General features: G+C 52.1%; 1 protein-coding gene across 1 annotated transcript; it reads right to left on the bottom strand.

Annotated features, from left to right (window-relative positions):
• Positions 1 to 24684: 24684 nt before the first annotated feature.
• Positions 24685 to 40143, bottom strand: RP1L1 (RP1 like 1). Its single transcript, XM_059926252.1, has 5 exons — positions 39538 to 40143; positions 37525 to 37666; positions 31611 to 35962; positions 25323 to 25385; positions 24685 to 25020 (listed from the first exon to the last, which is right to left on the bottom strand). Exons 1-5 carry the CDS (start codon positions 40141 to 40143, stop codon positions 24685 to 24687), a joined length of 5499 nt encoding a protein of 1832 aa, XP_059782235.1.
• Positions 40144 to 63508: the final 23365 nt, after the last annotated feature.

The following is a 63508-nucleotide window of genomic DNA, read 5'->3' as shown; positions in this document are numbered from 1 at the left end:
TTAGAGTCGGCGTGGCAGCCCTTCCCCTGCCGCCTGGGGCCACAGAGAGCAGAGCTGGGGCTTCGACTAAGGAGCACGTGTCTCCACCCACCCTCTGTCTGTCTCTGGAAATCTCTTTGCTCAGCTGTCCCACCTCAAGGCTGCCTCTCAGCCAACACTGCACAGTCTGGGAATAAGACGAAGTTGAGTAACCAACACCTTTTTCCCACCTTCCACTTCCAGTTGCCCCCAAACTAGCAAAATCCCGGATCAGAACTAAGAAGGCAGAGGCGGGGTCACCTGGACCCTTCTCAGAACGCTTGGTGGCCAAGGTCCCCCAACCTCACAGAGCTTCACCTCCCCGGGGGTCTACAGACAGCAACTCAGAGGCCACGAATGGTCCCCCGACCCTGCTTCTCACCCTCTCTGTCCCCTGACATCCGCCCCACATGCATTCATTCCCACGACACTTACACGTCCATTCCCTACTTCCTGAGCCCCGGCCCACGGTGGAGAGCAAGCCCCGCACCCACCTGGTCCTCCCAGAGTTGACGGCTCACGCCCACTCCTCTCCCCCAGCTACAAGCATCCGAGAAAAACATGAAGAACAAGAAAGGCCAAGTGCCCACAATCTGCCCCGTGTCGAGCCCAAAGCCTCCCCGTCATTCCCTAAACACGTCTCCACTCCTGGACTCAGAGTCAGAAGGCAGCTGAGTCAGGATCTAAACCCCCTCCCAGCCGAGGCAGGGCCCCTCCTAACACGAGATGGGAGAGAACTGGACCGCACGCCGGGAGGCAGGTCACCGAGACCCAGAAAAGAAAGTCGTGATGTCCCTCGGCAGACCTATTTCCCATGCTTGAGGCAGGCGTGTGACAAAGACTCTCCTGACCAGACTTTACACAGGTTCCTCTGAGCCCTCTTTTCGACTTGGCCTCAACCTTGGGCTTCTGTCTGTTCTTTCAGAGTCTAGTTTTAGCAAGAGCCCGGCCAAGTCAGTTTAGACAGGATCCTCCACCCTCGGGACCCAATCTCCCTCAACATCCTATCAAATTCCTCAGCCCCCATGACCCCCCAGGTGATATGCCATCACCCAGGCCTGCCTTCAGTGAGAATCACCCTCTTAGGTCATTTTAGCAAGAATCCTGCTACCCTTGATGTCTCCTCTTGGTAATTTCCATCCACTGACCCATCCCACCAAACTGCTGCTTGGCTAGAAACCCCCACTTGTCCTTGTTGTCTTCGAGGTTAAGCCCCATCTCTCTCCCCTATTGCAACAGCCTTGACGCCTATTACGATAGTCTTGAAGTCTTAATATTCTTTCCTTTAACAGGTAATTTTAAAAGCAAGCAAGCAAACACCTATCTGTTCTGTTCGGGTGGCTCTGTCGAGTACAAGTGTTTGCTTCTGAGCTTTACCAGCTGCCCGGCTGCCCAACTTCTGAGGAGCAATCGTGAGGATTATCAGCAATACACAGAGTCGGGGCCAGGGGGAAGATTCCAGGCTGTTGGATTTCTCTTTCAGGGACTAGAATTTAGAGACAAGGACAGACGTCTTAGCAGCTCCAGGCATCAGCCCTGGCGCTGACCCCCCGGCAGAGTGGGACCCTCACTCCGCTAGCAAAGCTGACGCCTCTTGATTGATGATCTGACTCAGAAATGCAGCCTGGGCTCACAGCCACCCTCAGCCTCTGACAGTCTCCGATCTCTGGCAGGGGCGCTGTCCAAGGGCCTTTGCGGTACCTTTGGAGCTCTGGTTGCCTCTCGCCCGGGGATGAGCAGGGCTGGTCTTGCCCCTTCTAAACAGAGACTCCCCTCCACGGCCGCATCCAAGAGGAAGATTTGACTCAGCACTGTGTGCTGTTTGTACTCGGCACTTGGGAGCTAAAAGAGACCCTAAATACAGGCAGACCTCGGAGACGCTGTGGGTTCGGTTCCAGACCATGGCAATAAAGCGAATATCGCAATAAAGCCAGTCACAAAATTTTTTAGTTTCCCAGTGCATATACACATTATGTTTATACTGCATTGTGGTCTATTAGGTGTGCAATAGCATTATCTAGAAAAACAATGTCATACCTTAATTTTAAAATACTTTATTGCTAAAAAAAAAAATGCTAACCACCATCTGAGTCTTCAGAGAATCATAATCTTTTGGCAGTCTTAACATCAAAGATCACTGGTCACTGATCACCATCACAGATATAATAATAATGAAAAAGTTTGAAGTATTGTGAGAATTACTAAAATGTGACAGAGACACCAAGTGAGCAAAATGGTGCTGATAGACTTGCTCGACACAAGGTTGCCACAAACCTTCAGTTTGTAAAAAAAAAGAAACAAGCAGTGTCTGTGAATAAAGTAAGTTCTGCCTGTATGCGGCCCACTCCCTCTTTTGACAGTTGGGAGCTGAAGCTTTGGGTAAAGCCCCCCACCTAAGGCCAACCAGCCAAGACGTGGGCAGAGCCGGGTTAGAATCTAGCACTAGAGTCTTTCCAATGAGCGGCATCCCACACGATGGTCTCTGAAAACTCAGAAATGGATTTCACAGTTATTTTTCACCTTGGCAGTTGGGAGAAAACTACCCTCTAAAGTTTTCTTTGTGGGAGGAGGAAAAAATAAGAACCTGCAATTCAGCAGGGAGTACAATTTTAAAAATAAGCCTCCCGGGCAGTGCATTTAATGCCCGCCCCATGGGGATGCTGGGCCCATAACTCAGGAGCACAATGGCTTTTCTTGTTGTGAATGAGTGTGAAGAGCCAGCAGAGGAAACAGGAAGCCCCCAATGCAGTCTGAATGGACCTGTGAACAGGCATAATAAAAGTTGTCCTGGATTTCCGTTACTGCCAGGTGTTTCCGCCGGGACTTCTATTCATTCGGGCTGGGGATGGCCGAGGTGCCAAATCTTCCCGGTGACCCCGGCCCCCTGCTCCACTGCCCTGACCTCACGCGTCCATGAGGGGCCACCCGGGCCTGGGCTCCTGGGACTGGGTGATGGGCGAGTTTTCACCCCCAGGACCCAAACTCTGTGGCACTGGTTTTAGAGTAAAGGAGAGGGGTGGGAGAGAGGAGGGGGTCCTCAGATTACACCCCCCTCAATGTTTGAAAAGAGAAGCTCATGAGAGGGAACCCAAGGGCACATGGAGACAGGTGGTCACAAGCTACAGGTAACAGACAGAGCGAGGGACTCGGGCCAGGAGCCAGGAGGTCCCACAGCAGGGAGGATTGGGGTTAGAGGCTGAGAAGGACACCCATCAGCAAGGGCGGAGGAGACACCTCCACACGAGGCACAGGCACGTGGGAACAGCCGGAGGCAGGCGCCTGCAGGCCACTCACTTGCCCTGTGACCTCGAGCCTGTCTCTCCCTCCCAAGCCTGCCCCTTGGCTCCCAGATGAGAAGGTTGCATGGAACACGCTGCCCATCTGGGGCTGCCTTCTGTGATCTGAAGTCAGACTGTAAGACAGGAACGCCTCTAACCAAAAGGAAAAGGAGACTGCGGTCTCAGATGCCCACATGACCAGGCGGGGCACAGACGTGTGACGTCGGCGTGGTGTAAGAGTGGACAGTGGGGGCAGGAGTGTTCCAACAGAATGCAGGCTACAGAACACACGCCTGCCCCCCGCCCAGGGAGGACCCCACCCTGGCACCAGATGCTGAGGAAGCTGCTGAGATGTCAAGGCTGTCCTCTAACCATCTTAGTCGACCACATTCATAGAGATGCTGCCACAGCAAGGAGGAGCTTTGTCGTTCTGAAATGGGGACGGGGGGATTTATTCTCTTGAGGTAGAAATACATCATAAATGACACAGTTGATGGTTTACAACACACACCATGACAAGAATGGATGGACCAGCCGCGGCCCTGATCCTGCACAGGGAATCAGTCGCTCCTCCCCGATCACAAGTAGGAAGGTCCACCTCCTCCAGGAAGCCTGCCATGACTACCCAACCCTGGGGAAAGCTGCCTGGAACCCATGGATAGCTGACCCCATGGGCACCAGAACATATAAGCTGGGATCATTTCTCTTTGGCAACATCACTGTGGCAAGAGGAAGACCCTCCAGCTGGAAACCCTGAGTCCTACCACTTCTAGCCTCTTGGTTCCATCTGCAGGGCAGGTTGGTGAGCCACGCAGTAAACATGGACTAGGAACCAACTGGGAACAGAGCAGCCCTCTGGTTGCCAGTGTTTGGAGAGCAAGTTGTGACTGGGGACAGTCCAGGTGTCTGACTGGAATCTTTATCAGTCACCTAAGGCCTTTGGTAATCAGTCCTTAGAGTTATGCATCTGTCACGGCACCCACGATAATGAACCACTTTGGTCCCCCAGGTGCTGATGATATGGCAATGGTGACGTTGGTGATACCTTAATAAGCAGCGGATAAGAGTGAATACAGAGCTCTATGCTTCTTGTGCCATATGTCTTACTCGGGCTCTAGTAACTATATGATGTAAGAAGGGCGTGTATTATTCTGCAGGGAAGAACACTGAGGCTCATAGAAGCATGTGGGTCGTGTGTGCGTCAAAGTTCTCACAACTAGTAAGTGGCAGAGATGATCTTTTCTTTCCCCAGCCAAGAAATGCAGGTCTGCAAAGCGCTGTCTACCATGGCAGCATCAACCCAGGAGATGCTAAGTGGGCCGAACATCGTTGTCCACACTGGGGAAACCTGCTGGGCTCTGAAACACCCCTGGGACTGGATGACTTCAGCTTTTCTTAAAGCAAACCTGGGAACCCTGGTCCTCCTCCACCTCCTTGGGAAGCTGAGTGCGCCCAGGGCCTCTGCCAGACCTCGAAGGATGGTCACGCTGCCCTCCCTTCTCCATCCTTCAGCCTGCACACACGTGCTGGGCACGGGACCACCGGGCACAGAGCGGACCAGAAGTGTGGTAGGAAAAGAGCGCCAGGCTGGAGGCCAAAGTCCACAGCAGATCGCAAGGCAGCCACATACCAGCTGGGTGGTCCTGGGTCAGCACCTTCCGCTCTGGCACTAGTTCCCTCATCCATAAAGGAGGGAATTACACTGGATATTCTCTTGCATTCTTCCAGTTTTATCATTGAGGGAGTCTACAATGGCTCCAGTGCTCTTTGGTCTCCGCTTGCACCTTCCAGAAGCCCACCCAGTGGAGGTTGCTAAGATGACATCCTCTTACTTGGAAGAAGAAAAATAGGAGAGCAGGAAGCCGGTGCCGCTCCCGTGGAGAAGCTTTCTCCCGTCTGCTCTTGCTGTCCAAATCTCAGCCACCCCCAGGTCAAGCCTCTGGTGTGAAACAGCCTCTGCCTGGCCTCCCCCTCACCTAACATCCCCACATCCCTGCTGGCCCCAGCTCCCCCTCCTACTCCCAGGGCACTGCCTGCCTCGCCCTTTCTACTGCCAAACCACATCACCTGCGGTTTTGCAATTTCTAATCTGAGCTCTGACTCTCACTTTCCAGAAAGCTCCACAGGCACAGACTGGGATAGCCCCGCCTTTCACCCCTCCCAGGCTCCCCTAGGCTTGGAACTTACCTTGTGCTGGCTGTGGATTTCTTTCCGATGCTCATGCTTTTTGGAAAGGTGTGGCGTGGAAGGTGGGGAGAGCTGGCAGGTTGGGGTCACCAGGGGTTCATGCAGATGTTGTAATTTTGCACCTGGGTTTCTGACTTGGCTTGTAGTTGCTTCCAGGGCTGAGGTGGCTGAACCAGCAACAAAACAACCAAGCCCGGGGCTGAAAATTCAGTTATGGAATCCAACTGGAGGGAGGATGGGAATATGGTAAGCAGGAAAATCATTGCTTTCATGCCATGGGGGCAGGGGGAAGGCGTAGACAGACAGAAGAAGCACAGCATCTCAGTCACTTTGGGCTGCTATAACAGATTACCATGGACTTGGTGGCTTAAATAACAAATTTGTTTTTCACTGTTCTAGAGGCTGGGAAGTCCAAGGTCAAGGTGCCAGCAGATCTCACATCTGGTGGGAACCTGCTTCCTGGTTTTCAGATGGCCATCTTCTTGTTGTGTCCTCACATGACAGAGAGCAGAGAGAGAGGAAGCAAGCTCTCTCCTGTCTCTTCTTATAAGGGCACTAATCCCATCATGAAGGCTCCACCCTCATGACCTAATCACCTCCCAAAGACCCCACCTCCTGATACCATCCCACTGGGGGTTAGGATTCCAATATATGAATTTGGGGTGGGCATGAAGAAGCAAATAACTCATTACAATGGTAGAGCTGAGAAAGAGTTCTGGCCTGGCTCCTGCCAGGGCAGACAACAGAGTCAGTAGAAAAAGACCCACAACATCTCTCTCTTTCTCTCTCTCTCCCTCCACCCTGTTCATATTCTCCATAACAGCTATCAAGTTATCACCACCTGAAAAGATCTTGTTTATTATTCCTTCACTGTTTCACTTTCTGCGTCTTCTCCTCGAGAGCTTGCCCTTGTTTATTATGTCTGCCACTGTGTTCCTAGAGCCTAGATGGGTACCAGTTGGCACTCAAATGATTTGAGTGATTTTTTCATTAGGAATAAACCCTTGTTATTGTGGACAAAGAATGTCGCCTGCCATATCAGTAAATAAAGGATGTTGTGGCTGTCAAGCCATCAGCCTCTGTGCGCCCCGAGGGGATTCAGGATGGAGAGAAAACAGGATACTGGCCCTAAATAGTTAGGGTGCATATCAGAGGAATGATATCAATGAGCCCAGACTCTTGTATTTTCCCGTACCTAGAAAAGTGCTAAATTCATTAACTTGAGATGTCTGGTTTTTCTTTAATTAGCAGTTATCTTTCGATGTTCAACTACCGGGATTTTTTGGCAAAAACTCCTATATATGCTGGCTTCCCCCTTACATTTTTGGAACAGTCCCTCAGAGCTATCTGAGAGGCTGTCTCCTGGGCTTAAGTCCTCAGTATGTCCACCAGATAAAACAAAATTCTCAACTTTTAGGTTGTGTGTTGTTTTTCAGTTGACGTTATCATTATCCCCAAGTTACAGTTAACGGAAATAGAGGCTCAGAGAAGTTGTTATGTGTCCATGACACACAGCTAGTAACAGGCAAAACCCCATCCCAGTTCTTGGGATCCCTAGTTGAAGAACCATCTCCTGCATCTTGTGACTTGCTTCATTGTGCCTGAAGGCAGTGACAAGCCCAAATCCATGTCTTCTCCTCCTGGAAGCTTTCTCAGCTCTCCTGAGCCCCAAAGAGTCAAGGAGGTTTGCAGCACCCTTGTGGCTTAGTCTGTACCACGAAGCCCTGCAATTTAGTTAGGGGTTCACCATCTCATTTTCTTCTCTACTTTGGCACCCAGTTCAATCAATATTTGTTGAGGTCAATGCACACAGATAGGGTGCTGGATAGATTCCACCCAGCTGAGTCCAGCTGTGGTTGGTCACTGACGCTCCCTGAAAGTCAGCACCTGGTCCCCAGCACCATGATCCCGGATAGGCTCAGGGCCTGTGGACAATTGAACCCCATCTCCTGTTCCTTCTATCGGGGCCCCTCCTGCCCAGCAGATTCCTCACACAGGGGGTCCTGGGCTGGTCCACCTTGGGCCTGTTTCCCTTGACAACAAGGCTCCCACTTTCCTGCAGGCCTGAGGCAGAGTCAATGCGTGCTCTAAGGGAGGTGCACAGAGACTTCCTTTCTCCAGTTTGCTCTCTTTCCAGGGAGCAGAGGCTGGAGATTGGTGGCTGAGGTCCCGTCAGGGCCCTGACTTTCGCATGCCAGGCCTGGGGCGGAACTGGGTGAAAGTTCCCAGCTGAGGGGATGCCCCCTTTCTCCCCCAGCCTCTCCCTGAAGCCTGTTCCGTATCCCTGGGCACCAGATGCACCCAGACTGTCTACATGCTGCTTCTCACGGGTATTCCTCCAGAACTCTGTTCTCCTGTGACTGGGCCTGCGTCCTTCCTCACCTCCACCTCCTCTCCTCCACTCACCCGGAAAGTGCGAACCCGCTCAGGTCACACAAAAGCCACAGTTACTGATACACGTCGAGTCAAGGCTGGGCTCCCATCTGAGGGTCTGTCTTATCCTCCATCAACCAAGGCTGAGTGGCTTCATGGGAACAGCTATCAGGCCTGGGCTCTCACCCAGCTCCCCACGGACAACAGCCAGTGGCTGAAATTCTGTGAGCCCCAATTTGGCCAACTGTCACATAGAAATAGCCATCTGTATCTCAGTCTGTTGTTTTGAGAACTAGTGGGGAAATGCCTGGCTCAAGTGGGCTTTCTAAGTGCAGAGTCTTCTGGGACTTCCCTGGCGGTCCAGTGGTTAAGACTCCGTACTTCCACTGCAGGGGGCATGGGTTGGATCCCTGGTCAGGGGACTAAGATCCCACATGCTGGGTGTCGCGGCCAAAAAAAAAAAAGTGCAGTCTTCTTCTGGAAATGGAAATAGTAATTCCTACCTTGTGAGGCGGGGTGAAGATTACATGGGAAGATGCATACACAGGAGGGTCTCGATAAACGACAGCTACTGTCATCAGTAAAGACAGCAAATGGTAGCTGTTGTCATCAATCAATTCAGTGGTCTTTCTCAAGGGGACCCCGCTCACAAATACCCAAGGGCATGACACTATTCTCTGGGCTTCCTGCCCTCAAGCAGGTGGGGAAGGGGAACTCACAGAGCTTCGGCACCTTGAACTTGTCAACACAGTGCCCCTCACGGGGAGGTGGGGTTCAGGAGAAAGAGCCTTGACTTTGGAGTCTGATGGTTCTGGTTTGAAATCTGTCTTTCACCACTCACGTGGTGTAACCTTGGGCAAGTTGCTTAATCCTGCTGACCCCCTCTTCATTTTCCCATTTCCAAAGCGGGGTCATAAGGAAAGTTTTCACAAAAGAGCCATCATGTGAATTAGGCCTGGAAGGGCGAGTAAGATTGAGAGAAATGGAGAGGAGGAGAGAGGCCGGGGTGGAGGAGGGCTGGGGGGATGAGGAGGGGGAGACGGGGGTGGGACAGCAGCCTCGCTGGTCAGAGGGCAGGGGACCCAGATCACAGAGGTCTTGACCAGCAGCGGGGCAGGACTCTTCCTCTGCAGCGGAAGGGGACCACGGAAGGCTCCAGGGACAAGGAGGTGCCTGCCTCGAGCCTCTTGGCCTGTGTTGGAAGTGACTTCATGACACTGCCAGCACCTGCCCTGGGGGGGTCTGTTCTCGGCAGCCAGAGCAGGGAGCCCGGGGTTGTTTCATGCTCCTTCACGCCTCTCTACAGGTGTGCTGGTGTAGCTTAGACGTGAACTTGGCTGCTGGGGTTTTTTCCTCATTACTCCTCTCACATTGTCAATGCCAAGGAAAGCAGAGGAAGGCAGGCGCGGTCACTGAAAGTGTGCCCCTGAGAATGTGCAGGCATGGTGATGGGGAGGGAGCAAGTAGACCCCTTAGTCAGGGGAGAAACACGTGATCTGGTCATTCTGAGACTTGGGTGCTGAGGCCCACAGGGCAGGAGAAGGCCAGACCAGAGGTCTGGCTGAGCAGGAAGGCCGGGGGCCTTCCTTGGGTCAAGACCAGGCTGGGCCTAAGACCGTGCAATCGGCCACCCTGTGTGCTAGAAAGAGCCCTGGACATGGGCTCCAGTGACCCAGACCTCAGCTTCTCTCCTGCTCCCTCGGCTGATTAGCTGTGGAATCGGGGCAAAATGACGCCTGCACGAGCTTCAGCCTGCCGCTCCGTAGAGTAACAGTACAGCCTCTCAGGAAAAGCACGTGAACGCAGCCAGGCGCCCCCATCGGGGGCACTGCTTTCACACACCTGACCTGAACACCACGGAAGAGACCACAGGCCAGAAGGAAATCTAGGATCCAAGGTGTGCGGTCGGCAGAGCAAGGAGGATGGCACAGGCACGGGGTGCAGGCGCCCCCAGCCCCAAGCCCCATAAGGAAAGAAACCTCCACATCACAGAGCTGGCTGTGGTCGACGAGGAACCCTAAGGTGTGATCCAGCAAATAACCTGGCGTTTTGGGGAGGTGGGGTTGGACAGAGAGGCCACGTCCTTATTATTCCATATAATTCAAGGCAGCTGATTTCTCCACCGTGGAGACATGTGGACGGGGCCACGCCAACCTCACCTCCTTTGAGAATGGAGGCAGCACAGATTTTCTTTTACTCCCAAGGACTTAGGTTAACGGGAACACGGATTTCAGTCTGAGCTCACCGCCGCTGAACGGTGGTGTCTAATATGAGTTCGAAATGACCAGTTGTAATGAATACAGGCAAAAGAAATAAACACTCATCCCTGGCATCACTGGATACAGTGTGGTGTGTACGTAGATTCAGCTTTGAGGAGGTCTGATGGGGCCGGCCCTAGGCTTGGAGTCAAAGGATCTGGTCGAACCCTGACTACAGGACTCACTGGGTGCATGGTTCTGGGTAAGGTACTTAGTCCCGTGGGCATTCTTTTTCTCACTTGTAAAATGGGGCAGTGGGAGGCTATGAACGTAGGGAGGTTGTCTACGGTTGAATGGGATATGGCGCTTCATGCAAGGCAAAGTGCTGTAGAAATAGGGAGTGTTGAGCTCTTTGAGTTTCTCAGGTTGATTTCCTTGGCCTGAAGACTGTCTTGCTGAGAGCTGTTATCGTTGGTCTTGTCCCCCCACTGCCCTCCCGCTCTCCCTGGTCGTAGGGAAGAGGAGCTACCAGGAGTGAAGCACGGCAGCAGGTCACGGGCTTCTCCTGGCCCAGACCAGGCCCTGTTCGTGGACAGGATTGGTGGGAGCCTCCAGGGAGCCGGAACCCCTCCCTCCCACTTGTGGGCAGAAAGCAGTCTCTCTGGGACGGAGTCAGGGAGATGCAGTGGGGAGCAGGACACACGTGGAAAGCCAGGGTTCTCACTCCTGCCCCGTCGTTCACCTGTTCTGCGGCCTTGGGCAAGTCACACCCTCTCTCTGAGCCTCTGTTTTTGGCCTGGAATGATCTCTAAGATCCTTGCCAGCTCTGATCGTTGACCTTCAAAAACTCCAAATGTAACCCCTTTGCTGTTAGAACTCAGAATTTAATGCTACAGCAAGAAAAATAATTGATTAGTTTTTGCCTGCCCCTCTGTCCCACTAAATAATTCCAAGACTCCCCATCACCCCAGGCTACCTTCTCTGTCCCTCCTGACACTGGAATGTCCAACCTAGGCCCTGGCACTGCTCCACACACCCCTCTGACCTCCAGAGCTGTCTGACCAGCTCTCTCTTCCCAAACAATCAGATTTAGGCACGGGAGAAAGCCCTGGGGTACTCTGATGGCTCCAGATCTCCCTCCCAGGCTATGTCCACACCGACAGGGGCTCCCGATGCAGTGTCCCCACTCCCAATGCACCCCAACTTTTTGTTTAACCCAAAGGATTGAGTCACGTGGTGGATACTTCCTTTCAGAAAGAAGTTGGTGGATAAACGAAAGATTCAGGGTCAGCAAGGCCTTCCAGGGCCCTCCGGGTCACACACCTGGGCGATCACCAGTCAGCCTGGTCAGAGACACTGAGTCATTCTCTGTGTTAGTTTGATGACGCCCAGGGCAGGTTAACTAGCTGGACATGTGTTGACTAAGGGCTGATGGGGAGGGTCCCTCGGCAATAGAGCAGTTTTTGGGGGGGGGAGGCGGGCAGAGGATGGTTCTCACTGCACTCAGGTAATTGCCAAGGGACTGAGCCCAACGCTCAGATACTTTATAAAACAGCCAGTTTTGCTGTGCCTTCTGTAATCCGAAGGCAATGTCATCTGTGCAGCCGTCAGAAGAAACAGAGCAAAGTAGTCTGAACACATCGTTAGGATGGCCCTTTACAGATGGACCAGCTAAGACCCGGCTTCAAGCCCTGGCTTGGACGCGCTCACTCCTGCGAGTGACAGGACAGGAGTAGGACGCCAGTCATGCCGGCAAAGACAGGGGGCCACCCGTCCTGGTGCAGTGCCCGGGGAGGCCTTCGGGGGGCACCCAGGGAGCCAAACACACGGCTCCTGGCCAGCCGCCTATAAATAGCGTTGGGTCTGTATGTGCACACGCCCGGCCGCCGTGTACGGGGCGGCGTGCACAAGCCCAGGGCGCAGTGAATGGGGATTGTTGAGCAGGAGATGGCTTGTATTCATGGGCATTGCTTGGGCTGGCGCCAGCCTCTTTTCTCCAAGCAATCCCATTTTGGCTATTGTGCCGATTATGGCTGATCGTTATCTTGGTTGTTTATCCAGTTGCTGTATAGATTGACTTTCTGAATCTCAGGGTTGGGCTGTTTCCATAACAGGAAGCTGCTTGCTGTCTTACTGTTTAAGAAACTCCAGTCTACACAATAGAATCCCAACAAAACCCTAAACACTCCATTTGCCGGGGGAACCTCATTGAATCCAGCTCTTATTGTTTCTGTTATAGGCTGAATCCTGTATTTACAGTCAGAGGGCTGTGTGTGTGTGTGTGTGTGTGTGTGGGTGGGTGGGTGGGTGTGTGTGCACACGCATGCATGGGATATTAAGCCTGGCTTTTCACTTTCCAAGTTCTCCACCTGAACCTCAGCATAGAGGAAGGTGCCAAGATTCCCCAGATGTAAACCTACTGGAGTTGGAGGAGGGGGGGACGAGCAGGGCCCTGTCCCTGGAGAGTTTCCTCCTGGTTCTCCTGGGGTCTTGCATTCAGAAGGAAGTTGGCGTTTGTGTTTTCATACCGAGGCACAAACAGTAGAACAAACACTCAAGTCAACATTGACCCAGGCGCCAAGACCCCTATGGAGGAAATAGAAGATCAAAGGGAGGCCCTCAGCTCTGTTTCTGTCTGTCACTATTATTTATTATCTTCTGAGGTGGTTCCCAGGCCCAGAGGAGTTTTCAAGAACCCCTCGAGGCACCTGATTAAATATCACGGATTCATCTTTGATTTTATCAAGTCTCCCCTCCCGTCCTCAGCAGCCAAGGAGCTGAGAGATGGAGTCTGAGATCTCCAGGGAGAGCTGCCTCCTTCATGACCAGAGAATCACGTGTTTAGAGCTTGGCTGGGAGCTCCTGGAGGGCACAGGCCTCCTCAGCCAAGTTCCTGGCGGGGGAAGTGCCACCTTGAACTTGTAAGGACCCTATGAGCTTGCCGACCCTTGGGATGTAATTCTAGATGGAGAACAACCCTGGGTCCCTTGGGGTAGGGTCTCCTGGTTATCTTTAAACCTTGAAAATGTAAACACAGATGAGTTTAGGCATCATGCCTGGCGTAACCAGTGAAACCAGTGAAACGACTTCTCAAGTCATCTCCAGTGGTTAAGGGAGCGCATGCACAATGGTCCCTTCTTCCGCAGAGCATAAGCGCTTTCCTTAATATCGTCCATCCTCATCCTGGGAAGGGGCAGGTGGACCCTGGATTCACACGTTAAAGCACAGGCTGCAGAGGCTCCAGTAGGTCCCTCAGGGCACGGAGGCCATCTGCATCAGGCAGACACGGCTGGGGGCCCTTTCTCGGCTTCATGGTGCAACTGGTCTCCCCAGAAGGAGTCCGGCAGAAGCTTGAGAGAGAGAGACATGGAATGGTGGGTCCCAGAGGGGGCTGGCAGGTACTGCAGACATCATCGAGTTAATCCATTTCTTCACTTAACAGGAGACGGGAGAATGAAGATGAGAAAGTCAAGCAAATGTGCCTGGGGTCAAGCTACTGGTTAATGGCAGAGCATCGGGGGAGGCTGCCTGTTCCCGCAGCCCCCAGGGAGGGGGCTCCTCAAAGCCCAGGTGAAAAGGAAATGGCAGCCATGCCACCCAGAAAGCCCAGGCACCAGGGACTGTGGACACGGGGATTCGTCTCAAACGGCTGTGCCCAGGTTATCCTAGATCACTACCCACATTATCACCTGCAAACGTCTTTAGAAGTTCAGGTTTCCTGGGGGGCGGGGGGAATGAGCCTGTAGACAGAGCCTCCAAGGGAACCATTGCCCTCTGAGCTGTCGTAAAAGCTATTTAGCAGTAGAGGGCGCTGTTTACCTAAAATCCAAGCGTGAGCCTTGGACAAGAGAAAGAATTCTGATGCCCCAAGAGTGGTCATCTAGCTGCCTCTCCTATCTCCTCCAAGCCATGTCCAAACCAGCCCAATAGAGGCTCAGGTCACAAGTTCACAAAGAGCTCCCTGTCTTACTCAGAGACTCAGTAGCCGTCCTCCTTGTCCAGAAGCCCTTAAACCAACCTGCACCCATTGTGTTACATTTCCTCTTGTTCTGTTCCACTGACTTTGAACCTCATGTCCATATTGCTCCAGAATGAATTGCTTCCCCAAGATGCCTTCCCTCTATTATTCTTGTTTGCCCAGCATTTGCTACCATGGTAACATCCCTGCAGTGGGACACAGGGTAGGGTTGAGACAGCACAAATTGGGCCTAATATGAATACTGCAGATTAAATTTAACATTGAGAATTCGGGATACAGCTAGATCTTATAAACGGTAAATAAAGAGTGTTTGATTATCTATTGGGCTTACAGGTTAGGAGTCTGGTTGACTATCTATTGGGCTTACAGGTTAGGAGTCTGGTTCCTATAAATCATAGGCGGAAATCAGTATCACTGTTAGAAAAATGCCTTCAAGACACTTGAAACACTGAAAATGACCGGATGTCCCTAGTGTTATTCTCAAAATTTTAGTCTCATTTGTGGATAATGTTGACTTTATTTGTTTTGAGATTTGGCCTTGGTCTGTATGTGGTGGGAGGTTTACCCTGAATCCAACAAAGGTTAAGTCTCGAGGCCCCTCATGGCTAGCCAAGCGCCCTAGCAACCTCTATTCAAACAGTACGTGTGTTTGTGAAATTTGCAAATGTAAGCTATTTTAATCACAAATTGGTTAAGACTGTTGTTTGTTTCCACTCTGACTTTCCCTCCATCATACTTGCCATCATACACACACACGTGCGCGCGTGCACTTTAGTCACTTCTGTGTAATTAAACATTGTCAACCGTCTTGGTGTTGAAATGGCTTCCAGGAACACCCCAATGACCCACCAGTGCCACAAGATGAAGGTGCAAGGCCACAAGTCGTGCATCAGTGGGAGCATGTCTTAGGGCTCCCAGCACTGGAAGTATGTCCCAAGCAGAGGATAAACAAATATACAGAGCCAGAAGCTTGTCTGGATTATTTTCCTGGTTTCCTGATATTCTTGTTTTTCATCTTTTAAAAATCTGCTCCTTGGGCAAAACTATGGAGAAAGTAAAAAGATCAGTGGTCACCAGAGGTTGGGGGAGGGAGGATTGGGTATGTGGAGCACAGAGGATTTCTAGGGCAGCGAAACCACTTTATGATACTCTGATGGTGGAGACATATCCCTGGACATTTATCCAAGCCCATAGAGTTTACAACACAGAGGCTGAACCCTACGGTAAACTAAGGTGATTATGTGGCGTTGATGCAGGGTCATCGACTGTAACCAAAGCACCGCTGCGGTGGAGGATGTTAATGATGGGACCACGCATGTGGGGGGCAGGGAATCTCTGTACCACCTTCTCTAGTTTGCTGTGAATCTAGAACGGCACCAAAAAATAGTCTTATAAAAGTATGCAAATCGTTGTAATTCACTTACTCATTCCAAATAAGTATTCACTTAGGAGCCTCGTTATTCATGTGCGGTCTGAGAGTCTGTTTTTTAAGAAGTCCTCGGAAAACCTGGGTCTGCCCTGTTTGCACATCATAAATCCTTGCAGCTGTATTAGCTCATACTTATAACCATGTAACTTTGCCATGTGGATTATAAATATCTTGATGAAGAAAAAGTATCTACTATTTCCTGTATTCAGTACATAAAGTTAAACTGTTCATTGGCTGGAGTTGATAGAAGCCTCTCATGATCCCCTTTGGCTGTTATCTGTAGGAATTGTGTTACTGGCTCATTGAGTAGCTTGTAGAGAATTCTGTCCTGAGATCTCTGGTCACTTGGAGGTGTCTTGAACTAAAACAGGGGATCACAGGAAGCAAATAATTATCCATGTTAATAGAAGGGAACAGCAAAGAGACTTTAGAACTGCGTTCCTGCTATAGTGAACAAGATGATGGTCATCCCGTTCCGATGCTCCCACTGCTATTAATGACTCTGAGAGTCATTACCTCACAGACTGAGAGACATTACCTCTTTTTGTTTCTAGAAGTTACCAAGTCCACTCCTTCTGGAAGGCAAAATTAGTGAACGTTATATCTCGTTTTCTCCAAGATCCTGCTTGCCTAGCATAAAAGAAATGGGGTTGTATCAACAACATAGATTCATGACGGTGAATCTTTCTTCACAGAAAAGCCACAATTCCGATTCTCCCAGAGCAGATACAGAAGAGTGGAAGATGAACTGAGGATGCGGCTTGTCTGGTAATCCTTGCAGGGACCGTCCCTGAAAGAGATGCCTGTCATATCAGCACCTGCCAGCAGAGGGCGAGGCGTCCCAGCTGGTGGGAACGGAGTTGGCCGCCCTGCCCGGGGTTCTTTCCTTGATCCACCCGGATTACCAGGCCGGCTCTGCCGGCTTCCCCATCTGCACCCACAGCCCTGAGGAGGGGGCTCCACCACAGGAGGCTGCAAAGAGCTCTGGGCCCGAATGTCTGACTCAGGCTGTTCTGGGGGCCTCAGACTTGGGGCATCCCTGTGCCCTGGGGAGCCACCTCCAGCCTGCCCGTCTCCTAGAGGATTCTGGAAAAGATGCTCCAGAGAAACTCTAGGGAATGAGAAAGATCCAGAGGAAACCACCCCCCCATTCCCAATCCTGTCTGAACTTCCCAACGACCTCCCTGCAGCATTCTGCACCCCACAAGGGGTCTTATGTAGAGGTGCCAGATAAAATACAGGACACTCAATTCAATTTGAATTTCAGATAAACAAAGAATAATCTTTTAGTATAAGTCTGTCCCAAATATTGCAGGGGACATACTGATATTTTACGAATAAGTCTTTATCTGAATTTCAAATTGAGTTGGGTGTCCTTTCTTTTTATTTGCTAAATCTGTACCACGCCAGCTCTCCTGAGACTCCTAGAATATTCTAGCCCAGTGCAGACCAAAAGCAAGCTTCCCTCTCCCTTCCCCCAGCCCCTTCGTCCTGAAAAACTCTGGATAGGATCTGCTTTATTAGGCCTGCTCTAATCTAAACCACTCACTTCACACACTTTCATTTCCTCAGCCTTATTTGGTCCTGTCAAGAAAACAGGCAGGGGACTTCCCTGGCGGTCCAGTGGTTAAGACTGTGCCTTCCAATGCAGGGGGTGCGGGTTCGATTCCCCGGTCAGGGAACTAAGATCCCACATGCCTCGTGACCAAAAAACCAAAACATAACACAGAAGCAATATTGTAACAAATTCAATAAAGACTTTAAAAAATGGCCCACATCAAAAAAAAAAAAAGAAGGAAAACAGGCAGGCCTGCACCTGCAGAGAAGGAAACAGAGATGCGGAGATTCTGACTGTGCAGGACCTTGGCCTTGAAGGAGAGACTTGGAGAGGCTGCCGGTACCTGCAGGTATCACAGCTGGAAAGGGGGGTGCTCAGAGTCTCCTGCCCCTTCCTCCCAAGCACCGAGAACCAAGATCCCCCCAAAAGCGCACGGCCGTGCGCCACGTCACCCACCAGGGGCTCTGGGACGAGGCTGAAGGACCCGACTGTGCCAGCAGGACACCTGGGCCGGCCTCGGCCTCGGCCTCAGTGGCAGCCACGCCTTCCCGTGCAGCCGCTGCCGCGTGGAGGTCGCTGATAACAGGAACAATGGGGCAGAGGAAGAGCGGCAGCGGCGGGACAATGAGGCGGCTGCGGGACTCTCCCAAGCCGGGCGGGATGGAGGAAGGAGCTGCAGGTCCCAGGGGCCAGGCCGGAGGCTGCCGCGTGGTGGGGCTCCGAGGGGGGAGCCCGGGGCCCTGGGAAGGAGCTGCGGGGGCAGCCTCGGCATTGCTCCAACCCCCCCCCCCCCCCGAGAGACCCCTCTCTCTCTGTGGGCAGGGCAGGGGCAGACAGGGAATCATGACCCCAGGGAGGGACCTTCCAGCCTTCCCCGGGCAACGGAGCAAGCATCACACAGCTGGAACAAAGAGTGAGTGGCTCCCGGGATGACCTCAGCTCTGACCCCCGGAGGCCCGTGACCTCTGACTCACCCTGCTGCTCTCTAGCCTGTCCCATGCCCAGCAGGAGGGCTCTTCAACACCCCCAGGCGCGCAGAGCGTCTGGACTCACATGCAGGACACGCCAGCGGGCCTGCCCATCCCGCAGGTAGATAAGCCGTCGGGGCAGCAGATAGACAGAGACCTTGCGGCTTGGCCAAACGTGAGGCCAAGTTGCCTCGGAGGCTGAGTGCCTGCAGATGCTGACCAAGTCACCCCGAGGGGAAGTGCCTCTGCTCTTAGCCAGGAGTGGCTGCTGAGACATCCCAGGTGCCGTCGTCGCTTCGTGTATGGCTCATGGCACGTGGTAGGTATGGAGCAAAGTGCGTAGACTGTATGATCAAATCTCCCCAGGCCAGAACTGGAGACCCCAGGAGGAACGGCCCAGAGGATAAATGATGTGCCTTGAGGATATTTGTCTCTTTCCTAAATCCAGACTGAGTCTGCGTCTTTTTATTCATTGCTTAGTCCAGCCTTATACTGAAAAGGACTAACAGCAACCTACGAGATGCAGACAACGTAACAGGATAAAACAAAATAAAGAAGAAAGTTGAGGGGAAAAGAAAACAAGGGAAGAGAGGTTAAGCAGAGCCAGGAGAGAGGGTGACGTCCCTCGCGGGTGAGGGGTGCGGCCACCACCAGGAGGGAGAAGCACCATCCATCACAGGTTGTTTGGGAGGAGCAAAAAAACAACAAACAAAAACACCAAAATGTTACTTCTGATACTAAAACCAAAGACCAAGCCTCGTCCAAAATCCTCCTGGAAAGAACTCAAAGCAGGACACTGGAACCTTCCTGGGCTCCAGGACCCTGCTTCTCAGAGCTTCTCCCAGGGTCAGGCAGGGGCCAGTCATGAAAGGCCCTACAAGGAGGCCACTGAGACAGGGCCCGTGCACCCTGCCATCGGCTGTTTCAGCTGAATTTTAAGGCAAAATTCTAAGGGGCAGATGCTAGAGGATGGAGAGAAGTGACATAGGGCACCGCCCCCAGGTAGCCTTCCGCTGACCGGTTTGTCTCCGTTGAACTCTGGCTAGGGATGGGATAGCTCGGAGAAGGTGTTTCTCCTGGGGCCACACCCGGGAGGGCCCCTGTGTGAGTTCCTGCTTCACCGCAGGCCTCTCTGCTAAGCCGTGGGCCTGGGTGAGGCTGCCGTCCTCTTGCGAATGATGAGACATTCGGGAGGCCCCCCCCCCGCCTCCATCCCGGAGGCTAGAAAGGCCAAGGCCCCAGGTCAGACTGGGCCTGGCTTGATGCAAGGTCTGTCTGGTCAAGAGCAGGTGACGGGGCTTTTACCCACCCTAGCCCACCTCCCCAATACTTCCCCTCGCCAACATCTACACTTGTCGGTGAAACTCATTTCGCCTTGGACACGTCATCTGCGCTGGCGAAGGGCGGCATCCTTGCTGGCAGGAGACGGGGCCCCTCCTCGAGGGTTACCCCCCGCCAACCGCCCGGCCTAGGAGCAGCATGGACGGCAGTGATCAGAGAGGTGTGGGTCACCCCCCAGCACAGCCTTGGGGACGAGTCATGGATCCCAAACACAGCGCTGCCCCCAGTGTAGCAGGATTCCGGCACGTTCTCCAGGTTGGGGCCAGGATACCTTTGCACCGGCCCCCGCTGGTCCAGCGGGGCCAGCTGCCTCTCCGCGGGTCAGCTAGGTCCGTCCCTGGCGGTTCCTTCATCCACAGAATCGAGCACAGGACCCCGGAGCTCCCTGTTAGGGACTGTTTTGTCAGCACTCGGCATGCAATCAACAAAGGTGACACCAATTACTTGTGTCACAGCTCCTGGAGAAGATAGAGATGTATGAAATCGACGTGGGAGCCATCCATCAAGGCCTGAGGGGGGCCAGGGGTCTGTCACGGTGACGGGGAGTTGAGGGGAGGCAGGGTCTCTCAGGACAGCTGGTTGGCAAAGTGCATTCCATCATCAGAGCTGACGCCTCGGCACGGGGGCTTAGCCAGGGTGACCGACAGACCAGGCCAAAATGCCCACCCTCCCCTATGTGCCTGGGTCTGGTCAAGTTGGACCCTCCCTGGTTCCTAAACCTCTGGGCTTTCAACCTTCTGTCCCCTGCCCTGGAATCTCCCCAGCCCGGCTCCCAGCTGCTCCCGTCAAAGCCCCACTCTTTTGTCAAAGTGCTGACCGAATGTGTTCTCTTTTGTGTAACCTTCCCCAGTTTACTCCCTTCCAGTGGAAATGTGCTTTCTCTCCTCTGGCTGAACTCAGGAGCCTCTGTACCCCCTCAGACAAATCATTTCCAACCTGTCCCGAGAATAACTCATTTATTAAATACTCACAATGGCACGTCCACTGTTATCACACTGTTTAATTCTCATAGCCACTTAGACAGGTGGGCATTAGGTCCATTTTGGTAGATGGTAAACTGAGGCTCAGAGACATTAGTAACTTGCCCAGACCACACAGTTGGTAAGCAGAGCGTGGCGGATGGGCAAACTGTGGGTACAAAGGAAGGTGTGACAGAGGGGTCTGCCGGCGGAGCCTTCGGGCTCTACCGACGTGCCCCTGGGGACCCTGCGCTAGATGGAGCCCTCCCTCAGGACACAGGGAGGCTGAGATGGTCCACACTGGGAAGTCCCAACAGCCGCAAGGAGGATGCTGGTCTTGCAGCAGAAACTGCCCGGGCTGGGGGAGGCCAGCACATGTCTGCTGGTTGTGGAGCCCCACTTCCTTTTTGGCTGCTGGGGCCCGGCTTCCAGTGCCCCCTGCAGAGTCAACTTGGGACGTCACTCTAAGCCTAGGGAATTCGAGTCTTTCTTGTAAAACGTGATGCCCAGGGGAGAGCTGCTCACAGCGAGCATGGTTTGCACCAAACCCCAAGATATTCTAGGGAAAGAGACTTTATCCACGGCGAGGGGCTGTCTTGGCCTAATAGCCATCCGTCCCCTCGGGCTCTCAGAACCCTGCTCCTGGCCATCACACCCTGAGCTTCTCTCCACGAGAGGCCTTTTACCAGAGGATTTCTCAGTCCTGTTCATCTGTCCATATCAGTTTCCTCATCCATCAAATGGGTACAGCAGACCTTCCGTTGCTTCTTCACTGGGTCATTCTGCAGGCCTAAGGAAACCAGGCTGTGCTTGGTGAAATGTGCCCCTCACGTGTGAGGGGTGGTCTGGCGGATTCCTACTGTCTACTTTGAGGGACTGGGGGGGACGGGGACAGAACTCCAAGCCGTGGAGAGGTGTATGTCTTAGCCAAGGTCAAAAACGGCTGAGGCCGGCCGCTCGCAGGCCCTAGCCCAGGACTGCTCAAGAGGTTTTGAAGAATGACCGGTACGTGGCCCTGGCTCTCAGATGGGAAGTTCGGGGAGGTAGCTCAGTCCAGCCTCAGAGCTGGAAGGGACTCTCAGACTGCTGCAGGTGAGGACATAGGCCCAGAGGAGGGAAGGGGCTGTTCTAAAGTCACCCAGCTCAGCTCACAACGAAAGAACCAAGACAGGAGCCCGTTCCCCACGCTGCCCGAGCGTCCCTGTCCCCATCAGGGGGGCCTTCCAGGAGGCAACAAGTAACCAGCACAGAGTTCCTCCTCTGTTTTCAGTGTACGCGTCCTGCATCCAAGAGGTCGTTTCACTGTGGCAGTTCGGGATCCACTCAACCCACACGCCCTTTGAAGAACTCACGGAGGGCAGCATGGGGCAGGAAGCTGAGGCCAAACGGGGGCGACACGGCCCATGCCGGAGGCATTCCTGAACCCTCCACCATGTGGTCACACAGCCCTGCACTGCCCCGTGTCACAGGCCGTCAGGCTGCTGGCCCGGCTTCTCTCTGCCTGATTTTCCTCATTCCAGCTCTTGATACCACGGGTGACTCCCAAATTATAAAACACATCCAACGCACCCAAATCTTCGAGCTCGCCCCAGCTCCCCGCAGGGGACACCAGGGGTTGGAGAGTGCAGCCATCAGCGCTTTTCTTACTTAAAGTGACCCTGTTGTATTAATTAATTAAGCCTCTGTGGCTTTTCAGAGAGAGAGGGCAGAGAGCTATTCCTACTTAGAGCTGGGGGGTGGGGGAAGGTAGGCCAGCTCCGCCCCATCCATTAAAAGGAAACGTGGATGCAGAAACATGGGGTCCCAAGGAAGGGATGCGCATTCCTCCACGCTCCTGAATAGAACCCGGGTGGTAAATCCGAAAAGGTTCCACACTCCTATCCTTCCCGGCCCACAGGCTGCAAGCGAGGGGCTTCAGAGGCGCAGCAGGACATATCGGAAAGGGAACGAAAACAAACAAACAAAAAAACAGCCTAGAAGATGCGGATCGGCTCAGGGAGCAGTGTAATGGGAAGATTTCAGCGTGATATATGGTGCCGGGGATGTTATTAATGGTTTGCTGATTTTTACCTTTAAAACCTTTGGGCAGATTATTTATTATGTCCTTGGCATGCCTATGATCTATGGAGGGGCGCTCATCTGCGAGCACGGCCCCCCACGTCCCCGCTCCCTACAGCTTCTAATTAGGCTGTGAAGCCGCCCTCCCCGAGGGGCAGCCCCGCCTCTGAGGCTCTCCAGCTGCAGAGCCAACTCAGGCCTACAGATCAGGAAGCGCAGTTTCCAGGCCTGACTCTGCATTGACTTGCTGTGTAACCTCGGGCCAGGGCAGGATGTCTCTGGACCTCTGCGCTCTTATCTCTCAAGTGACGCGGAGCTATAAATGGCAGAGCCAAGATGGAGCGGGTATATGGTCATCCTGGTCCGAAAGTCTCTTGCTTCTAGGACACAGAGAATGGGAAAGCAGCAGTGCTCTTTCAGTGGTTCACTGTCACCAGTCCCAGAAGCCAAGAGTCTCTGGGTAAGATGGGAAGTCAGCCTTTCTCATTCCGGCTCATCTGCTGTGGCTCCATGGGGAGGGGATGTCTGGACCCTGCAAGGACCTCCAAGAATGACCCTCCGATGCCCCAGGTCCTCCTGCAGCTGCTGGTTAGGGACACAGCCAGGACTTGAAGCCGATCGCAGCAAGGAAAGCCGCCTTGACTGCCGGAGTACAGGGCCTCAGGCAGAAACACCGGACTAGAGAAGACCACACCCCTCGTGCTGGCCTGGACCCCCTCCCCCCGGGAACCCAGGGGTCCTGGTAGTCCCGGCTTCTCTCTGCCTCGTCCAGCGGCTCCCCAGCCCGACAGCAGCCCTCCCCTCTCTTAGATTCTCCGTTACCCCTCCCTGTGTTTTGGGGACCTGGTGGGGCTTTGAGCCAGGGCCAACCTGAGGCCTGGTCCTCCTTGAGCACAGGAAGACACCTGCCCTCACACTGGCCAAAGCTCCAGCCTATGTCTTTGGAAGTTCCTCAGGTGGTCCCAAGATTCCCACTCTCACCCTCCTCCATTCTGAAAAAACTCTTCTACCTTCCAGAAGAGGTGTCTCTCGGGTCATCAGGGCCCCCTTCTCAACCAGGCAGCATTTCTGCGACTCTCAGTTTCCTTCCTGCCCTACATCTACTGCCCACAGACACCCCCCAACAGACCACATGACTCCTTGTGGTTTCTTCTAATTGCTGTCACCCCCATCCTACAGCCCCCGACCCCCAGCCTCAGCTCATGACAAACTTACCCCATCTTGGCTCCCGTCCTTTCTGCCTGGAGAATACCCAGACCACCGCCGCCCCCAGTCAAAATCGCCCATGAAAACTGGCCTTTCCGCTGCTACGGTTGCTGTTGGGACCACTTCCGCGGCATCCCCCAATTTTCTCAGCCACCGTCTGGGTTTCCTGCTGTCGCCCCACCCCTGGGCACACAGAGCAGGAACACGGCTCTGTTATTTCACTCGTCCATCAGGAGGGCAGCACTGCTGACTGGTGAGCCCCAGGGAGGGGCCACAGCAGGTCTAGGGAGTGGGACACATGGGGGCGGCACTTTCATCTCTGCATCCTCAGCAGCTGGCACGGAGCCTGGCACGGAGCAGCTGCTCATCATAGGTTGGATAAAAGAACTAACAAATGTCAATGGTCCTGGTGTGTAGCGTGCCCTGAAATGCAGGTCCAGGTAATGCGGGGAAACCGTATCACAGTGAGCCTTTGCTGTTGTGACATGTGATTGCAGTGAATCCATCCGTAGCCGTCATTATCTCCATCTGTAAGAGCAGCTTCATAGTAGGGGTGAAGAGCCCTGGACCCAGGAGGGAATAGACTCAGTTTTTCCTGTAGATGTTTTCTCTCCTCACCCTCGTCCCTTAAATTCAGAAGTTTTTGTGGGTCTGATCCTGATATGTATTTGGGAGGGTCAGGCGTGCTTGGAAGGCTGAGATCAAAGAGGGCAAGAGAGATCATTGCTCCTTGATGTCAGAACAAAAGACCTGCAAAGCATTCCATTGATCCCTGGGTCCCCAACATTTTCTGGAGCTGCCTGCCCTGTCGGGACCTGTCTCTCAAGGGCAAGGAAGAGCTCGCCAAGCTGAAGCAGAACAAAATAAGATGTAGGGCTCAGCCTTTTCCAAGAAAAATGAGTCACTTCCAACTCTCACCCATCCCACCTTTTATCCATCGCACCCAGCGGGCATCTGATCATAAGGTCTGTCTTTTCCCGGAACTGCTGTGGTGATGAAGCTTCAAGAGGTCACCCAGTTCATCCCTTTGCCTTGAGGCAGGTGATCCCAAGCCAGCCTGGAATGTTAGAAGGCCATATCATTCCTTCTCGGATATGATGGGAGAGTCATAACTCAGAAGTGGGATGCTCGTCTACGCCTGGCCCTGTGCCTCCGGGGAAGCTGCTATGCTCCCGATCTTCAGTCTGGTTGGCTGTGAAGTGAAGCAATAGTAATACCCGTGGCCTCTGGGGTAGAACCACCCATCCTTGTGAGGGACTGGCCCCAGTGTGGCCGGGCGTTCAGCATACTGGGCCCTGCACACCACGTCACTGGTGCTGCCAATCGTTGTGATGGACAAAAACATTCCATACTTTTCCCAGGCTGCCCACAGTTGGAAAACCACAAGTTCCTTGTTCTTTATCAGCAACAGGCCAGTGGGGCTGTCAGGGGTGCCGCGGAGGAGGACGGGCCCTGGGGTGGGGAGGCGCTGGCCAGGACAAGGTGTGAACCTGGAAGGTTCAGCCCCACAGGCCAAGGGCAGGACGCTGAGGTGGCCAGAGAGGCAGCACGGCGGAGCTCAGCCTCCCCAGCCAGCCTCGGGCAATGCGGGTCCCAGGGCAGGAGGCAGGGCTTGAAGCCCAGCCCAAGGGGTACAAGGTAAGAGGTCTCTCCGGGCCTGGGGCTCAGGCCCTGGCTGCGTGGAAGAGGGAACCCAGGCCCAGGAGAGTCAGGTCTGGGTTCAAATCACGGCTTCGGCATCTACCAGCCAAGCATCCTTGGGAAACTTACCTCTGAACCCGTTTCTTGAGCCAGGAAGCTGCGATAGGTGACCATGTCCATAAAAGCAACTTCCTGATACACATGAGGGGTGCAATAAGGGATCGCAGGCTTTCGCTGGGAGTCCTCAGACCAAAGTAGGAGCAAAGAAAGAGCAAGAGAGGGTGAGGTCCTCCGGGGAGACGAAGGAGAGAGAAGACCAACGGGCTGAGAATGAGGAGACCCTGGCGTTCTGGGGGGAAAGTGCAGGCCGAGGACGCGGAGCCAGAGCCAGCTGACAGGGGCCATGAGGAGGAGGTGTGTCACTGAGGCGGGGGACGTCATTAGGACCGTGGGTCACCACCATCTCGAGAGATGATGACCAAGCCAGGCCCCAGTGTTTGGAAAACTCACAACCAGCAGTGATTTTAGGGTCTGGGGTGAGGTGGGGGACGGTGAGCTGATATGGGAGGGGGGTTACATGAAAGGGGAGCAAGGAAGGCAGAAGAGGTGAGGGCAGGGCATTCTCCCGACCTGTGGGACCTTCGACTGGTCTCCTCATCAACAAACTGGGTGCCTTGGGCTATGACTGTCCACCCCCCAGCCAGGTCTAAACATTTAACCCAAGAGGACAAGCATGGGGCTCTGTAAATGCCACTAGGAAAGAAGGCACAGGTGGGGTCTGGAGGCGTCCCCAGAGGGAGGGTGTGGAGGCAACGGGAAGGCAGAGAGAGGGCCCAGGAGAGGGGCATCACAAGGCAGCCGCCCTCCCGCTGTGTGTGTGTGTGTGTCTGGGGTGTGTGTGTGTGTGTGTGTCTGGGGTGTGTGTGTGTGTCTGTGGGGTGTGTGTGTGTCTGGGGGTATGTGTGTGTGTGTCTGGGGGTGTGTGTGTGTCTGGTGTGTGTGTGTGTGTCTGGGGGGCTGTGTGTGTGTCTGGGGGGGTGTGTGTGTCTGGTGTATGTGTGTGTGTTTGGGGGTGTGTGTGTGTGTGTGTCTGGGGTGTGTGAGTGTGTCTGGGATGTGTGTGTGTGTGTCTGGGGGGGGTGTGTGTGTGTGTGCGCGTGCATGCGTCCGTGTATGTGTGTGTCTGGGAGGACCCCCGGTCCTGGTGGGACGGTCCGGCCATAGAATGCAGGCAACTTTTGGGGGAAGACCGTGTGTGCGTGGGTCTCCAGGGGCTTGTTGAAACGCGCATTCCTGGACCCCCTCAGACACATGGAATCAGAATTTCCTGGGTGGAACTGTCCATTTTAATGGTGCTCGCTAGGTGGTTTGCATGTTCACTCAAGTGAAGGAAGCCTCCACCCGGCCTCTGATTTATGTGGAAGTCTCTCAGGACACGTCCCCTTCCCAGCTGTACTCGTACTAAGGGCTGTGCAGACAAAGGACAGGTTACTTCTCCCCTGGCCACCTTAGAAGGGCCCTCCTGGAGACAGCACCTGGGTCGCCGCGTCAGACTCAGAGGCGGGGAGCTGGGGGGCAAGCAGGGGAGGGGTGCAGGGGTCTGGGTGACAAGGTTGGCTTCTCCTCGCGTTCCTCGGCAGGGCCTCGCTCAGCTCGGGGACAGGAGAATATGAAGTGAGCTCCAGAGAAAGACCTGGGGTCTGCTCTCAGCGTAGCCACTTACCCAGCTTCATGGTTTAGGCAATTCACTTATTCAAGATGGGTGTCCTCTCACCTGGAAAAAGGAAGCTGGGCTAAATCAGTGACGGGCCACCTGGACTGAACGCTACGCACATCTGGGAGCTGGACAAAGCAGCTGTGCTGGAGCCCAATTCCGGGCCAATAAATTCAGAATCTCTGACCTGGGACCTGGACACGAGGCTTTAGTTCCCAGCCACTGAAAAACGGTTCCTTTGATCTGAAATCTCTGATCCCCAGCAGAAGGACAGAGGAGGGGGGAGAAGAGCTTGGTTTCTATTCACTCACTTCCGTCTCCCACTTAACTTCAAGGTGAGACTCCACTGGCTAAAAATGCTTGCGTTACCACTGATACTAAAAGTACTTTGGCAACTCTTTGAGTTGCAGATGCACCAAGTTTTGATTCGGGGATGGGCTACAGGAAGCCCAACATTTTCAAGAGGTGCTAAATTTCAGAGGCCTGTGCAATGCTGTGCGGTATGGTTGCTGTAGAGAAGAGAGGTGCGGAGGAGATGCCAAAATCCCCACCTTGTCTGATGGCCCTGAAATACTTTATCTCCAAGTCAGAAGAAGACACAGTTTTCCATTAACAGCAAGTTGTTTAATATAAAAGCAGAAATATTGGGTTGGCCGAAAAGTTCGTTCGGGTTTTTCCATAACATCGAACAAACTTTTTGGCCAGCCCAGTATCTGGGGGCTTCAAGAAGATGAGTTTGTAACTAAAAGGAGAATTCTGTGGATAGAAAACTTTTGAGTTCAACTCTTAGCTTTAAAAAACCAGGTTATCTCAAGCTCCCAATGTCTGTACGTAATTAGAACATTACTAAGGACGTAATGCAATTGGTTGAACAAAAAATCCCATCTAATCTACTTTCTTGAGTCTTAACTCTTTTGCAGTAAATTCATTCAACAAAGCTTTGATCACCTTTAGTTAAATGATTTATTTAGGGAACCCAAATCAAAATGAAAAAAATATGATACAGTGGAAAAGGACGTGGACTTCAGAGTCTGAAATATCTGAGATTAAATCCTGGCTTTGCCCCTAACTAACTGCGTGAACTTGGACAGGTTTACGTAAGACTCCTCCGCCTCAGTTACTTCATTTTTGAAATGAGGGTAACTGTCGACTTGCTTACTTCACAGACACGTTGAGAAGACTAAATGAGATCATTCATGTTCATGTGGTACCTGATACATCACAGGCATTGAAAACTTAGCAGTTCTAATTAAAATATTGATATTTTCCCAATGCACATGTAATGAAGTTTCATATGTTATCTCATCTACTTCTCAACCATGCAGTGAGCAAAACATTACTTGGTCCATTTCACAGAGGTTGCAAGTGAGGTGCCATCATTGGAACGTGAGCCTGGTCATGCAACTCCAAGTCCCACACTCTTTCCATTGCCTTCTCTTGACCAGAGGTGGACATGCCACTTTAGTGAAGTGCCGGGTCAGTAGGTGCCAGCGGTGGCTGTCTCCGTCATTTGGGGACACAGCAGATTATGAAACAAAGAGGTTGGAACATCTCTTAGGAGATGACTGAGGACCTCAAGTCACAGAAGAGGTGCACAGGGGATGCTCCACGTCAACTAACAATAATAAGTTCTAGACAATCCTGCATATCACCATATCTAATCCAAGCTAGCGATGCAATCTGTTTCACTGGGGGCTCTGGCTAAGATACCAGTTCATACATACATATGTGTGTGTGTATATATACGTTGTGTTAGTTTCTGGTGTACAGCAAAGTGATCCAGTTATACAGATACATATATATATTCTTTTTCATATATACTTTCAATGTAAAAACTTTAAAGACTCACCTCCACAAGAAATTTTAAAAACATGTCAAATTTTATTAAGAACATCTCCAGCATTCAGAAACAGAGCAGAACAGGGACTTCCCTGGTGGCGCAGTGGTTAAGAATCCCCCTGCCAATGCAGGGGACATGGGTTCGAGCCCTGGTCTGGGAGGATCACACATGCCGCAGAGCAGCTAAGCCCGTGCACCACAACTACTGAGTCTCCGCGCTCTAGAGCCCACGAGCCACAACTACTGAGCCCACGTGCCACAACTACTGAAGCCCACGTGCCTAGAGCCCGTGCTCCACAACAAGAGAAGCCACCGCAATAAGAAGCCCGCGCACCGCAAAGAAGAGTAGCCCTCCCCACCCAACGCAATTAGAGAAAGCCCGCACGCAGCAACAAAGACCCAACGCAGCCACAAATAAATAAACAAATTAAAAAAAAAAAAGAAAAGAAACAGAGCAGAACAGATGACTTTGGGCATGAGGACACAGCCTACACCCAACATTTGCTTTATTTTCTATTACTAACATATTTATTTTCTTTATTTTTTACATGAACTTTTACATTTAAACAACCAGTGAACAATACCTGTTCTTGTAGCACAGACCTCCGTTTTAATAATTCTGAATACACAAAGTGGTCCTGTATGCTGGTGAGAACCCTTGAAGGAAATTCTGCCCTGTCAAGGACCCCCCAATCCAGACAGCCCTAGTCCAAGGCTTGCTGGAGAAGCCTGCTGAGAAAGGGCATTTTTTTCAATCTCAAAAATGATAAACAGAATGTTTTTTAAAAATTGTAAAGGACACATGTAAATCAATTCATTTAAAAAAAGCTAGAATTCCAGCTGAAAATGGGTAAAAAGCATACACGTATAATTTATATGCAAATGGCTTTAAAAAAAACCTAGAAAACTCTTTAATCTCATTAGCAATCAAATATGGCTAAAATAGTTCCACATTAAAATGAGGTACTATTTTTGCCTATAAAATTAGCAAAAGATTTCTCATTTTTAATGACTCTACCAAACACGGTTGAGAATGTGGCGGACCAGGTGATGTAACTTAGTACAACTTAGTAGACCTTTAGAAAAACAATTTGACAGAAGATATCAAGAGCCTTAAAAAAGTCGATATCTTTAGACCCAGTAATTCCATGCCTGGGAATCTATCCTAAGGAAATCATCTGCTGTTCAGGGGGAAAAAAAAAAAAAAAAAAAAAATATATATATATATATATATGGAAAAAATAATGGAAACCATCCAAATGGTCAACAAAAGGGAGATGGTGAAAAAGTACTTTATAGTCTCATATTATTTGGGCATTAAAAACATTATTCAGGTATTAAAAATAGGTTTATGAAGATTTTGAGATTAATGGGGGAAATTCTCATATTATGTTAAAAAAAGAAGTTTAAAAGGATGAGCACAAGTATCAAATAATTAGAAAAATGATGGGAAAGAAATACATCCAACTGCTACCACAAGTCATCCCTGAGGGGTGGGATGATGAGTGACTACTTTTCCTTCTTTCTGCTTTTTTGCATTTTCCAATTCTTTTCATTCCAAAAAAAAAAAAGAATTAAGGGAAGACCCTTGGACTTTGGGGCTGAGAGCAAACTTTGTCCAGTGATCCTGAATTTATCCTCTTCTCCCAAATTTTCACATCTGCAGAGTCACCAAATATAGTCAAGACTAGAAAAAAGCACTTCAAAGTCGAGAAACGTCAGTGCCCCGGAGAGGACAAGGAGACAAATAACTGGAGATCAATAGGCAAAGAACGAGGGAAGCACTCACTAGCAAAAAACAAACACACAAACAAAACCTCTCCTGGACCGTTGCCAGGCAGTTCCATCCTCCTGGGCCCAGCAGGCAAACGCTGGGGCAGCTGACCTCCCGTAATGGGGAAGATCTGAGATGACCCTCTTTCACGCGGTGGGTGGATAGACCAATGGGGCCTTGGAAACCCCAGAATTTAGAACTGGGGCAGTGTGGGGTGGCCATGTCCTTGGCAAGTCCTTGATCTTTGCCCATGTCCCTTATGCATCTCCAGTAGGCTGAGCTCCAGACTCAGGACTGTCTTGCAGCTGGATCCTTAGAAATCTAAGTCGTCTTGGCCAAAGCCATGTGTCCTGTCCATGGGGAGGTTTTTAAGCATCACTTCTGTGGAAGTGAGACTTTTCACTACCTTCTCAGCTTCTAAGTCAGAGCCTCCCTCTTCCCCCTGCTCTGGAGTCAGACCTTCATCTGTTCCTCGCTCTGGCATCCTCGAGCCTGAGGGGGCCCCTTCTTGCTCAGAAGGGGAGCTTTCTGGACACGTGCCTGTGACTTTGGTCTCTGGATCAGGGACGCCCTTGGCCTCGTCTTCAATGCTCCTTGTGTGTCTGTCTGAAGGCTCACCTTCGGAGCTTTTCTGAGAGAGCTGAGAGCAGTTTCCCAGAGATGATGTGCTGGAGGACGAGAGGACTGACTTCAGGCCTGACCTTTGGCGGGGGGAGTCTGCACCTGGGGCCAGGGACAGCGTGGGCCTGCCCTCCTGGTCTGGGCTGCTGTTTCTAGAAGCCTCGCGCGACTGGCGGTGTCCGGCGCCAAGCTGAGGGCCCGCTTCTCTCTTACACTGATTTCCTCCTCCTGACTCTGGCTGTTGCTCCCCTTCAGCTCCCTGGGCCTCTGCACTTTCGGTACCAGCGTTCTGTCCTCCTGGACATGGGTCACCTCCTCCCGGGGCTTCACCCGCCCCAGTGTCCTCAGCCCCAGAGCCCACCTCCGGGTCTCCTTCCTCCCTGCCCACACCCTGCTCCCCCCGCCCCACCCCGTCCGGGTAGCTGCCTACAAAGGGGTCTGTTTTCCTTTCTCTCTTCCCAGCAGTTGCCCCCTCCTCTGCCCCCCAGGGGGCTTCATCTCTGCTGAGGGTCTCGTCCCCCTCCTCCTCCCCGGGGCCCTGGCCTGATCCCAGCTCAGGGCCTCCGTCAGCTTCCCGGACAGGGTCCGTCCCCGAGGGGGCCCTCTCAAGGGGCTCCATCCTCCTCTTCGCAGGGGCCGCCTCTGCTGTCTCCCCGTCCGCACATCTTCCTTTCTTCTTCTGCAGAATTTGCTGCAGGTCAAAGGCCTCTCTGACGGACGCGCTGGCTGCCCGCACTGCGTCCCTCGGGGATGCAGGGACCACTTCCTTCCTCACGCAGGTCTCGCAGGGACAGAACTCCTCCTCCTCAGCCTCCTCCCCCGGCCGGGTCCCCAGGGCTCCTCTGAAGGTTGGCACGTCCTCCAGGGAGAAGGAGGGGGGCCCCCAGCCCCGCGTGTGCTCGGAGAAAGCTGAGAGGACGCTCAGGTCCCGGAGGTGCGGCCTGCACTTCTTGGTCTGCAGGGGCGTCTTGCAGCGGAGGGCTTCCCTGGGTGGCCCCGGCGCCGTGCCCCCCGCCCGGCTCTGCACCTTGCGGAGCTCCTTCTCGATGTCGTCCTGGAGCCGCCGGCCCACGTCCTGCTGTAGCTCGGCCACCATCTGGTCCAGCAGGTCGTTGCTCTCCAGGCCCCAGCGGGCTTGGAGCTCGGCCGTGGCAGTGGCGAGGTGGGCCATGAAGGCCTTCTCTATCTTCTTCAGCAACTTGGACACCCAGAGGGGGTCAGGGTCCAGAGGCCTTCTGCGGGCTGTGGAAGTGCCCCTCTCCCCTGCCCCCTGGGTGAGCTTGGCCTGGGTTTGCCCACAGCCTCTCTCAGCTGCTGTGGACAACTTCTCCAAAGAAGGCTCAGCGTTGGGGCCACTTTGACTCCCGCTGGCGTCTGGGTCGCTCTCCCTGAGGCTCCTAGGGCGCTCTGTCGGGCTCTCTGTCTTCCCTGGAGGGCTCAGCGCGGCCGAGGTGGGGTCTCCCTCCTCTTCCTGCAGGCTCTTGTCTTCCCCGGCGCCCGCCCCGTCCTGAGAGCCTGCCCCTGACAATTCTCGTCCTGTGGTTCCTTCCTCTTCGGGAAACCCTTTAACACCCTCTTCTTGCAGTTCTGCTCTTTCTTTGTCCTCTTTTATTTCCTCTAATTGTACCCCCTCTTCTTGCATCGTGTTTTTAACACCTTGGTCCAGGTCACTGCCCAACATCTGTTCCCCGCTGTTTCTTTCTGCCCTGTCGTCACTGGAGGCACCACCAGTCTCGGAACCACTCGGCTGTTGGTTTCCCGGATCCTCTGGGTTGCCTGAGATTCTGGAATCAGGCCTCTGGCAGGGGATGCTTGAGGGCAGCTCCATCCTCTCAGGGACCAGGGCGCAGTCCACGGTGCAGGGCCCGTGGCCCTCCCCCGAGCCTCCGGAACCACTGCCGACGTCCACACCAGAGGAGGATGTCGGCGTGAAGTCCTCAGTTGCAGCGTGGGATCCAAGGGCCGGCAGGGCCTGGCCCCAGCCTAGCTCCCGGAGGCCTGAGTCCAGCTCTCTGTGCCCACGGCCGCTCCCCGGCCACAGGGCCTGGAAGGTGCTCAGGAGCTCCTGGTACCGAGGAGAGTCTGTGAACCTCACTTTGCCAGCAGGAGACCCAAGGTCATCGTCAAAGAAGCAGAGCCTGGCGAGACAGGTGATGAGGGCCTGGGCCGAGCGGCCGAGCCTCCTGCCCACTGAGCTGGACACTTCGGGCACGCTGCTGGGCCGGCCTGGCCTGGATCCCATCAGCGCCTTCATGATGTGTACGGAGGAAGAGACCCTGCTGGGAAGCTCGCACTGGCCCATCGCACGGTCCACAGCCGCTGCTTTGCCTTCACCAGCCTCCGCAGGGGCTTCTGAAACCCCACTGCAAGGCAGGCCCTCTCCTGACTTGGGACCGGCACTGCCAGTCACTGGAAGGGCTGCATCTGGTTCTGCTTTCTCACTGGCCGCCCCTTCCAGGGGCAGTTGTCTGGCCGGCGCTGACCCTTCCAGGCCATCCGGGGGATATTTGTCGGCAGGGTCCTCCTTGGGGCCTTCCGGGCCGTGCCCAGCCGCGGCTTCGCCCTCGCCCAGCATCTCGTACCTCACGGGCTCCTCCGGGATGTTGCTCAGCCACGCACGGACCACGGCTTCCGGGGAGGCTCGGGGCAGGGCGCCCAGCGTCCCGCAGCCACCTTCCTCTCGCTCCTCCAGGCCGTCTCCTCCACCCGAGACCTTCTCCTGGAACGTTCTCCCGAGCTTGGGACCGCGGTGGGAGCCGCCCCTTCTCGCGGCTCTGACTGCGCTCCCCACGGCCCCTCCCGGAGAGCCAGGGGGCCGAGGGCGCCACACGTCCAGCTTTCCCTCCCCCGCCTCGGCCCCCCCCGGCTCCCCGTCAGCACTGTGGGTGCCCTCGCTGTGGCTGAGGGTCCACAAAGCATGCTTCTTGCCCGAGGGCCGTGGCTTGCGGGGCATGGGACAGTACCTGCTGCACACCAAGCAGGGCTCAGAGAAGGACCCCTGGCCGCCCCAAGACTGGGAGGCTGGCAGCGACTGCGTCTTCCCACCGGGGGGCCCGAGGGCCGGGGATGCGGCCAGCTGTGAGCAGCAGCTGTCCCCGTGCGCTCCCGGCCTCCCTCCCTCGGGCCACCCGACTGGCAGGACCCAGGGCCAGGAAGGCTTGGGACTGTCACCCCCCGCCTTTTCAGCCAGGCCATCAGCTTGGGAGTTGAAAGAGCCAGATGTGTTTGAAGGCGTGGGAGCTGGTGAACACGCCCTGAACTCAGGGTCCCCTTCGGTCTCAGCAGCGGGGGAATTTGAGGGGTGGAAATTGGGAACACAGTCAGAATTGCTCACAGGGGTGACGGGAACGCTGCTGAGCCCTCGCGTGTCCCGGGAATGAAGAGAGGCGGAGAAGGGTGGCCCCGGGTCCCGGGAGGCCCGGCTCCTGGGGCTGCGTGGGCTTTCAGAAGGGCCAGGCGCTGGGCTGTCTGGGCAGGTCCTGCCCGTGCTGGGAGGCCCCGGCACTGGCCTGGACACAGGCAAGCCGAGTGGGCAGTGGGTGCCCTTTGGGGTGTGGCGCTGCCTGGGGCGGCCCCTCTGGGACCCTCGGCTGAGGACAGAAACGCTGGGTAAGGACAGGGCGCTGGCTCTGCTCTCCTGCTTTCTGCTCCCGCCTGGGGCCGAGGCACAGGCAGAAGGCGGAGAGTGGCCTCCTGCGTCCTCCCCAGAGCCAGCCCGGCCGCCCCGAGCCAAGGGCAGCCTCACCCCAGACCCACTCCTGGCCTGCGGGTACCCGGCGCCCTGTCCACTCTCCTCTGCCCGTGGGCCCTCTTTCCTTACAGACGAGGGGCTCACAGCGGGGGAAGCGGGGCCTCCCCCCTGGGCGGCTCCCCAGGAAGTCACGGCCCTGCTCTTCTTGCTGGGGCGGCCCTGGTGCAGCTCACCCCTTTCACTGGACTCCTCGTGAGACCCACCACTTGCCGAGCAGTCAGGAAAAGCGTCTGCCGGGCCTCGGGTCCCGGGTTTCAGGCAACCAGGGTGCTCCCTGAGGCCCGGCATTGCTCCCTCGCCTGTGCCCTCACCAGCCCCCGAGGCCAGATGTGGGCCACAGCTGCCCACACCATCCTCCAGGGACCTGGAGCGGCAGGAAGAGTTGGTCTCAGAACCTTCAGGGGATCTGTCACTGGAGGAAGGGCTGGCACTGTCCTTGCTCCTTCTTTTCCTGCTGGCGACCCCTTGGCTCCTGGGGGTCCTGGAGTGGGACTTCTGGGTCAGCCCAGACCTCCTCTGAGAGGCTGTCTGCTCTCCCTGGGGGGCATAAAGGGGGTTCATCCAGATCTCATATCTAGACCCCGGCTGCCACCGGCCTCGGTCAAAGGCTCCCACACCTCCTGCCTCGCAGGGCCCCAGTCCCTGTGCCCCAGGCTCTGAGGGGTCCCTAGGGGGGCCCCTCCACACACAGCCGAGGGGATCTGCCTCCCCCAGGACGGGGCCCTCCCCACTGGCCGCTGTGAGACTGCTGGCCCTCCTGACCCTCCTGGACCACAGGAGCAGGTCCTCCCCCAGTAGGTGGAAGCGGACTTTCATCTCCACGGACAAGCTGCCGTCCTCGTTCACACGCACATTCTTCTCAATGTCTTCACCGGCTACCAACGGGCTGAGCTGGGCAGCTGTGTCCTGAGGGTGCCTGTCAGGAGCAGGGCACATGCAGGCACGATGCAGAGGCACCGAGGGGTCACTGAGCCCAGACCTCTCCGACAGCAAGGAAAACTGCCGTGGCCTGCTGCCTGGCCTGGACCGCGCGTGGATCACGCTCTGCTTGGCTTTTGGCCCCCAGCTCCCTGGTGCACGATGACAAGCAAGAGAAAAGAAGGAAAGACAGTGAGCTGCCGGGGAGAGCTTCGGGACAGAAGAGTCAAGGCCAGTCACGGGCCTTCCACGGTCTGTATACCCCTGCCACCTCCAAAACCAGCAGTAAGGACAGAAGCCATTCTAGAACGAATATTCACGGAGCTGCCAGGGTGTGAACCAGCAGAGCCCAGCGAGATGAACCTGGAGTCCGAATTCAATCTCAACCCTGCCACTTCCTAGCTGTGTAGTCTTTGGCAGAGCCTCTCTCCTGAGCTGTAAAATAAGAGTAACGGTATCTAACGGGTAGGTTTGTTTTGAGGATGCAAGGCAATGCATGTAAAGCTTCCTGCAGAGTTGCCGGCACGAGGTAGGTTCTCGACAGGCAGTAGAGTTGATTGCAGAGCATCAGTGCCCAGAGCTAAATCCTAGCTCCGCTCACACCCACCCACGGCACAGGAAGCAAAAATCAATAAGCTGCTGCGGACACACCTGGTTGTAACCGTAAAATGCTTTGCAATTATTAGTGATGATTTATCATCTTAACACTCATCAAGCTTTGGGGTTGATAAATGGTTGCAAGGAAGGACCTGGACACACGATAGCAGGTCCTGGTAGCTAAGCCTGCCCCTTAGTCATGCAAAAGAGAAGAAGAGGGGGTCACTGGGGATAGAAAGACATGATCCCGAGAGATAATGTAGCCCGTGGTACTTTCTCATTTCATCTCCTGAGCTAATGCTTGGCAAGAGGGAGGGGCTGGCAGAGGCTGAGCCTATGGCCGGCAGAAGAGCAGACCTCCTGAGTCCATCTGGGCAGGAGAAGGTTTTGCCCCTCCTGCTCCTCCATAAGCACCAAATGAGACTGGGGGCTCCTCCAGAGGAGGGGCTGTGGCTGATGGGCCTTTGTACAGCCAACACCCAGCATGAGGCAATCACTGAAACCATTGTTGTCATTCTCTTAATAGCTTTCCACAAAGGATATTATTTTGTTTACTCGCCAACATTTACCCATTGTCATTCCAATAATTTTGCTTTTTGGGTTTTTGTTATGGTTGTTGTTGTTGATTTTTAATAATGAAGGCTACCTCTGGCACCTGGATGGATGTATGTTTGGCTGTGTAGATTGATGGATGGATAGATGATCAATGGTTATCATTTGTTTTGGTCTGTTTGGTCCTCACTGTTGCCTAAGAGAGTCATGACTCTTGAAAGATGCAAAGGCCACATATGCATGGTCCACTGCCTCCATAATGTCATGCCCACTGTGGTTCTTAACAAAGTTTATTTTAGATCCTAGAAGCTTAAAGTTCAAATCTCTTAATCCCTGTTTAAATACCAGACTCCCATCTCTCTTATCCCAGCCAAGTGTTCAACCTAGTTAAGGCTGATGGTGATGAGAAGGAGGAAGAGGCAAGAGAGACCCCCAAACAAATGGGATGCCCAAGACCTGGAGCCAAAGGCAGGGTTTTTTAATTATCTAGAAAGGATATCTGCCCAGCCCTACCAAACCACCATCCAGTGCAAATAAGACTGGGGATCCTGCGGAACCAACTCACCACTTTTGCTCCTTGAAGTCTGCCCAGATAAAGGTTCACTTCCATTTCTTCTGACATCTTCCATTGCCAGAGGTCTGAAGGGCTCGTGACCGGCACATACCAGCACCGAGGGGCTGTGTAGCAGACCCTTCAGAGAGTCCACCTGGGGAAGCAGAGTGTAGAGTCAGGAGGCGTGGTCTGCAGGACCCGCTTCTGTCCAGCGAGACATGGGTAGAGGGAGACTCCACTGTCGCTGGTCCCTTTCCTGATATTTGCACATCTCACCCCAGATTTCTGATCCAAGGGAAGGATCCCATTCACTCCTCATTACACCTCCATGACTGGCTGGGGGCTGAGGTCCTCCCACCATGATCTTCTTCTCTACCTACATCCCTCCCTCCACCTGGTACGAGGCCTGTGGTTTAGAGGTTATTCTGGATACTCAGGTGGAAAAGACTTCAAGAAGACTTTGACTTGCTTCCCCGCCCACACTTCCTCCCTCCGGAATGTGTATTTTTTAGAGCAACCATAACGGAAGGTCCAGGGCTCCCATATGGAGACCTGATTCACTATCTCACACTTTTTCCAGGCAGAGTCCTCTCTTGGGTCTGATCTGGGCTTTCCAGTCTAATCTGAGCCCAGGGCCTCTGCTTCTGCCCCTAGTGGAGCAGAGAAGGACAAGGCACAGATGGCCTTTCTCTCCCAGACTCCTCCGATGGTTCTCTAGGCTCTTGCCCCACCTACCCCTACCCCCCACCATCATGACATCCCGGGCTGGGTCGTGCAGGCAACATCCATGCTGGATTGCATTCCAGGAAGCAGGTCCCTGCTTTTAGAAAAATCTCACCTGGCCCCAAGGATCCTGCCTATCTGATGATTTGCACAATTTATAGCATTACACCATAATTAGCGATGTTGGGGGATTTCGTTCCATCTTTAAAGTACAGAATCTGTTCTTTTTCGTTTTCTCCAATTAGAAGGGTATGCTTATTAACAAGGAAATGAAAGAAAGGGCTCTTAAGATAGAGGGTATAAAGGTGGGATCGTGACTGAGCTGGAAGAGAATGGTACAGCAGTGATGTGACTTTGGGGAGCAGGGGAATATATCTCGATGGTAGGAGGGATGGTTCCATTGTTAGGTGGGGACACGCTGTTGTAGCTGCTGTTATAAATTCAAGTATTGGCAGCATGGTGTATACAGGTGTCAGTAGCTATAGGACTAGACCGTGAGAGTTTACGTGGATTAGATCAATCAACCTCCATCCTCCAGCCTGCCCATCTGGGGTTACCTTCATGTTCAGCAGAACCCAGAAGGGCAAAAATTACATTCACCAGCCTTCTTGCCAGTTAGGCCAGATGCCGATCGGGTTCCATCAGGTAGGTCAAGCCTGGGAAGGCAAGCGAGGTAGACACTGTCTCTTCTTGCTTCTGGCTGTTGTGTGACTACAAAGCAAGTCTGTGGGCATCGGGAGGCGATGGCGCTCAGGCAGCAGTGGCTGGTGTCCCTGGGCATCAAGATGCAGCTGGGGCAGGTTACTGACCCAGCTTTATAAGCTTCAGTTCCACTACAGAGGAGTCCTCCTGAGCTCAATCACAGCGGCTTGGAGCAGACTTAGCAGCTTTCTGCAGGACGCTGGGAGCCAATCCTGCACACCCAACTTGGAGTTCACTCCCGCAGCTTTCCAAAGATTTGAAAGTCCCCCCGATGCCCTGTGTGAAATTGCTTTCTGCTTAAAGCACTTGGAGTCTTTTCTGTTTCCTACACTGAACTCTCACCAAAATAGATTAAGAGGATTGGATAAGAAAACAAAGTGATCAAGGAACAGGTACTAAGCGCTTGCTGAATGGTAGCTAAAAATGTGAAGAACAATTGCTCGTTTGATTAACTGACTGAATGTCTCCACTCAATTCACCTTTAATTAGTAGCAGGGCAATCAGTGTCTCTTTTAAAGGAATAACTTCCCAGTTCCACCTAAGTGTTTTGAGCTGAGGTCCAGAGAACCTTTTAAGGAAACGTCATACCCGGCAGCCTACCTTTTTCCCACCGGTTGTGTACACCTGCTTCACGGGGAAGCGCAGCAGATCCGAGGCTTTGCTGAGAAAGGCCGTCAGGTTCCTGGTGTTTCTGTGACTGAGCACCACCGCCTGCTGGTATCGAGGGTCGCCGTTCTTAACCAGCGTGACCCTCCTCGGGGCTCTGAGACTCTTGCAGGAAGAAGCTGTTCCAGGTGCCTCGCAGCAGCCTTCAAAATCCCGTGACTGCTGAGAAGGGCTTCTCGCCCGTGGCCGGCCCGGCCCGCTGGGGGTCTTGGGGGGCTTCTTATCGGAACAGAGGTAGCAGCCGCCGTCTTGCAGCTGCTCCAGGGTGCTGAGGCCGTGCAGGCCCCGGGGCGTGGTGACGGAGCGCACCCCAAAGGAGAGCGGTACGCGCTGAGACAGCTCATCCATCAGGGCCCCGAAGCTCCTGAAGGCGCGTCGGTCAACGGCCAGGCGAACCCCAGAAAACTGGGGATCCCCTCGTTTGAGGAAAGTTATCTTCTTGGCTGGCATGACCTGGGTGACAGAGGGGGTCCGGGCCACAGAAGGCAGGAGGCACTCGCGGTGTCCGGGGGCCTGGGCATCCCTCGGGGTGCTGTTCATGGTGTGGAGGACCAGGCAGCTGAAATGGATCAAAGGAAGAGGAAAGTCAGAGAAGGGGGTCTGTGCATTTCCTCCCCCTCGTTACAGAGGTGCTCCCTGCCCACCCCAAATCTGCTCCTCTCAACCTTGTAGAGAGGCAGGTTAATCCATTTTGATGAGTAGAAGGAAGGCCAAAGATTTGGCATGGGAAGATCTGAATTCAAATCCCATCCCTCACCCCCCACTTATTGACTGTGTGACCCAGGAGGCTGATGACATAGTCTGTGTTTTGGTAACATGCAGCCATATTGATCTGCGCAGTGGTCATAAGGATTCAATGAATTTACGCGTACAGAGCAAGCATCAATACACCTTTATTCCTCTCCTTTCTCTTGCTGTTCCTCTTACCCTCTTCTACCACCTTGAACTCCTTTGGATAGTGCAGAGTTTATCTCCTAAGGAGGCTGGTGAATAAGGGGACGTAAGAATACCGAACCAGTGGTCAGGAGACCCAGGCGCCCTGCCCTCTCTCTCAGAGCAAAGAGTCATGTGTGAACATGGGGGAGTCCAGGCTCTCTGCACTCACATCCTCCAGCAGCCAGGTGGGGGGGCCGGAGCAGAGTCCCTCGTCCCAAACCCTTAGGGTGGAGTGCAGACAAGGAGACTCGTAACTCAAAGAGGATGCCGCCACTTGATGCCGTGCTTTTTTCTCCATTATACAGGGAGGTTTGCTTTAATAGAAGGCTGCTCCCCCTGCATCCCTCCAAAGTCTTTGGAAGATGAACCGTGCGGGTGAGTGCCACAGCCTGCCGCCACCAACGTGGGCGATAGGGCTGCAGGCCAGCTGTGCGGGGTCAAGGCCATTCGTCCAACTGTTCGCTTCTATTCCCGCCATGGTGGAGCCCCATTGCCTCATCTGGGACTCTTGCAAAAGCCAGCTGCAGGCTATTCCTGCCCAGGTCACCACATGGCGCTCTGTTCTGTGCACCGGCCGGCCAAGTTGTCCCGAAACCCTCTCCTCTCGGGACATTTCCAGTGCACCAAGCCCCTCGGGTGGTTTGCAGTGTCCTCAGAAAAAGCCCAGGCCTTTACTGCACGATTCAAGGCCCTCTCCGCCCTGAGTCCCTGCTCCTGCCTTTTCCTGCAGGAATCCTCCATTCTGACCAGGCCGCCTGACTAGGAGGCCCGGCCTGCAGGACGGCCGCGTTCTCTGCGCCCTGCCTCGGCTGTCCTGCTCTGTGGAGGCTTCTCCAGCCCCCCAGTCCGGGGCAAGCCCCATTTTCAGCACGGCTCCCCAATGTTTCCCACACCCTATACCCTTCCTGGCCAACTACCCCAAGCCGTGGGGCACAGAACCTGTACCCCCCGGGGCACCCAGCCCCCTGCTTGACACAGAGCAGGGGCCCAAGAAGTGCCGCTGACTGATGACACCCGTGCTTCACAGAGCCGCCCAGCAGAGCCCAGGCCTGCCAAGCGGCTGCCACACACGCAGTCAGGATCAGATGAGGGGTCTCCCCTGATTACACGGGGTTCAGACTTAGCAGGGCCCTCGTTGCTGTGCACACTGCAGGTGACCGCGGTCTCCCCGGCCGCAGCCATCTCTCCCGCTCACAGCCCAGCCAGCGCCCACATCTCCTTTTTTACCTTTACTCACCATTTATCCCCATTTGTCTTCGGGGAAGGAACTCTGCTCTCATTTTTAAAATCTTGGTGCACAAGAGGGCTTATAACCTTCTCTCATCTCTGCACAAACTTTATAATTAGCTTCCTCAGCCTTGTCCCCCCCCAGCTAATCCCTCTAAGCTGCTTCCTTAGCCACCCCAGCACTGGTGCACGTCCCCGCAGCTGCGCACTCTTCCTCCGGCGTGCCTTCCCCCAGGGCGCCCTTTCTTCCCACTTGATTTGCAGTTTCACTTTTGACCATGAGCATCCTTCTTGGCCCTAACTGAGGGACTGAGAGGGGAAGGAAAGTCACAGTGTCCCCTGGAGTCACCACCATGTCCCCCAGCATCACTATGTCCCCAATGTCACCGTGTCCCCCTGTGTCACCATGTCCCAGCATCACTGTGTCCTCCAATGTCTCTGTGACTCCCAGTGTCACCGTGTCCCCCAATGTCACCGTGTTCTTTGTTGTCACTATGTCCTTATAGTTCCACAAGCATAATGGTGCCCCCAACATCACCACGTCCCCAGTGTGACCATGTCCCCAGTGTCACCATGTTCCTAGCATGACTCTGCTTCCCAGTGTCATGGTGTCTCTCAATATCACCATGTCCTTTATTGTCACCATGTCCCCATCATCACCATATCCCCCAATGTCACCATGTCTTCCAGTGTCACCATATTTCCCATAATCACCATGTCCCCAACATTACCACACCCCCTAGCATCACTGCATCCCTCAGTGTTACTGTGTCCTTCAGTGTCAGCGTGTCCCCCAGCGTCTCTGCTGTCTCCCAGGACGGCTGCTCCTCACAGCCCGCTTCTGAACAGGCAGGGCCTCCCCAGGGCCCTCCCGGCAGCAGCTCTGCAGGGAGGGGAGAGACAGTGAAGGCAAAGCCCGTCTGGGCTCCCCCAGGACCCTGGCCAAAGCGTCTCGTGGCAACGACGCGTTCAGTACCCTCAAGTGCTGACGGCCCCTTTCCTCTGACGTTCCTTAGCAAATAACTTCTTTCTGAACTGGAATTCTCAATCTCCAAGTGGATTTTTGAAATAAAAAGAGAAATGTGACCCAAGGGATCTTAAGTCCAAAAGATCAGGCTGAGAACAGCTGGGATCCAGCCCGAAGGCTCCTTCCCAGTGTGAGACCAAGCACACGATCCCAGAGAAGTGAGGGAAGCCACGGACCCCCCCCCTGCTGCTAACGCACCTGCACTCAGGTGACAGACAAGATTCCGCATGTCGCTTCAGGTGGCTCGCTGACGCGCGCGCGCACACACACACACACACACACACACACTTATGCAGAGACACAGACACACATACACATGTACAGACACGCATACACACATGCACACACTTGCTTACTGACATATACACAGATATACACACACGTGCACATACACAGACAAATTAGAAAACACTTAGGACCCAGGAGAAGGCGCTGAAGCAGGAGGGTAGCCTGCTGTGAGGACTGTGCAAGGGGAGGGCACACGGGGCCCCACGCGTCACGCGGCTTCTCGCAGGAAGATGAGGACACCACTTGACCTCCAGCCTCATCAGCAGAAACAAACAGGCTCTGCTTCATCTGCCACCTCCTCCTGCAGCCACAGGGAAGGGAGAAGAAAATCGATTTTCTTTTTTCAAAGAGGCTTAATGAACTTTTGATCCTTTCACCTTCAAAATGACCTGGCTCCCAGACCAGGGTATTCATTCATTTAACCACTCCTTCATTCACGCATTCACGTACCCAACAAAGATTTCTGAGCTTCTATTGTGTGCCAGGCTCTATGCTGGGTCCTGGAAATACAAAGATGACTGAGCCATAGCACCCATCTTCAAAAACATCATATTCTAGTGTGGCAAGTAGGTACATTATTAAAATGCAGCATAAAACATGTTCTGAGATGATAGAGATAGAGATATATATACACAGGGTGTGACTGAAAGCAGGTTCAGGGGAATGCAAATCAGGGAAGACTTCCTGAAGGAGGTGACGTGCAGCCTCCTGAGCAGAGACCTAAAGGACAACTTGGGGTTTACCAGAGAAGGAGGAAGTTAGGACCGGCGTGGCAAATAGATACTGCCGTGGTGCCAACTCTGACCTGCGGGGTGGGCTGGAAGGATAGGCAGAGGAGGTGCTGAGGCTTCCTTTGTGCCGCGTCATATGGCAGAGCTGCCACAGCGTCAGGACAGAGAAGGGCCACACGGTGCCTGACCTTCCCATCCTTGCTCTGCTCCTGGCATTCGAGGTGAGGGTGTATGTGCAAAAGTGTGGTGGAAAAAGAAAGCTTGGGTATTCTGGAAGGGCCTTCGACTGATGCACACCGTGCATCTGACAGGCTCTGTTAAGGGGGCTGATGAATGCCCCTCGAGGATGGCACAGCACAGACAGTAAGATCAGCTTTGACCCCAGGAACTGCAATGGCAGAGCCCAGAACCCTTCCCCACTGAAGTCTGAGATGCTGGCAAAAGCAAACTCAGGGGGTTCCTACCTTAGATCCAAGAACAGGTAAGTAAGGAAGAGGGGGATGGTAACTGAGTCTGGCAAAAACAGAGGAGAAGTAAGAAGCAGGCGTCACTGCAGGCTAAGTTTACCTGGACTGCCCCAGTTGCAGCACTGAAGGGCCCCGTGCTGGGACCCCGCCCTCCCCTCCACCTCCCATCCCCTGGTAAGTTCCCAGGATCAGATGGGCCTCTTCCTGGCACTGGCCCTGCTGGCAGCGAGGCCGGGATAAGCTGGCTGCCTCATGGAGCTGGATAAAGACGTCACCACCAAGAATGGGAAACCAAGTCCTAAGGACCTGGCCGCACCCCTGGACGTACTAAGGCTTGAAACCAGCACCCAGACTGGAAAACTGGACTCTTCGGATACACGAGCCAACAATTCTCAACTTAGCTTAATGGATTTGAGTTGGAGTTTCTGTCACCTGAAACAGAAAGGGACACGGATCCCCCAAGGCACAGCGCCAGTGAGTGCCCTGTCTGTCCCAGATTCACTTAGGGAGGCCCCTGGGGGTGGGAGGGTGGAGCTCTGAGGCCCCTCCCAGATCCTCTCACCTTGTCCCTGGGGATGGGGTCAACTACCCCTTTCCTACAAGCCCTGATGGGGGAGGGGGGAGTATAACATAGACCCTCAGAGGTGGGACAGAGGGTTACTGCTCAGCTGATATGCAAAGTCACGTATACCGGGTTTTTCCCTCGTTGCATCTCTCCTTTCAAAATCATGAGGTTTCTCTCCCTAAGCAGGAGTGGGGAGACTTGACCTCTTTAACAAGACGAGATAGGTAGGATACCAGGCCTGGCCCACGGGGAGGGTGCGTGCAGCTCTTCTTTACCACTTGTGAACGAGGTGAGCACGTGATCAGGGACCCACTTCACAGGAGAGAGAAGACAACCCTTCCCCCAGTAACACTCTCTGTGGGGGAGGGGGTGGACAGCAAGAGAAGGTTCTGGAGGAAGTGGGGAGCCTGGCCCTTCCAGGTGCAAGGAAGTGCTGGGGAGAAGGGCAAAGAGAAGCAGGGGGCAGAGCTGGGGGACAGCACATAGGGTCTGCCTCCCAGCTTTGGGTCACGGTGGGGAGACTGGAGGTGGAAATATCTAGATAAAGCGAGAGACACTCCAGCAGCAGACAGCGTCTGCCCAGCTGCGCCGTGACTAAACTCTAAAGGAGACCTCCTTTCGGGACCCACACCCCACTCCCACTCGGGGCAGGGCCTCAAGGTGTGTTGGGCAGAGCAGACAGCAGGAGGCTCCGATGTCCAGGTTTCCTAAGCCACCTGGGTTCTAATGGGGGGTGGACAGGGCCAGGCAGGAGAGCAGGGTCTGGCTGTCAAGTGGTGGTGGGTGATCTCAGTCAGCATACAGACTGGGGGGCGAATCACTAGTGTGAAATGGGTTCCAGCCAAAGCCAGGCCCGCAGCACCAAATCCTAGCAATGGTGGGACCGGTTTAGGGCAGCAAAGGATGGGGGAGGGTGCCAGGGGATTTCAGGAGGAAGAAATCATAGGAGTCACCCCAGCTGTGTGTGGGTAGGGGAGGGAAGCGGAGAAAAACAGATTAAGGGGCAAAAGGAGAAAAAAATAGAATTCTCAGGAAATGCTCGAAAAGGTGGCAGTCCTGGCGGAGGAGTTGGGCAGGATGGGCCTGCAGGCGAGGAAACAGTTTTGTTGGCAGGCCTGCAAGTGGGCTAGGCCAGGGGCTGGGGGCGGAGCAGGCAGCAAGAGTGATGGATTCAGGAAGAGAATAAATAGGGTGAGAGAAGTCTGCAGGCTGGATAGAGGCTGGGCTTTGCAGGAGGAAAACTTCCAGTGGCAAAGACACCAAAGCCAACCTAAGAAGGAGTAAGCAGGAAGGGGTGGGGCGGAGGACGCTGTGGCCGAAAACTTGAAGGTTGACTGATTGATGTTACAAATGAACAGCTGGAAGGAGCAAGGATGGTGTGAACAGCCAATGTCCCTGGAGAAAAACGCTGGTGGCACGTAGCCTCCAGGGAGAACTGTCACCGATCAGAGGCAACTCAGCCCTGCACAGGGTCTTCCAGTGCCCCAGGCTGGGTGGGATCTAGAGCCACTTTCAACACCACCTTTCAGTGACTCGAATTTGCCATTATTTTACGAGCCAAGAAGAAAGAAAGAAAAAAATGGTGACAGACTAAGACAAAGACATGCTATTAATTGCAAGATTGCATCCTGATTTCAGAGATATTAAAACATGGCGGGGGGAGGGGTGCAGGAAACCTGGGTGTATTAAAGTCAGTGAAATACAACAGGAGTCAAGCGTAGGCTGTACGCAGATTCATGATGAAGACCCAGTACTTATTCAAGGTTGGGTTTGATTGATTTCGAGTGATGACAGCATCAGGGCGCCACTGTGCTGTAACCTGATGGCCAGGTCACGATGACCAGGCGGGTAAGTGTAAGAAAGGAGGAAGTGGGGTGAATTGCCCTTTAAGAAAGGCGACTTGATGGATGGAGACTTCCCAAAGCTGGGGTTGAGGTGGTGAGGGGCAAGGGAAACAGCTCCACACAGCAGAACGCCCTGTGCTTGAGGTTCTGAGTGGTGGATCCAGGAAGAAAATAAACGGAATGTGAGGGAAATTGGGTCTAACAAGAGTAGTACTTTTTTTTTTTTAGCTGCATCGGGTCTTTTTTTTGGTTGGACCGGGTCTTGGTTGTGGCTCATGTGCTCCTTAGTTGCGGCCGGCGGGCTCCTTAGTTGTGGCATGTGAACTCTTAGTTGCAGCATGCATGTGGGATCTAGTTCCCTGACCAGGGATGGAACCCGGGTCCCCTGCATTGGGAGCTCAAAGTCTTGACCACTGTGCCACCAGGGAAGTCCCAAGAGTAGTACTTTTAATTAACAGATGCAAAGCAATCTAGCAGCCAATATTGAGATCTACAATGTGCTAGAAATATGGTTAGACACAGAGAATGAGGCTTAGCATGGTGAGATGGGCTCATGCCTCACAGAACTTAAAATCCAGGAAAGAAGACAGAAGCTCTGCACCTGGGTCCTCACCCTTTGGCCCATGAGTTTCCCTGCTGCTTCCAGGGGACCTCAGGCTCATGAGCCCACCTTGGCTCTGCCAGTAACTAGCTGATGGCTGTGGGCAAGCTACTCGACTTCTTGGAGTTTCAGTTACTTTAATCCTAAAATGAAGGTGCTAAACAAAAAGGCTGCTGAGGTTACACTAGGAGTTTTGCAGGAAAAGATAGCGCATGATGCTGTGTTATAAATGATTACCCTTTAATCTGGATGACCTCTTGAGAAAATATCAAAGGCATTAGTTTTTTAAAATTTCTAGGTAATACCTTACCCTTTCAACATTATGGTAAAACCCTCTTCTAAAAAATGAGCACATTCCCATATGCGCAAAATACCCCCCCCGAGAGATCACAAAGCCCAAGTTATAAACCTTTGATCGAAGTCTGAGGATTTAATGCATAACATGGTGACTGCAGTTGATGACACTGTATTGCATAATTGAAATTTGCTAAGAGAATAGAACTTAAATGCTTGCAACAACAAAACGAAAAGGAAACTTTGATGTAGTCCTTGAAGATGAGGAAACCAAGGAGAGGGAGAACAGTAGCGAGAAAAAACACGGAACTCTGGGTTGACCAGTATATGCAGATGGTGTGACTTAAAAAGAAAGAGATGGTGTTTGTGAATATAAACCCTCTTGTTCAACCTATAGGTCCTGAGGAAAGTTTTGCCAAAGATAGTTCTCTTTCTTTCTAGTGATAATGGAAAGACACACACGACAACATATTCATGGCAACTCAGGAAAGGAGACTTAGCACTGGAAGAACCCTGATATCTGATATTGACACAGGAAGGAAAATCCTTGGAAACTGTCTTTAAAAAAAACCACCAGCATTAGAGTATCTTCCTGTCCTGCCTCTCCCCCACCCCACACTTGCTAATATTCTCTAGACAGCTTATCAACAAGGGAAGTAGGCTAATGAGATGGCTCAGATTTACAGAGCTTAAACTGCAAAGTGGAATGGGCAAAGTGGGATGGCTGTGCTCCTTGAAGGCAGGAAGTGTTCTGGTTGTGGCCCTGCTGTCCCAGGCAATGCTTGGCACATTGTAAGTGCTTGACAAATGTTTGCAGAATAAATGAGGCTTGGGAGGCCATGCAGTGGTAAGGGTGGGGTGAGGAGTACAGTCAGCAAAGACTATGATAATAATAAAATGGGGGCAGGATAGCCCAAGGGAAGAAAGCTTTCTTGACCAGCCATGGGTCAGGGCATGGAGGAAACAAATAAACAACCAAGGGAAGTGCAAATCCAACAGCTGCTGTGGGCTGGGAGGGTCTGAGAAGTGACAAACAGGACACACACCCTCAGGCTGTCCAGGGCCCTGAGCAGCTGAGAAAGTAACTAAGGGAGCCTGAGGTCCAACAAACAAACAATCGCAGGTGTAAGAGATGGAATGAAAACCAATCACATGAAAAAGCCAGTGGGAAGGAACTGGGAAGATGTTGGAGACAAGAAAGAAACTAGATTTCTCCGGGGTGACCCTAGAAGGCAGAACCGGGAGTTAGGAATGGCCAGGACTTTCCTAGGACACAGAGGCTGATCTCAGTTCAACTTGGGAAACAACTTTTAAACAAGTGGAGTGATCCTAAGATGACTGCTCTGTCAGAAAGTGCCTTTGGCTGCAAGTAACAGAAGCCCTCCCACAACATGACTTAAACCAGGTAGAAGTTAATTTGTCTCTCACATAAAAGAAGTCTAGAGATAGACACTATTGAGCTGGTGCAGATTCTCCAAAATGTCAACAATGTTCCTGGCACCTTCTTTATTTCTGCCCTGATCGCCTTACTGCTGACTTCCCTCTTCAAATTTCCTCACAGTCACAAGATGGCTGCTGTGGGCCTTGCAGTTTGACTGGGATCCATTCAGCCTGACACTAGTGGTCTACCTCCTCAGTCTCTGTGTTGAGCAAGACCACCTATAGCTTCACAGTCAGCCCCTGAGCTCCTGCCTGGTTCTGTCCACACCCCATAGAACGCAGGTGGCTCAGGAAAGCTGAGCATCAGAGCCTTCTCCAATCCATCCTCCAAATATACCTTGATGAGGTATACCTCCTGAGTGGGAGGGCGATGAGGAGTCTAAAAGGAGGTCTCCTTTAGAGCTTATGTATGGGTCTTGGCTGGACTGAAGCCCTCTGCTGTTGGAGTGTCTCTCTCACCTTCTCTAGATCTCTCCCCCCACCCCCCTGCCCAGTACTCCTCCACTTGACCCCAAGCTGGGAGTGGAGAGTGAAGAGCTGGGAACCAGAGCCCTGTCTTGCTTTGACCAGCTCTGTGCCCTTCTTCTCTTTGCTACCTACCCACATTCCAGGCAGGAGGGAGGGGGAAAGACCAGACACTTACTGAGTTAGTCACTTGGAAAGTTGACCCGAAACTTTCCTCCAACAACTTCTGCCCACATCCCTCGGCAGCACCTGCTTACATGGCCATCGCTACCTGTACAGGGAGTTGGAAGTGGCCGCGGCAGCACCAGACAGCAAAATGAGGGCCGGCAGTGATGGCCCCTCTGGGCCGTGGTTGGCATTCAAGTGCAGAAAAGGGAAAGTGGTATAAAATCTGAGGGCCATGAAGGATAGAGAGAAAACTTCAAGACGAATCCTGGAGAACGGAGAGCTTTGCTTTTGCTCTCTGCCGACGTTATTTCCCAGGAGAAGAAATTCCCCTTGACGGGGTAGCAGAGTGACTCAGAGAGCAGAGCTCTGAGCTACCAGGCAGGCAGCCTCCAGCACGGGTGTGGCCGCTGCCTCGCTCTACCACGGTGGGCAAATCGCCTTCCACCTCTGGGCTTCAGTTTCCCGTCAGTAAAATGACCTCTAAGTTTACTTCCAAACCCCAAATCCACTGTTTCTTAAACAGTCCATTTTCTTAAAAGAGGATCTCTCCTGGGCGTGATGGTCTGAAGCCATACAAGGCATGTGGAGGCGGGTGAGCCTTCAGCAAGGTTTTCTCCTGCACGTACAACGGGAAAAGTGACAGGACAATGGCCCCAGAGAGTCGGGAGCTGGCAAGGCTAGTGGCATCTCCGAAAAAGATAAAAATCCTGGAACTTCCCTGGCGGTCCAGCGGTTAAGACTCCATCCGTGCTCCCACTGCAGCGGGCATGGATTTGATCCCTGGTTGGGGAACTAAGATCCCACATGCCGCGTGATGCGGCCCAAGAAAAAGAAGGAAAAAGAAAAGATTAGTATTCTCCCAGAAATGGCATGTCGTCGATGGAAGTGGCAGTTATCTAATGCCAGTGGGCCAAGCAGGCCACACAGAGGGTCAGAAGAGTCAGATGTTTACCCGACATACGAGAAAATATTAAACATGCCAACAAAAGTCAGGATCCTTGGGATAGAAAAAAAGCCTTTAACAGAAAATGATAGAAGCTGTTTATGATGTAAAACTGGCCAAGATGATAAGCAGAAAAACACTGTAAAAAAAAATGTCCAAAGCATCTCCAAGTATGATGGAGGCATAAGAAGTAAAGGACCATGAATACAAGTGCATGGGTGCCGTGTCCTATGGCACAATGAGCCACTACTTACCGATAGGTCAGTAGCCAGCTTTATACCAAGGGAATCAAAGGTACAGCCCAATCCCTGGCCTCAGGGAGGTTACCATCTAACTGGGAGGTGAGGATGGGGGGATCCACGTGGCTGGCTTCTGCCTCAGAGCTGCACCCTGGACGTGCAAAGGAGTCACCGGGTGTATTAGTCAGCTCGGGCTGCCATGCAAATCCCACAGGCTGAGTGGCTTCAATAACAGAAACTTATATTCTCACAGTTCTTGAGGCTGGAAATCCAAGATCAAAGAGTTAGGAGGTTGGTTTCTCCTGAGGCCTCTCTCCTTGGCTTGTAGACGGCCGTCTTCTCCCTGTGTCTTTACATGGTCTTCCCTCTGTGGTTCTGTGTCTTAATCTCCTCTTCTTATCCGGACACAGTCATACTGGATTAGTGCCCACCTTAATTAATTACCTCATTAAAAGCCCTGTGTCCAAATACAGTCACATTCTTCAGAATGCACTGGGGGTTAGGGCTTCAGCATATGAGTATAGCGGGGAGTATACAGTTCAGCCCATACCTCCTGGAAAGCGTTTGAAAGTACTGACATCCAGACTCCACCTTCAGAGACTGGGAGACTTGGGTTTGGCCTGAAGCCCAAACTATTTTTTAGTATTTAAAAATATTTTCAGTTTCTTTCTTTTTTAAAGCTCCCCAGCTGATTCTCAGCCAGCGTTGAATACCACTGAGCTAAAGTAACAGTCGGACACGATTGGATGCCAATTGCGTGCCAACCCACGTGATGACGTGAAGTCTAAGTACAACAGAGGAGTGTCTGGCCGTCACGGCCAGAGGATTTGACAGAGACTTCCCAGTGGGTGGAAGGGATAGGAAGATGTACATTGACAGAGCAGGGTGAGGCCTCCAGCAGCTTTGCAAGTGGGGCCTTGCTTGATGTAGTGAACGCCTGCCTCTCAGGAGGGGTGGCGTTGCCTGGTTTGAGGGAGAAGGGGCTGTAAATAAAGCAGCCACCACAATCGGGAGCCATGGTGGGCTTCTGAGCAGGAGCGCGATGTTGTAAACATGGTGATCGCCCAAGATCAACCAGCAGGACGGATTAGAGGGCCTGTGGGCAGTAACGCCCAGGCGGGGATATTGTCATGGCAACAGTACCTACACACACACACACACACACACACACCCCATGAGGGGAGGGGCGCTTCCTCAGAACACATAGTGAATATGCAACCACAGCTCAGCAAGAGTTCACAAAGCCTAAAGAATTCTTAACTGGACATAAGAAGTCATAGAGTATGCAATCCTTTATGCAGTTCAAAACAGGAATAATGCATCTATGCTGTTACAGGAGAGGACAGAGGTTCTATGTGAGGCAGAGGGCGGGATTAAAGATCGGGAGCTCACCGAGGACGGCTCTGGAACACTGATGGTGTTCTGCTTCTCTTTTTTTTTTTTTAATTTTGGTTTGCATTTTATTTTTGTATTGAAGTATAGTTGAATGGCAGTGCTGTGTTGGTGGTGTTCTGACTCTTGATCTGCAGGGTGGTTGTGTTGGCTCACTCACTGATGACCTCATCCAGCTCCCTACCCCTGATTTATACGCTTTTTTGTACGTCGTACATTATAGTTCAATAAAAATGAAGTTAAATTTAAAGCAAGCTTCATGATATCCCATTAAGAGCTTTACCACACATATGTAACCAACACCCTATGGGTGGGCATTTTCCACTGAGGTTATTATATACAACACTGCAATAAATGCCCTTGTAAACACAAAAATTTTTTTAAAAGAACTCTTAAAGCCCACATGTGTAAAGCTCTTTTCAGCTTACAAAGTGATTATATGTATAAATATTATATAAATATATACATGTAAATTAATATTTATTTATAGAACTATTTTAAAATAATATATAAATATAGTAGCCTTTAAATAATATAAATATATATACATAAGTGTTATCTCACTGCTCCTACAGTGACCTACAAGGAGAGGAGAGGCCAGGAAACCCCACTGAACAACAGAGAAGTCGTGAGTGGGCAGAGTTCCAGGGTTTGTCGGTCCCTCGGCCCCGGGTCGTGGATGTGGGTGCCCTAGGAAGCCTTCCTCGGCCCTCGGGCTGCAGACTCTGCCTTCTCGTCCCCAGTGCGGCCTCCAGACGTTGATGAGGGCTGGTTGAAAGCAAAAGAGGAGCAGCCCATCCTTGACGAAAGGGAAACCAAGGCCGGCCGGCCCTTAAAGGTTCTGTACCCACCGAAGGTAAGATACTGTGACCGCAAGTGTCTGGTTTCAAAAACAGGAAGGGGGAAACCAGCACAGGGCAGATCTGGAATCGTTCCATGGAAGTGGAATGAATAACTCCAAATCCTGCTTTCTCTGGCACTCACGGTGGCCTCCGTGAGCCGGGCAGCTTGCTTCCTCGAGAATGTTTTTGTCATTTTGTCATCGTGCCTCTCACAGTGGGGGGCGATGGGGGAGGGGCGTGGGAGGGGCCACCAGAGGCCGGGTCCTGCTGAGGAAGGAAAGGGAGAGAAGATGGGGCAGACCCAGCCCTGGGAGGAGGCCCAGGGGTGCAGGCTGGGGGGCTCTGATTTCACAGTCCTGTCACTGTGTTAGTCAGGGTTCTCTAGAGAAACAGAACCAATGGGATACATACAGATTCACAGAAAGAGATTCATCACGAAGGATTGGAGCACGTGATCACGGAGGCTGAGAAGTCCCACGGTCTGCCGTCTGCAAGCTGGAGGCCCAGGAGAAACAGGGAGGTCATCAAACTGAGTCCAAAGGCCTGAGAACAAGTTACAAGCCCTAGGAGAGGCTGAAGGCCCAAGAACCAGGAGCACAGGTGTCCAAGGGCAGGCGAAGACGGCTGTCCCAGCGCAAGCAGAGAGAGAATTCTCCTTCCTCTTTTTTATTCTATCCAGGCTCTCGACGGATTGGAAGATTCCTACCCCCATCCGTGAAGACTGTCTTCTTTACTCAGTTGACAATTCAAATGCTAATCTCTTCCAGAAACACCCTCACAGACACAGACTCAGAAATAAAATTTTACCCGCTACCTGAGCCTTATCAAGTTGACACACAAAATTCACCATCCCACACCGGTTCTAACAAGTGACACAGAATAACCTGGGGAAGCCATAGGGTGCAAGAACGAAGTCCCCTGATTAGGTTTAGGTGCAACTGGCCAGCACTCCACTCATGACCCTTCACGGGGATGGAGGCCGAACCTTCTACTTCCGCCTTTTCTCTTCTGGAAACTGGAGGGAAGCAGTCTGTGTGTGATGTCTGGAAGCAGAAGAGACAGACCTTGAATTTGGAGCTTGCTGGGAAACCGTCCAACCTTCAAAGCTGCGCTGTTTCCTCCCTGCGCAGGGGGGATAACAGTGTTTACCAGGAAGTCTGAGATGATGCTATGAAGCACCTGGCACATAGTAGGACATCAGTAAAGATTAGGTCTCCCTTTCGGTTTAGCTTATCGGTAAACAGCTCTTGGCTACACGATCCAACTTATTGATGTATGTGATTATCTCCACCCAAGATTCAGGGGAGGGAATGCCCTATCTCAACCCCATTTCCTTTTTCTGCCCTGAACTCCTTCAGCACTTTATCTCTTCCTGTCTCATTCTCATGCTGACTGTATAATTGTCATGTGTGTGCACAGCTTATTTCTCCTGCTATACTAGGAGATGGTTGGGGGTGAGAACTAGGCCATTTATTTTGGGGTCCCCAGTGCGTGGCACGCTGCAGCACCTTGAGGTGCTCAGGAAATGTGTGTTGAGTGCCTGAATGAATAAATGCATGAACGTTCATTGGGCAGAATGGCCTATGATTCTCCATCTAAGGTTGATATAGGGTCCGTGAGGTCAATGTTAGGATTTAAAAGCACTTGAGGGACCCTTGATGGTTCTGACACTATTTGGAGCCGAGAATGACCTTTGAGACTGCTCGGTCCATCCATCAGAGTCATCAGTTTCTACTCACTCCTCCTTGGGCTGAGGCTGTGATACAAGAGCAGTACCCCAGCCACTGCCCTTGCTTATCTATTATGTTGGACTGGGCCCCCCCGAGAAGCTCAGGGCCTGGAGCCACTGGACCCCGGGTGCCAATCTGAGAGGGAGGGCCAGCATCTGATGTACCCATCTGTGTCAGTCAGGGTCCCCGTGGGAAACACAGGATGCAGTCAAAGGGTTAGTTGAAGGGAGTTTAGGGAAAACACATGGGTAGCGTGTCCAACACTCTGTGTCCACCAAGGGACAGAAATGTGCCTAGGAGACAGTACCAGTGGGAGGCCGACGCTGTGCCTATGTCTGCAGGGGCACCGGGAAGAGATAGACCTGCTGGTCCAGTGACAGCTGAAGCTCCACAGCGGCCCCCCAGTGGCCTTGAGTAGAAGAACGCAGACATTGTCAAAGCTATGACCTGACGGGGAAGGGGCAACCAAATATTCCAACCCCTCTCTTCCCTTTCCCTCTGATCTCCTGCTGGTGCCTCTCATTGGCCAAATCCAACCAGAAGCCAGAGGGCCAGGGAGCCTGAGAGGTAATCCAGAGAGGTCAGACTCCTAGGTCAAAGGACTAAGAATAGACCAGGAAGGGCAGATGGAGATTTAACAAGACAAACACCTCAAAGGAGATCAGCTTCCAGCCAAAGGAAACCCTGGGCAGGGTCACCAGTAACATCCTGGAGACTTTGAGTACATTTTGGCTGCATAAATTCTCTCCACAGCCCTTCTACATGCCAGGCACTGCAGTAACTCTGGAGAATCATAAGCCTGCCCAGAGGAATTCACAGTCCTGGGAAAGAAGCAAAATGACCTCTTTTTTTATCCTTCTTGAGACTGTTATCAGCCTAGAGCAACAGGTGGGGCTCCAAAGCTCCAGACGGTTGTGACCCGAGTTACCCTGGAAAGTTCTCCAGACCTACATCACGATCTACAGCTACATCAAGATCATATGAACTTCAGTGACCATGAATTCGGGGTGGGTCACTATCTACCAGGCTTTTTCATATTATTGTATGTAATCCCCACATAGTCCCATGAGGGATGCAAGAACTAATATCTCTTTCCACCCTCCCCACATTTTTTCAGATGGGAAAATCGATTGACAGATGAGAGGGGAACCCAGGCTTTATGACCCTAGAAACCCTGCCCTCTCTCTTCTCCCATGAACCAGGGTGTCTGAGGGCCTGACCAGGCTCCCAAATTCACCCTGCTCCCCAACTAGTCCTGAGGTGGCCTCAGCCTCCTGAGGCAGAGTAGACAGGGCTCAGAGGGTCAGGCTGGACCACAGCACAGCTGTCTGAACAGAAAGAGAGGTGATGGGTGCATGGAACAGGGTAGAGTCCTCATGCCACGCAGCACCCGCTGGGAGAGAAGCTTCTCTTGACTCCTCTCTGACACCACCCCAATCGCTCACCTCCTATGTGAGCTCAACCACGTGTCTACTCCTCTCTTCTGGAAACAGTTCAGAAAACATGCTCTCCCAGGATCCAAGCAGGAGCAGCGACCAGGGCCGGGGGCAAGAGCAGGAAGATGCTCAGCACATGGACCCCAGAACAAGGTGCGCCCTACAGGCCAACCTCGTCTTCAACTGGCATCCGCGAGGCTTCTGCAAACACATGAGCTGACCCTCTGTGACTGTGACAAACTTAGGAAGGTCAAATCAAAGAGCGTGAAACAGCCAGAGCGTAGAAGGTGGGTGTTGGGTCCGGTGTTGCTGCATGGGGAGAACTTGGTTTCCATGACTATCCAGGGCCACCCCCAAAGTCACTGGCACTTCTTGGGTACCACTTGCTGCAGCTGAAGGGGGCTCCGGGTTTGGCAGGGCAGCTGGTAGAAGAGTACCAAGTCCCTGGGCTCTTGCTGGATTTGGACACCATCCAAGAGGCTGTGGGACATCCCAACAGGAATCAAGTGTACAGGCATGGTGGCAGTTGCTGTAGTTGAACCCACCAGGTCTGGGGACCCCACCCTACCTGTGGGCAGAGTAAATCCACCTCCGGGCATTATGGCTCTTCCACCTGGTATCAGCCCACCCAACCTCAGTGGGGATTCCCCCTCCTCAAGGGAGACTATTAGACGTGACCTCTCCAGTCTCCTTGGGACCCTTTTCACCAGGAATTAGGGGCCCACCTCCCTCAGAAATGCAGTACCTGGGGTACTGTTGAGCCTTCTCAGTCACTTTTTTTCCTGAAATGCATCTTGTGAAAGTGTGTAGGGTGATTGTGAGCTTTTTGTCTCCTCTTTGCAACATTAACATGGGCCAATAATCCATGCACAGAACAATTAAATTGAGTGGGGGAAACAAGCAAAGGCTTGAGAGTCAGAAGGCTGGGTCTTCATCCTAATTCTGCCACGGACCAATCCTTGTGCTTGAGGAAGTCACTTTACCTCTCTGGGAAAGTCGGGGAGAAGATGGAGGCCCCTACTTGGAGCACCCGTTTGGCGTTTTCCAAGTAATCCTTGAGCCTCAGTAGCCATGGCTCCGTTACCTCTCCTGTGAGGAGACCCTTCTGGCACCCTGCACCCCACCAAAGCTGATCTCTGGGCCCTCCTCACCTTACACACCTGTCCATCAATACCTACCCTAGAGACCCAATGTTCTTGTATGAGACCAATTCATTCCTTCATTGGGCAATGACTTATTGAAGACCTACTAAGTTCTGGGCCTTGTCAAGAAGGAAGACTAGGTAACTTCTCAGGACAGAGGGGTTCTTTAAGGGTCTTTACTCCCAGCAACTGTGAAACTGAGACAGGGGAAACCCTTTGATTTAAGCAGCACAAATGGCATCCCATCTCCTTCGCTCTTCTCTTCCCTTCGCCTCCTGGCACAGAGCTGTTGGTCAAGGAGATGGTTGGGGAGGGTGATGGGGTATTTGTGGAGAAGGTGGAGGATGTGGGAGCTCTTTGTACTGTTCTTGCAACTTTTCAATAGCTTTGAAACTACTTCAAAATAAATCTTACTTACTTAAAGAGCACGAATAGTGGAGGCTCGGGGTCGGGTGGAGACCAGTGGGTGGAATGCTTAGGGGTAGTAGGCATGAGAAGACCCTACCCCCCCCACCCCGGTCAGGCCACCGCACTGACCTGTGGAAAAAACCATTCCCATTGCAGCGGCCGGCACAGGCTGAGAGAACCAGGCTGGGGGAGGGCCTTGGGCTTGTGTCCGGCTTCACCACTAATTCTGTCATTTATTCAACAGCTCTCTGTGGATGACCCGCCTTCTACCAGGTACGGTGTGGAATGCTGTGTGGGTGTGGATGAATTGCTTCCCCTCTCTGGGCCTTGGTTTCCTAAACTCTAAAACGAGTTATTTGGACTCAGTGGTGCTTATGGGTCCTCCTAATGCTCACCCTTTCTGAGTCCATAAGAAAGGCTCTGGGCCATCTCATGTCTGGACCTTGAAAAGGGGTGCTGGGGGCTTTCGGGGTAGGTTAACACTTGCTTTATCCAGCATACAGAAGGCGAAGGGAAGAGAAGCAGGTTTGGAGTCAGCCAGACCCCCTCGATGTTCCAGGGCTACCCTTTAGCATCTGTAAACCTTGAACTTGGACTAATGAATGAACCTGTCTGCACCTGGTCACCTCTCCTGTATGAAGTGGTGACATCAACACGTGCCCTCAGGGTTGTGTTGGGGATTCCCTGAGCCCTCCCTGCGCCGCTCAATGCCTTCCCTCTTCCCCTTCCCCCTCAAATCGCATCTCAGGGCCCTGCCAGCCCCAAGGAGCCTGCTTCGTAATGACCTCTTTGGATGAAAGGCGCTGGGGCAACAGGAAGGACTGTTGTTTTAACTGCTCTGCGTTTCCTCCCTTTGTCTCCAGCATTATAAACAAGCCTATTCCCCAAAGCCACATCTGATAATCCAGCTGCAGGAGGTCAGCGGTCAAGCAATCAGAAATGCTCTTAGCCGGGATTAGGTAATTCAGAGCTGGGCTTGATGCCTGCAGCAGGTTGGAACCAACCCATCCTTGATGACACCAAGGCTGTCTGGGCACAGATGCCCCTTGGGAAGATGCCAGATGCCCAGACAGAGCAGGAGTGACTGGGGCAAGGGTCAGCCTGTCCACAGGGCTCCCTGAGACAGCTCCCAAGCCAGCCCAGCCTCAGGACCTGAGGCCATGACCAAAGGCCCTGCCTGGGGAGGTCCTTTGCAATATACGAAGCACTTTCACCCATCTCAGCTGATCCTTGCAGCCACCTTGTGAGGGAGATAGACAGGCAGAGCGTTTAGAAGAAAAGAACCTGGGCCCAGAGAAGAGACGGGCCTGCTGAGGGCCCACAGAGCAGGGAAAGAGAGAGCAGAACCCCTGGCTCAGGTTTCTGGACCCAGACAGTCGGAGACATCAGCCTCCCAGGCTTGTCACAGAATCTGTTGGGTGACAGGACCCTCTTGCCCCTGTGTGGAGCGAGCCCACAATCTGCTTCAGTATTTCTCTAATGCACTGAAAGCAAGCCAATTAGGTGATACATTTAAAGAACACTTACTGTGTGTGATGTTATGTGGGGACCAGAAGACTCCTCTGGCATTAAATGGAGGCATTAAATGGAGGAATAAACATATCAATAACAGATATACTCAAAAGAACTCCCCCTTTAGTCAGCCAACCCACTTGATGTGTACTAGTTGCTCTAGTTAATTACAGCTCAGCTGAGCTTTCCGGCAGGGAAAGAGTTAATGGAGCTGTTATTTGTGGTCACTTATCTCCCACATAAGCTCTTATTTCCCTAAATTGGTTGAGACAGGAGAGGAAAGAGAAGGGGGGAAATAGGAAGAGAGAGAGGAAAAATGGATTAGTTTCAAGATCAAAAGATGCTCAGAGATCCAAAAGGAAATACAAGCTCCGGGGGTGGGGGGATTTTCAGGACTCTGTATCCTCTTGATAAGGAACTAGTTCTTGGGATAGCCCCGCCCTCCTGTCTACAGCCCCAGGCCCGGGTCCCCTCTGCAGTGAGAGCAGGCGATGCACTCACTCCTGGAGCTGGTGAGCAGCTTAGACCCCACAGACCCAGACCCGGGAAACAGCCCTAAATCCATGACAAGAAAGAACAACTAGGAAACACCTGCTTTGTTTCAGGTATGGCTTATGTCGATGACAAGTGTGAACGCAAAAATATTGGCTCAGCTCGCCTGTGCAAAGTAAACACACATTCAAACACATTTCCATTTATCCACAGGCACTTGTGATCCTCACCGAGGCCTAACCTAAGAGTAAAGCAGTGTGGTTAGCCTTGATGATAAAAGTATAAGTGGAGGGATGAAGTAGGGGCTTTCCATGGATGCTGGGGACTTAAACAGGAATTTGAGACGGTTTCATGTGGAAAAAAAATTGAAGGAAGAACTGCAATAACTCATTGCCTTGATTTTTTTCTCACAAAATTAGATAAAAACTTCTCAAACTGTTCGAGATTTGGAATTTGGGGGACCAGAGCTGAGGACAAATAAGGGAGTTCACCAGATAGAGGGATGCAGATAAAACCCATTAGCTGCTCAACAGATTGATGGAGGAACTACACATGGGGAGCTGGGGCCAGGCATTCTCACCTCTGCTCTCTGATGGAGCAGGCACGTGTTATTTCTGCTGAGGCTCTTTGATCACACTTCGTTCTGGTCCTTGTAGCCCCATTACCAGCAGGAAAGGTGATGCAGCAGAGAGAGAGAGAGGGAGAGAGAGAGAGACATTGACAGGACCTACAGATACTTTGTAATCCAGGATTCATGTAATGCAGCCCTATCCTAGGTGTGTCAACCTGTCCCATCTCTTTCCTTTTGCTTCTTGCCAATGTTTTTAATTTATTTAGTAAACCATGCTATTTGAGCATCTCATTGTGAGCCTATTTCATGACCCCTGGGAAAACTTGACTGAACACTATTTACAGTACCAAAGCATCAAAATATCTCCAGACAACAAATCCAAAAGATGAAGGGCATTTAACTTGGCAAAGACAAAACGAAAAGCATTTCAAGTAGAAGGAATGGCATGGGCAAAGGCCCTGGGGCATTCCCCTCCTTTTAGGGGATGGTATTGGCAGAATGTTGCATGGGATGTATTTATTGTAGGCTTCTAAATAGTTAGGGTTTTTTTGTTTGTCTTTTGGTTCTACTCTATTCTAGTTAAAAACAAAACAAAAAATAAAGCTACTTTGGAATGATCTGGTCATAGGAAAGAAAGTACTGAAAGTGGAAGGTTCTAGAGTGAAGTTGACGGGGGCCTTGGACAGGTCCAGGATGTAAACCTGCATGACCCAAATGCTTCACTCTGTCCCTTTCGTCTTAACAATGATACTGTTCTGACAGTGAGGCCTCATCTATCTCACATAGTTGGAGAAGGAGCCATTTTACAGAAGTCAACTTTGCAGATAACAAAAGTTTACTTTGTAAAGCACTAAGACTTTTTTTTTTCTATGCTATAAGTCATTCTAAAATTTTTTGGAAGAATTTGTAAGTAGGAAAGAGGTTGTGCCATAATATTAACCTATAAAATAAAATCAACATTTTTCATACAATATGTAGCAGATGCAATGCCACGGCTCACCAAATCCTGTATCATATTCCTTCTTCCTATGTATGACCACACTTTCTGTCCCCTTGCAGGTAGGTGGGCCACGTGACCAGTTCTCACCAATGAAATGTGGACAAACATGACGCGTGTCATCACTATGCTGAGGCAGTGAATATGGAGGCCTCAGGTTGGGACAGAAGAGCCAATTAGAGCAGCTTCGATCCCTGAGTCACCACTTATAAGATAATAGCCCCAGAAGGTTGTCTGGATTGACAACAATCCTGTGTAAATAAGAAAGAAACGTCATTGGATTAAACCACTGAGATTTGTTACTGCAGCATAACCTAGCCTATCCATACTAATACATAATATAATCATGAGAACAACAAAAGTAAAAATACACATTTTTTAAAAATGCATGGAGAAAACACTCCAAAATGTTTATAAATCTGTTTTTAGATTATGGTACTTACAGGTAATTTAAAAAAAATTTTTTTTGTATATTTTCAATATTCTATAATGTAATATATTATTTTAAGTGGAAAAAATAATTTTCTTTTAAAAGCCCCAAAAGTTATTGTTGGAGGCATAGACAGATCGATGAATGGAACAGAATAGAGATCTCAAAATTAGACCCACAGAAATATGTCCAACTGATTTTTGACAAAGATGCAAAATGATAAAGAATAGCTTTTCAACAAATGTGCTCGAGTAATCGGACATCCGTGGTAAAACAAAATTAATTAACTTCCACTTAAACATCATATCTTATACAAAAATTAACTCAAAATGAATCACAGACTTCAATGTAAAACATAAAACAATAAAACTTTTAGAAAAATATAGGAGAAAATTGTCAGAATCTAACACTAGAATAAAGTTCTTAGACACATGATCCAGAAAAAGAAAACTGATTAAATTGGACCTTATCAAGATCTAAAACTTTTGTTCTGCAAAAGACCCCATTTAGCAGATGAAAAGACAAGCCACAGAGTGGGAGAAATACTTACAAACCACATATCCAACAAAGAAGTAGTATCTAGAATATATAAAGAAATCTCAAGACAAACAGGGCACAAAGGATCCAATTAGAAAATAGGCAAAAGACATGGGCAGACGCTCCATCAAAGAGGAGATGTGAATAGCAAATAAGCACATGAAAAGGTATTCAACATCATTAGCCATTGGGAAATGCAAATTAAAATCACAATGAGATATCTTTACCTACCTATCAGAATGGCTAAAATAAAAAATAATGACCCTATCAAATGCTGGTAAGGATGTGGTAGGAATGTAAAATGATTCAGCCACTTCGGAAAACAGTTTGGCAGTTTCTTATAAACTAAACAAGCAACTACCATACGACCCAGCAATTGCACTCTTGTGCACTTATCCCAGAGAAATGAAAACAGGGTCACACAAAAACCTCTATACAAGCGTTCATAGCAGCTTTATTCATAATAGCCAGCCTGGAAACAACCCAGATATTCTTCAGTGAGTGAATGCTTAAATAAACTGTGGTACATCTATACTGTGGGGCGCTACTCAGCAATAAGAAGGACCAAACTATTGATGCACACAGCACATTGTGATGTAAAGTATTACACACTCTATGATGACATTCATAGAACAATCTTGAAATGACAAAATCATAGAAATGGAGAAGAGGTGAATGGTTGGTGGGGTTAAGGAGAGAAGAGAGTGTGGCCATAATGGAGTAAAATGAGGGATCCTTGTGGTGATGATAAGTTCTGTGCCTCGACTGCACCAGTGTCAATATCTTGGCTGTGACATTGTACTATAGTTCTATGAGATGCTACCTTTGGGGGAAACTGGGTAAAGGGTACGGGAGAGCTCTCTGTATTATTTCTTACACCTGCGTATAGATCTACAGTTAATTCAAAATAAAAGGTTTAATTTTTTTAAAGGACGACAGAGATAAAAATTATTACCACGTGTGGCAGGGTTAAAGATCTATTCTCCCCTTTTTCTTAGTCACTGAAGTCCTATATATTGGAGCTGCGATATATCCAGTTAATAAAACTACATTTCCCAGATTCTTTTTTCAGATGGGAAGGCCCAATGAGTTTTAACCAGAAGTCATTTGGAGGAGCTTCTAGGAAACTTCTTTCAAGGTTGCTAAAACTCTTTTCCCTCACTCCTTTCTCTTTCCAGATT

Source organism: Balaenoptera ricei, chromosome 6 (genome assembly GCF_028023285.1).
Source record: "Balaenoptera ricei isolate mBalRic1 chromosome 6, mBalRic1.hap2, whole genome shotgun sequence".
Classification (NCBI taxonomy): Eukaryota; Metazoa; Chordata; class Mammalia; order Artiodactyla; family Balaenopteridae; genus Balaenoptera; species Balaenoptera ricei.
Note: the sequence above shows the minus strand (reverse complement) of the source record. Positions and strands in the feature narration are given on the sequence as shown.

What these genes read in the sequence shown, in the direction of transcription:
- RP1L1 (XM_059926252.1), bottom strand. Translation starts at nt 40,143, where the DNA reads ATGAACAGCACCCCGAGGGATGCCCAGGCCCCCGGACACCGCGAGTGC. An exon ending in CCTGGGGGGCAGAGGAGGGG is followed by an intron (nt 25,386 to 31,610) that starts GCAACTGCTGGG and finishes CATGTGTATCAG; the next exon opens with GAAGTTGCTTTTATGGACAT. An exon ending in CTCAAGAAACGGGTTCAGAG is followed by an intron (nt 25,021 to 25,322) that starts GTAAGTTTCCCA and finishes TGTCCTGGCCAG; the next exon opens with CGCCTCCCCACCCCAGGGCC.